Source organism: Pelodiscus sinensis, unplaced genomic scaffold (genome assembly GCF_049634645.1).
Source record: "Pelodiscus sinensis isolate JC-2024 unplaced genomic scaffold, ASM4963464v1 ctg49, whole genome shotgun sequence".
NCBI classification, from domain to species: Eukaryota; Metazoa; Chordata; order Testudines; family Trionychidae; genus Pelodiscus; species Pelodiscus sinensis.
In genome coordinates this window covers 930,560-1,001,706 of record NW_027465953.1, presented here as the reverse complement: position 1 = coordinate 1,001,706, position 71,147 = coordinate 930,560, and the positions used below count along the sequence as shown (strand labels likewise).

The 71,147-nt window shown below is 44.6% G+C and overlaps 3 protein-coding genes across 3 annotated transcripts; 1 reads left to right on the top strand and 2 right to left on the bottom strand.

Annotated features, from left to right (window-relative positions):
• The first annotated feature begins 1,017 nt into the window (after positions 1–1,017).
• On the top strand, positions 1,018–7,648 carry LOC142825332 (macrophage metalloelastase-like). The gene is made up of 6 exons (XM_075917288.1): positions 1,018–1,344; positions 2,907–3,135; positions 3,237–3,380; positions 5,713–5,838; positions 6,307–6,468; positions 7,526–7,648. The coding sequence occupies exons 1-6, from the start codon at positions 1,237–1,239 to the stop codon at positions 7,546–7,548; spliced, it is 792 nt and encodes a 263-aa protein (XP_075773403.1). The 5' UTR covers positions 1,018–1,236; the 3' UTR covers positions 7,549–7,648.
• A 15,943-nt stretch (positions 7,649–23,591) lies between these two features.
• Positions 23,592–31,833, bottom strand: LOC142825341 (maestro heat-like repeat-containing protein family member 1). The gene is made up of 6 exons (XM_075917298.1): positions 31,693–31,833; positions 30,653–30,808; positions 29,486–29,620; positions 27,167–27,269; positions 26,131–26,196; positions 23,592–24,210 (listed from the first exon to the last, which is right to left on the bottom strand). The coding sequence occupies exons 2-6, from the start codon at positions 30,653–30,655 to the stop codon at positions 24,137–24,139; spliced, it is 381 nt and encodes a 126-aa protein (XP_075773413.1). The 5' UTR covers positions 30,656–30,808; positions 31,693–31,833; the 3' UTR covers positions 23,592–24,136.
• A 669-nt stretch (positions 31,834–32,502) lies between these two features.
• LOC142825343 (maestro heat-like repeat-containing protein family member 2B) lies at positions 32,503–67,692 on the bottom strand. Its single transcript, XM_075917300.1, has 21 exons — positions 67,578–67,692; positions 64,524–64,666; positions 61,069–61,191; positions 60,073–60,235; positions 59,474–59,572; positions 57,820–57,971; positions 56,743–56,886; positions 51,295–51,387; positions 50,534–50,603; positions 50,306–50,419; positions 48,987–49,060; positions 48,146–48,268; positions 46,565–46,688; positions 45,211–45,320; positions 42,959–43,111; positions 41,577–41,731; positions 39,896–40,058; positions 39,256–39,452; positions 37,826–37,963; positions 37,506–37,617; positions 32,503–33,029 (listed from the first exon to the last, which is right to left on the bottom strand). The coding sequence occupies exons 1-21, from the start codon at positions 67,615–67,617 to the stop codon at positions 32,874–32,876; spliced, it is 2,646 nt and encodes an 881-aa protein (XP_075773415.1). The 5' UTR covers positions 67,618–67,692; the 3' UTR covers positions 32,503–32,873.
• Positions 67,693–71,147: the final 3,455 nt, after the last annotated feature.

Here is a 71,147-nt window from a genome sequence, read left to right as displayed (position 1 = left end):
ACATTTCCTCAGAATGACAGAGCACAAAGTGGCTTACATCTGTCTTTTAAGTATCACCCATTTTCAGCTGTGCCAAAGCACAGCTCAGCCACAGGCATCTTTGTATTAGCTTCAGTCAGAATACAATGGGGCCCTAGGGGCCCTCTTCTGCAGTTAAATACACGCTTAACTTTATGCATGTGAGTAGTTCCATGGTGAAATACAACAGATACCTCTTACGCAGTCACAGTGCCGGATACTGCTGGGAAGAGGGCTATTTCTCCTTGTGCTGCAGCTTAGCTCCATTGTCACTAAGCTGTGCACCCAAAATGCAACAGTACGCTGATATTCGGCTGAAGTACCCTATGAAATAAATTCATCCATTGTTTGCTGTAGCATTCCATGGAGCGCAAATGAGGCCTGCTGCTCACTGAAATCCACCATAACTGAGTACGGCTCCTTACTCTTCCGTAGAAGCATCTGGGATTTTTTTCCACATAGGATAATTCTAGCTCCTTTATTTTATACTAAATAATCCTTTTTAAAGACTGATTCATCAGAGCTCATCAGATTTGAGGTCAAAAAACTTTAAGGGACTCCATAATCTTTCCACATATAGAAGTGGCCAGATTCAGAGCTTAGTTAAATCTGGACAAACCTTACTAGCATCACTAAATTTCCTCTGGATTTTCAGAATTTGTACTAGAATGCTTAAATAGAAACTTTCACACGGGCAGGTATTACAAAGCATGTAGTTTTAAGTGATTTCGCTCGCACGGCACTTACACTTATGTAGTCACGTCCTCTGCAGTCAATCAACACATGTAGACTAAATATCAAGCCAGAAGTGTGTTGCAATGTGCATTAATGGCACCAAGGTAATGTTGGAAAGCTGAGATTGGTCAGCAAGCAAATGTGTTGCCTGAGGTTAAGAAAACTAACATCCCTCTGCCCCTGTGGTTTTTGCACCTGAATCATATGAAAGGGAGATAAAGAGAGTTGGCTGCCTGTTCTGTCAGTGTGACATCAGCTGTGCTGTCATCAAAAAGTTAATGTTTCTTCATTTACATTTTGGAATAAAGACACCTTAAAAGCATTACAGCAAATAACAAAACCACAGAGGAAGCCTAAAAATGACTCATGAAATCTGTTACCACACACACACCAGTCCAGGCCTATATAAGCTTTATAGCTGTGACCATCAGACACAGAAGACCTCAGATTTTCCTTTTTCAGCAGTGACCATCTGATAACACCATGAAATACATCCTTCTCTGCATTGCACCGTTCTTGCCTGGAATTCTTGGTCTCCCAGGTTCGCTTAAACCAGAGCCATGGAGCTCCAACAACCAGAAGCGTATAGAGGTATGTCATGAATGGGCTATCTGTCAGGCTGTTCAACTAACCCGCAAATATACTGCTTTTCCATTGTAAGTCTACATCTTAATAATTATATTTCTTTCCAGAGAGCAGGTGACATTGTATTTTATTTCAGTGGTATGTAGTTGTTACAAGTCAGTTGACAAAAAATAGAAGGTATAAAGTAAAATTTTGAAAGCCCCCTATGTGAAATTGCAAAAGTGAATTAGGACCAGGTATTAAAGATATAAAATTACCCAAAGATGAGAGAGAGAGCGAGAGAGAGAGAGAGATCATGGCTATTTTTAGTAAAAGTCAGGAAAAGCTTCCATCAATTTTTCTTTTTTGCCCATGTCCTCTCTGTGACTTTTACAAAAATGTCCATGACAAAATCTTATCCTTAATATTATTTATAAATGACAGGGTGGTATGATTCTCATGACCACTAAGGGTCTTTTATAATACCAGATGGGTAATATAAAGGGACATTACAATGAATGTAAATTTACACCCATTTTAAGATCCCTTTACACTACCAAAATGGTGTACAAAAGGCACTGGTGTAAATGAGAAGTAGGAGCCTAAGTTCTTAGGCCTGAAAAGGTCCAGGCATAAGCAATTACTCAAATCCAGAACGAACTAACCCTTGCACAACACTCTTTTGTGTATTTCATAAAAGACAGAATAGAGCACTGCAGCATTTTGATATGAAGTAAGATTAAGTACAGAGTTCTCAAAGGAGAAAGGTAGTGACAATTTTAACACAAATCCACATTGTTATTTTAGAATCATAGAATACTAGAACTGGAAGGGACCCCGAGAGGTCATTGAGTCCAGTCCCCTGCCCTCACGGCAGGGCCCAGTACCATCTAGACCATCCCTGAGAGATGTCTATCTAACCTGCTCTTAAATATCTCCAGAGATGGAGATTCCACAACCTCCCTAGGCAATTTATTCCAGGGTTTAACCACCCTGACAGTTAGGAAGTTTTCCTAATGTCTAACCTAAACTTTCCTTGCTGCAGTTTAAGCCCATTGTGTCTTCTCCTAGGCTACGTCTACCCTGGCCCCTTTTCCGAAAGGGGCATGGTAATTTCAGAGATCGTAATAGGGAAATCCGCGGGGGATTTAAATATCCCCCGCGGCATTTAAATCAAAATGTCTGCCGCTTTTTTCCGGCTTTTAGAAAAGCCGGAAAAGAGCGTCTACACTGGCCCCAATCCTCCGGAAAAAGCGCCCTTTTCCGGAGGATCTTATTCCTACTTCGAAGTAGGAATATTTAAATCCCCCGTGGATTTCCCTATTACGATCTCAAAAATTACCATGCCCCTACCGGAAAAGGGGCCAATGTAGACGAGCCCCTAGTGTTCATTTATATTGGAAAAGTGGTCTCATATCTGTCTGAACTGTTTCCCTTTTATGACAGAGTACTGTGATTTTCTAGGGATCTAGTAATTGAAGTATAGTCAAGGATCTGGATCTTATACTTGCCGACAAATTGATTCTTTAAGGTATAAGAGAACACAACTGGAGATGAACCCTGAATCTAAAGTTTCTTTTTATTTTCAGGATTATCTGCACAGGTTCTTTCCATCTATTAATAAAGTAGGTGGTTGGGACTTAGAAGAGAAAATTAAAGAGATGCAGAAATTTTTCCACCTGACTGTAACAGGAAAATTAAATTCACAAACAGAAGAAATGATGGCACGGCCAAGGTGTGGAGTCCCCGATGTATTAGATTACAGCACATTTCCAGGAACTCCAAGATGGAGGAAGAATGTATTGACTTACAGCTTGGTTATATGCCACTTTTGTGCATTTTGTTTTGTTTTAATGCTGGCATATTATTCCATGCCTTAAATGACAATAATTTCTTTTCTTTTGCTGCTGAAAGGATTCTGAATTATACACCTGATCTGCCTCGTTCTATGGTGGTGAAAGCGATCAAAAAGGCATTTCAGGTGTGGAGTGATGTGACTCCACTGAGATTTCAAAACGTTGCCAGGGGAGAAGCGGATATCCTAATTCGTTTTGCACATGGTGGTGAGGCTACTGCTATGTTTTTAAGAATCCATGAATTACATTTATTTAAAGTTGAAGCTATACTTTAAAAGCTTACATGTTTTCATACCCAAAGGCTGAAGAGAGAACAATTATTTTCATTCTGAGTTCATCCGATCTTTATCGTGTCCTGCAGTTTTATATTTGTGTATCAGTTTAACTAATCAACCATCACAAAATCCCTTGGAAGTTCAAACTGTAAAATGAGGAAAATAGTGTCAACGTATATGTGATTGTAAAAGTACTCCTCTGCTAAGATCATTATTCCTATATATGAGCAAACAAGGGCTGTGTCCAGACTCCATGCCTCCGTCGATGGAGGCATGTAGATTAGCCAGCTCGGAAGAGGGAAATGAAGCCGCGATTAAAATAATCGCGGCTTCATTTAAATTTAAATGGCTGCCCCGATCTGCCGATCAGCTGTTTGTCGGCAGATCGGGAGAGTCTGGACGCGATGCCCCGACAAAGAAGCCTTTCTTCATCGACACAGGTAAGCCTCGTGAAACCAGGTTTACCTGTGTCGATGAAGAAAGGCTTCTTTGTCGGGGCATCGCGTCCAGACTCTCCCGATCTGCCGACAAACAGCTGATCGGCAGATCGGGGCAGCCATTTAAATTTAAATGAAGCCGCGATTATTTTAATCGCGGCTTCATTTCCCTCTTCCGAGCTGGCTAATCTACATGCCTCCGTCGACGGAGGCATGGAGTCTGGACACAGCCAAGGAGTCTTCACACTTGTGAACGGTTTAAACACCTTGGTCATATGCCTCAAAACATTTTTTTTGCCTCATTAGAGACAAACACAAATACAACAGAGCTTCTTTCCACTGTAGTCCAACGCAAGGGGGACTATTTTGGATTACAGTTTTATTTTAGGCTTCTAAGAAGTCTGAAAGGGGGAGAATGTGTGTGTATACGCACACATGCACATACTTTAGTTCCTCTCTCACTACAACTACAGGGCACCCCTCTTTCACAAAAGCCTATGCAACTGAAGCACCGATTAGCATATTGTCATGCTTCATTTGCATAATTCATTAGTGGCCATTTTTGCGCAAGAGTCTTTGTGCAAAAAAGAGCCATCTACACAGCTCCTTTTTGCACAAAAACACCCTCTTGCGCAAGAGCTATTCTTTCTGAAAAAATTGAGAAGAATGGCTCTTGTGAAAGAGGGTGTTTTTGCCCAAAAAGGAGCTGTGTAGAGGGCTACTTTTTGTGCAAAAGCCTCTTGTGCAAAAATGGCCCCTGATTAATTATGCAAATGAAGCAGGGAAATATGCTAATCTGCACTTTGTTTGCATAGGCTTTTGTGCTAAAGAGATGCAGTGTAGACATACAAGTGTTAGTCCTCCTCTTAAGTGCTGTTTACACTAGATTTTTATTTTGATAAAGCTATGTCCCTCGGTCGGCCGTGTGAAAAATCCTGACCCTTGAGAGTCATCTATACTAGCCAGTGTAGACTAGTGCTAGGTCAAGAGGAGACTTCTCCCATTGACCTAGCTACCCCTTCTTGGGGAGGTGATGTACCTCCACCAAGGAGAGAACTCCTATTACTGTGGGCGCTACTTATGCTGAAGTGCTACAGTGGTGCAGCTGTAGCATTCTGAGTGTAGCCAAACCCTTAAAGATTCATTCCCAAACATCCAATAGTACAATAATGTTGTAGGCAGAAGAGGAGAGTCAACCTTTTCCATCCAACCTCCACTCCAGCTGAAGATCCAGACACCTCAGCCACTCTTACGGGAGATTCTAACAGAAAACACATTAAATTAGTTTACCAAATGAGAGGCTCAGTTTTTCAAAGCAGTGGTTCCCTAAAATCATTCACTTGAAGTAGCACAGGTAGTGCAGGTAGCATAATCTATCCTTATTATTGCCCAATGCTGTCAATTCTAGGACCTTGCCTTCAGATGCTTATAACTTTGCAAAACTTAAGCCAGACATTTTCTCACTTGGTTTCAGCCTCAGGCTGAAATTTTGGAAAGTTTCAGAGAAGATGATTCAGCCATTACTGAGAAAATGCCCTCCATAAGACAGAAGTCCATGGGAAAAAATAGTTTGCAATCATGGAATTAAAAACCGTACCATAATGTGCACACACATGGGAGCTGAGTTCATTGAACAGGCAATCTTAAGTGTGACATTTCCTACCTTTTGAATGTTTGACTTTGCAACCTTAACATTATTTTAGTCTCATTTTAATATATTATTATCTACAATGAATAAAAGCAAATTCTAAACTTCAAGATATGTAACTGTGTTTAAAATGAATCATTGTGTTAATTGATGACATATTAATTTCCTTTCCTATGCAGCACACGGCCACCAATCTCCCTTTGATGGAAGGGGAGGAGTACTGGCTCATGCCTTTGCACCAAGCCCAGGGATAGGAGGAGATGCTCATTTTGATGAAGCTGAGAAATGGTCACAAAATCATATAGGTAAAGTATTTCCTGTGCCCGTCGCAACAAATTCAGCTCCTTCTACACAAAGCCCTGGCATTTTCTTCCTATAACTGTTTGTCCCTCTCTCTTATATATAATGTAACATACTTACCTTTGCCTGCCAGAGCATATATATAAGGTCTGTATTCTGTGGAGCTCAAATCACTTTACAAAAGTGGGAGAGCAATATTATCCTGGTGTTTTTGTAAGTTAGACACAACTTTAAGTGATTGTCAAAAGTGATCTCCATTAACAAAAGGAGAGTCAGGAATAGATTGCAGGTTTCCTGACTTCCCATTCATGGCCTCTGAAAAATTCTTACTAAAACATGGGAGAGCAGATAAACTTAAATTAAACCTATAGGATTTCATCACAATGAAAAGATGTGAATTCTTCTGCTTGTGATTCTCCGTTCCATTGTATGTTAACAATTCTTTTCCTCTTTTTATTATATGAAAAATTTAGGAACAAATTTGTTCCTTGTTGCTGCTCATGAATTTGGCCATTCTTTGGGACTGGGTCATTCAAATGTTCAAGGTGCTCTGACGTACCCTATTTATCGCTACTGGGATCCAAACACCTTCGTCCTTCCAGATGACGACAGACAAGGAATTCAGCGATTATATGGTAATTTCAGCGTCAGATGTTAATTTTGATATAAAAAAATACCAAAAAGGGACAGATTTTGTCATACTTTAAGTACCTTACTCAGACAGCCAAACTGATTTGAATGGTCTACTCTCTGAGCAAGGTACTACTCAGTGAGAGTACCTAAATTTAGATCAAGCCAACATGATATACTTTATCCCTTCCGCCTATTCTTTCTGGAGTCTAAGAGCAAGCTGTCCATATCGCAAAACCACCTAATGGAGTTATAGACCGGGACTGACAAAGGGTCCCCTACACACCAGTGCTTTGCAGAAATCAATGATGGCATGCTGCTAACCTAACTGCCAGTGAGTAGTACCTTGCTCTACCAAAGAGGATATTGAAAGCAGTATGGCTGCTTGCTGAATGTGAGATTGTGTAATGTGGCTGTGTCTAGACTGGCCAGTTTTTCCGCAAAAACAGCTGCTTTTGCGGAAAAACTTGCTAGCTGTCTACACTGGCTGCTTGAATTTCTGCAAGAACACTGACGATCTCATGTAAGATTGTCATTGTTCTTGCGGAAATACTATGCTGCTCCAGTTTGGGCAAAAGCCCTCTTGCGCAAATCATTTGCGCAAGAGGGCCAGTGTAGACAGCACAGTACTGTTTTGCACAAAAAAGCCCTGATGGCTAAAATGGCGATCGGGGCTTTTTTGCGCAAAAGCGCGTCTAGATTGGCACAGATGCTTTTCCGCAAAAAGTGCTTTTGCGGAAAAGCGTCCACGCCAATCTAGATGCTCTTTTCTGAAAATGCTTTTAACAGAAAACTTTTCCATTAAAAGCATTTCCGGAAATCATGCCAGTCTAGACGTAGCCTGTAAGTATGGCAGAATCTGGCCCTCACATCACTGTTCTCGGAGTCAGGACCTACTCATTCTAAGTTACAGTGGCAAAACTATGCTCTAAAACTATGGCACTTGTGTGTGAACATTTGCTTCCATCAGACACTTCACAAAGGGACAGCAATCATGGTACATATTTCTCTGCATTTTGTCTCAAACAAATACCTTATTATTTCCGTATTTCTATTCCACAGGCAGAAAAAGAGAAAACTTCTAAAGAACCATGGTGTTTTTAAAGAGAATGAAGAAGTCAGCAAGTGTACTTTTCTTTCACACCAGAAATGTTTCATTTTATTTCTTTAAATGGCAAATGTTTGAAGCTTAATTTCTGCTCCTATACATTTAGGCTACGTCTAGACAGCAGTTCTATCACAAATAGCTATTTCGCATCTTTAAATGCACCCATTACTTCGAAATATATTCCGGTGTCCCTGTAGCCCTCGTTCCATGAAGGTTAAGGGACTTGCTGGAATAGCGCTTTATTCTGAAATTTCAAAATAATCTATTTCAAAATTAGATTGAAATAAGATATGCAATTTGCGTAGCTCAAATTGCGTAGCTTATTTTGACCTACGGGTGCAGTGGAGATGCACCTTTACTGAGATTTGAAAACCTCTTTAAATGTATTCCGTAGTTTCTATGAAAATAAAAATTCTCCCAGCACTATTCTGCCATCCTACATTCCTGTCTGTCAAACGCTGGTGGTTTGCATTTCACTGGGGGGCTCGGTGACTACTATATGGTCAATGCATGCAGGACAAAAATTGTCAGGTGGGTGCTTGAAGTGCATCTAACATCACGACTTAGGCTCTCTGTTCCCAGCCCATTCCCTTCTCCTCCTTACTGCATATACATACCCAGACTCTGAGTACCCTCCACAAGGCCCAGAGAAAGCATGTAAGGCAGTGAGTGGTTCACAAAGTGTGGTCTGCAACCATCTTGCAGGTAAGCTGCAGGCTCTGGGTTCACACACCCCTATACTGGGGAGCCTACACTGGTGCTCCAGCTCTGCAGCTCCCCTCTTGGGGGAGGATCCACATGGGCCAGATCTAGCTCATGGGGACAGGAAGCAGCTCCATGCACTCCCACTCCTCCTCCTCTGAGCAGGGGGATTGGCAGTCCAAGAAACTGTTCACCTGAAAGCTTTCCCTGCTGCTTCCATTGGCCAGATTCATGGTGCCTGAGAGCGACAGGAGGTACAGAGCCAGGTAAGTGTCGTCCCCTCCGCCCCACCTTCATATCCAAACTTCACACTCCCATTCCCGTCAGGCACCATTACTTTTTACCCTGCAAGGTAAAGTAAGGGCTGGCAGAGCCTTGAGAAGATTGGATGGGTGGCTCACGGACTGGTGGTGTTATCGAGTTAACATCAAGTCAACTCAGGGATGGTCTAGACAGTATGTGGACTGAAAGTAGGAGAAGTAGCAATCAGCTTAATCTGCAGCAAGGGAGATTTATGTTCAATATTAGGAGAAACTTTCTAAGTAACTATAAAAACAGTTAAGCTACGGAGTAGGCTTCAAAGGGAGGTTCTGGAATCTCCATCACTGGAGGTTTTTAAGAACCAGTTAGACAAAAGTGTGTAGGAATACTTGGTCCTGCCTCAGCACAGGGAGCTGGACTAGGGGGTCTTTCTAGGTCACTTCCACCCTGCATTTCTATGATTCTCTGTAGAGCTTAACTGGTGATCATCACAGCAAAACTGACCCTCCAGCCTTCACCCAGCTCCCGTCCAACGTGAATTATTAACAAATGAGCTGGTCCCTGATATAGAGAAGTCATAAGACCAGTGAGCCTAGCAGCCCTGTCAGTGATATCTCAGGACAGCCATTCCCTCATAGAACAGTGGGGGAAGCTAGGGGATCCAATCGTTCCTCCCTGATAAAGGTCTGCAAAGCACAAACAGGGACTTAGCTTAAAAAAGCAGAGATGCCTTCCCTCAATCACTATTACAGGCACCTATCCTAAGTCTGTAAGTAAACACATGGGCGACGTCTACATTGGCCCCTTTTCTGGAAGGGGCATGTTAATTTCAGAGGTCGTAATAGGGAAATCCGTGGGGGATTTAAATAAAAATGTCCAACGCTTTTTTCCGGCTTTTAGAAAAGAGCGTCTACACTGGCCCCGATCCTCCGGAAAAAGCACCCTTTTTTGAATAAGTAGGAATAAGATCCTCCGGAAAAGGGCGCTTTTTCCGGAGGATCGGGGCCAGTGTAGACGCTCTTTTCCGGCTTTTCTAAAAGCCGGAAAAAAGCGGCGGACATTTTTATTTAAATGCCGCGGGGGATATTTAAATCCCCCGCGGATTTCCCTATTACGACCTCTGAAATTAACATGCCCCTTCCGGAAAAGGGGCCAATGTAGACGAGCCCATGCAGTTCTCAGATAGCCTTCTGACCCAGAAAGAGGCTAGACAAGAGGGAGGGTAACTCACCTGAACAGTCAATGCCACTTACAGCCCAGAATTCATCAGCAACACTGAATTCCCAGAAAGACAAAGTGAAGATGATAAAAAAAACCAGACCCCATATCACTAGCTATAGGGTTTAGATCTAGCTTGGTGTGTATCACAGAAGAGTGGTTAGAGACCCCCAAGAGGCACTGGACTGAGGGTCTTCTACCATCTTAGTGGAGAAAGGGCAAGGGAGAAACCCCTGCATACTGGTTACTTACAGTGGATCTTCTGGAAACCTCAACTTCTCTGAGGGTATGTCTTCACAGCAAAGTTATTTTGAAAAAATAGCCATTATTTCAAAATAACTTCACTAGCATCTACACAGCCAAACTGCTATTTCGAAATTCATTTGAAATAGCGGAGCACTTATTCCAAATTTGGTAAACCTCATTCCATGAGGAATAAAGCCAAATTCAAAATAGCTATTTCATAATAAGTGCTGTGTAGACACATCGAAATAGGGGGCCTCCAGCCTTCCCAGGGTGCCCTGGTGGCCACTCCAGTCTCAACCAAGATCACTCCTCTCCTTCCTCCCTCCCCGGAGCCTTTAGGGGTTGACTCTGGCCACAGTGTCTGTGCCAGTTCCAAGCCTGCCAGGCCAGAGCCAGCAGTAACTATCCCTGACCCAGTGGCCCCAAAACATGAGCCAGCAAAGACTGGCAGCCAGCCCTCCACCACTCGCCAGGAGCAGTCTCCCAGCTCCCAGGAGCCTGACAGGGGCTGGAGAAGGCGGGCGCCTTCCTGGTCCAGGGTGGAGATCATGGACCTTATTCAGGTTTGGGGGGATTGCCCCCAATGTCCATGATCTCTGCACTAGAGAGAGGAATGCGGCCATCAATGGCAGGATAGCTGCCAGCCTGGCCCTAAAGGCCACATGTGAACCCAGGAGCAAGTTTGCATGAAAATCAAGTTGGTCTGGAGAGCACCCCAACCCTGAGCCTTGACCTTCTCCTCCCCTTTCTTCCTCCCCCCAAGTTTTCCCCCTTCCCTCTCCCCCCCTCTCTTCTCCCCTCTCCCGCCTCCTTTCCCCAGTCTCACCAGAGTTTCATTCTCCCCCCTCTCCCCCGGGGTTTTGTTAAATAAAGATAGTTTGTGTTCATGAAAATACGTGTATTTTATTTGACATCAGGAAGGGGGCAGAGGGAGAGGTAAGTGGAAGGACGTGAGGGAGGAATGAGGCACAAGCCCCCAGTGGGGCAGACCAGAGAGGCTCTGAGGGCTCCTCAGGATGGAAGCTCTCCCGCAGGGCCTCCTGGATACTGACAGCCCCCTGATGGACCTCTCAGATGGCAGCCTGCAGAAAGTTCAGACAGGTCCGCAGCAACGCGTCCACGAAAAGCACCAGAGTGCCCAGGGGCAGCTCTGGCTTCATGTCGCAGAGTGCTGTGATGTCCCGAGTGAAGGCAACCAGAGCACAGAGAAACAAAATGGTTTCCTGTCCCTCATGGAGGTAGGCAAGCAAGCAGGGAAACCTGAGAACTGGCTGTCCAGGGGGGTGCCTTTAAGCACAGGCCTCAGACAGCCTCAGGCAGCAGCCACACAAAGTAACTCCTGACCTGATGCCCTGCTGGACCTGGTTCTGTCCGGCCTTAAATGCGATTCACCGTCCACTCAGTGTGGACGCGCTATTTCGAAATAGCAAAACGCTATTTCAAAATGCATTTTGTGTGTAGACGCGCTATTTCGAAATAAGATAGTTTGAAATAATGCTGTAGTGTAGACATACTCTGAAAGAAGAAATCAGGCCCCTGAGTAATTGAAACAGATACTTCAAAGAGTTTAATTGGAAACATGTGCACAGTAAATACAAACACTATATTATTTACAGGGGAGGGTTATTTACAGGTGACTGTTTGTGAGACACAGCATGGCCAGCACCTGAGAAATAAACTTAAAGAGTCATCAGCATTTGTACAATGCCCCTTAATAAATATAATAACATGGGTTGGGATTAAGCTGCTGGATATGGAATGGAAAACAATCTCCAAAACAGGAAACACCACAAGATTAGGGGAACTCCTATTACCTAATATAGTGAATTATCAGAAAGTGTCAGTTCAACAGGGGGTCTCCATTGATCCCCTTCCCATATTCAGCCATCACAGGAAGAGTCTCTCCCCATTGAGAACCACAGACAATGATATCCCAGACCCCCTCAGCCTTTTACCCTCCTTTGCTAACTGTTGTCTGGTGACTCCTCATAGGCCCAGAACCCAGGAGGGCAAGAGTAAAGTGCTGAGAGAGACTAGAAACCTAACTATTCAGGAAACTTTTTCTATAAGGTGGAGGATCATAGCCTCTAAATTTGGAGGACGAATGATATGTGCACAGTAAATACAAACACTATATTATTTACAGGGGAGGGTTATTTACAGGTGACTGTTTGTGAGACACAGCATGGCCAGCACCTGAGAAATAAACTTAAAGAGTCATCAGCATTTGTACAATGCCCCTTAATAAATATAATAACATGGGTTGGGATTAAGCTGCTGGATATGGAATGGAAAACAATCTCCAAAACAGGAAACACCACAAGATTAGGGGAACTCCTATTACCTAATATAGTGAATTATCAGAAAGTGTCAATTCAACAGGGGAAAACACTGATCCCCTTCCCATATTCAGCCATCACAGGAAGATTCTCTCCCCATTGAGAACCACAGACAATGATATCCCAGACCCCCTCAGCCTTTTACCCTCCTTTGCTAACTGTTGTCTGGTGACTCCTCATAGGCCCAGAACCCAGGAGGGCAAGAGTAAAGTGCTGAGAGAGACTAGAAACCTAACTATTCAGGAAACTTTTTCTATGAGGTGGAGGATCATAGCCTCTAAATTTGGAGGACGAATGATATCTGCTGAGTACCTTCTTTGAAGGGCAGAGTGTTCTGAACTCCCAATAACATCAGAGGGAGTTTGAGGACACTCAGCAACTTATGGGACTGGACAATACAAGCACAGTTAAAGGCCCTGGATATCTAAAGGAAATCACCAAAATCCACAGTTAGATGCTTAAATGCCAATTAAAGCCACCCTTAGTGAATTCCCCCGGCATGTGTAATCCCCTAAGTAGTATAAGGGCCCTACCATCAATCAAACGTTAGCCCTGCCCCCTGACCCCGGAAGTCCCGCCCCCTGACCGCCAGAATTCCCTTCTCCCCTGTCACCGGAAGGCCGGCCACTGGATGGTAGTACATCCGGGTCAAGAGGGACAGCTGACCGGGTGTCATGTGACCCCCGTTAGGCCCGTCCCCTGTCACCGGAAGTCCCGCCCTTTGGGGTAATTCATCCGGGGTCAAGAGGGGCAGGTGACCGGAAGTAAGGAGTGTCATGTGACCCCTCTAAGGACTCGCCCCGCCTCCCTCAACCAATCAGGAAGGGGTTTTCCCCTGTAGGACCGCCCCGCGAACCGCTTTAACCAAGCGGGGGGGCAGTTCTGGGACCCGATGACCCGCCCAGCAGTGGGTCGTGTGACCCCTCTAAGAACTTGTCCCGCCTCCCTCTACCAATCAGGAGGGGGTTTTTCCCTGTAGGACCGCCCCGCGAACCCCTTTGACCAAACGGGGGGCAGTTTTGGGACCGGATGACCCGCCCAGCAGTGGGTTGTGTGACCCCTCTAAGAACTCGCCCCACCTCCCTCTACCAATCAGGAGGGGTTTTTTCCCTGTAGGACCGCCCCATGAATCGCTTTGACCAATCCGGGGAGTGCAGTTCCGGGACCCGTTGACCAGACCTGAGGCGGGTCGTGTGACCCCTCTAAGAGCTTCCCGTGACACCCTTTGCCAATCAGAGCATAGCACTTCCCCATAAGTTCTAGCGCCACACAAAAGAGGCCATCTTGTTCCAAGAGCGCGTGTTTCAGAGAGCGTGCAAACGCTGAGCGGAAACATGGCTTCTTTCACCAACTTTGTTTTGGTGCCGAGAAGAAAGCGCTACATCAGCGACAGTTCCGAGGAGGAAGGAGAAGTTGAAGGGAGCCCTTTGGCCCAGCCGCTGATGGATACACCAATATCTGACGCCGAAACCCAACCGCTCACGATGCAGCCAGACAAGCTAGATGGCCTGGAGGAAGAAGGTGCCCATGGCTCTCAGGAGTCGGACAAGACGCTTGGAAAAGAAGCCAAATAGGTAAATGAAAGATCGAAGTTGGGGCATCATGGGGTTAGGAAACCGGGATTTTGTAAACTTTAAAAAAAAAATGACCAGAGCGTCTTACATTATTTCTTTCTGGCAATCTTTTGACAGCTTGACGATGCCTTTCTAGCTGACCGTCAGACCCGGGACAGCATTGCATCGGACGAGGAAGACGAACCGGGCCCACCTTGTTTTTGCTCGACACTGATACAAAGCATTGAAGAGAACGCCAAGGATGACGGCCATGAAGAATTCAGGAGGTGGCTGTGCATTGACCTAGTTGAGCCAGTGCCACATCATAAGCGTAAAAAAGTTATGCGCTCTATTGTACGCGTTGGTGTTTATACCGTCCTTAGTCACTGTCTTAGGGAAAAGCTTTTTGAGGACTGTGAGGGTTGTGTCATAAATGCGCCAGCCCAGCGGTACCATGACTGTTTGACTTGGACTCCAGAGGGTATAAACTGCAAGCTCCGGGGCCTATGTGCTGAACTGTGTTTGGAAAGCTTATTAAATACTGTTATTGCCGTAGGTCCGTGGTCCCCAACACGGTGCCCGCGGGCGCCATGGCGCCCGCAGGGGCATTTGCATGCACCTGCCAGGTGCTCGGGGTTGACCTGGCCCTGGGTACATAGCGGGTGGCGCTTGCGCGGGGGGGGTGCGCCGGCCCCGGGCGCGCGGTGCTTGAGGGTGGGGGTGCCGGCCCCGGGCGCGCAGTGCTTGGCGGAGATGAGCATTATTATGGGGTTCTGGATGTGAAAAAGTTGTTCGGAGCGAAAAATTATTGTGAGTTTTGCCACACAGTGTACAGTCATGACCACTCTTGCAGGTATTGTTGCCGCCTCTGCTTGAGCGGAACGTGCTCAGACAGCGTGGGCGTGCCGCTGCGGTGTCCTAGCTGTAGACTATTTTGTTGAGCCAAAGAGTGCTTAGTCAGACACATAGACTGCGCATCGAAAAAACAAGTTGAATGCCTGTCTAAAACTTTGTGTGATGTGTGTCAGTCTTACCTGGACAAGCGGCACCGCTGTAAAGGACGATGCTGTAAGCAGTGTAAGGGCTTGCTTGTTGGCAACATTGACAATCATTTCTGTTTTATGGACAGCCTTAGAAAGCCCGAAGCCTCAGAAAAGTATATTTTTTATGATTTTGAATGCACGCAGGAGACGGGGTTGCACACTCCCAATTACATTTTTGCGATGGCCCTAAAGCCAGAAAAATCCTGGGAATTTAAGGGTAGCGAGTGTCTTTCTATGTTCGTTAAGACCTTTATTGGCAAAGAGTTCCGTGACTACACATTCATAGCGCACAATTCCAAAGGTTACGATGCGTACTTTGTCGTGAGACAGCTACTGAAGGAAAAGATGTGCCTAGAGCTGATCACTCAGGGTAGTAAACTAATGTGTGTGAAAGTTAAGGCCCTGGACATTCGTTTTATAGACTCTTTAAACTTCTTGCCCATGAAGCTTAGCAAGCTACTGCAGGCGATGGGGTTTGAAGGGTGCAAAGGGTATTTTCCACATTTTTTTCACACCAAAATTACGTGGGGCCTATGCCTGGTGTGGGACACTATGGTGTAGACAGTATGATGCCCAGGGAAAAAGCAGAGTTTCTCGACTGGTATCGGGACCACAGCTATGAGACGTTTGACTTGCAGAAAGAGCTCGCGTATTACTGTCAACAGGATGTTAACATTTTGAGACAGGCTTGTATTCTATATAGAAAAGAGATTATGAACATGACAGAGATGGGGGATGTAGCAGAGAGAGGCCCTGGTAAATTCACTGAGATAAACCTGTATATCGATCCTTTCCAGTACATCACGCTGGCCTCCATCTGCATGGCGATGTACAGGTTTATGCTTTTGGAGCCTAACACGGTAGCTCTTCTCCCTCCAGACAATTACCACCGGCAGAAAAAGAGATATTCGACCCCATCTATTCAGTGGCTGCTGTATACCTCTTACAAAGAAAATATACAAATACGGCATGCTTTACAGGGTGGGGCACTACAGGTAGGCCCCTACTTTTTAGACGGTTATGCCAATGTTGACGGGGTACGCACGGCCTTTGAGTTTAACGGGTGTTTTTTCCATGGCTGTGTCACCTGTTATTGTGAAAAAGCACAAAACCCTATGACAGGGACAACTTTTGGGTTTCTTTATTACAAGACGCAGCTTAAGACTGACTATCTAAAACGACTTGGTTTTGTAGTGAGGACTCTCTGGGAGCACGAGTGGGAGGTGATGAAAGAAACAGACAGGGAGCTTGCAGGCTTTTTAAACCGAGCCCAGTTACCCCAGCCTCTCAGGCCTAGGGATGCTCTTTTCGGGGGGGAGGACAAACGCTATCCGCCTATATTACAAGCCTAACCCCGGGGAAGAAATCCACTATTATGATTTTACCCTTTCGTAAACAAAACCAAAGAATACCCTATTGGACACCCCGATATAGTTTATCACAACTTTGGACCCCTTGCAAATTATTTTGGAATTGCAAAAGTTAAGGTGTACCCCCCGCGAGGCCTCTTTTTCCCATTGTTACCTGTCAGAGTGGGTGGCAAGCTTATGTTCCCGCTATGCCAAACATGTGCGGAAACCGAGCAGCGGGAGACGTGCACCCATACTGATGAGGAGAGAGCTATCCTGGGGACATGGTGCACGGTGGAATTGACTGTGGCCATAGCAAAGGGGTATACAGTGGCTAAAATCTGTGAAATCTGGCATTTCAGTGACAAATCTGACAAACTCTTGTCAGAGTATATCAAATTACACCTCCGTCAGGAACAAGAGGCTTCAGGGTATCCCGGCTGGTGCACAGACGAACAAAAACAAAATAAGTACGTTAACGATTTTTACCAAAAAGAAGGCGTGCGTTTACGCCAACACGAGATCAGGTCGAACCCAGCTAAACGCCAAATTGCTAAACTGTTTTTAAATTCTCTGTGGGGTAAATTCAGCCAAAGAACAAACCTACCCAACACCAGCATCGTAAGAGACCCTGATGAACTCTTTCGGTACCTGTTTTCCCCCAATTACGAGGTTTCATCCTGCGAGTTTATCGACAATGAAACAGCATGCGTGTCTTGGAAGCACGCAAAAGACCGGTACTCTGTCTCTGGCAATACCAATGTTTTCATAGCCTGTTTCACCACCGCTTATGCCCACTTAGAATTATACAGTCTCCTAGATGGGTTGCAAGAGCGGTGCCTATACCATGACACTGACTCAGTGATATTTGTGAAAAGGGAAGGTGACCGGAATCCCCCTCTGGGGGATTATTTAGGGGACCTCACGAGAGAGATCCCGTCAGATCAACACATCACTGAGTTTGTGTCGGCAGGCCCGAAAACCTACGGGTATAAGCTGTCGGGAGGAAAGGCCTGTATGAAAGTCAAAGGAATTACCCTAAACGTAGCAAACTGTGAAAAGATCAACTTTGACAGTTTGAAAGATCTAGTCCTGGACTATTGCACGGGTCTGCAAGAAAACACCTCAAAAAAGATAGAGGTGCAACAGCCCTCGATTGTAAGAAACAAAAATCAGTGGCAAATAGAGACAAAAACCCTTAAAAAACACAAAGGTGTTTATAACAAGAGGGTCCTAGGAGAAGGGTTTAAAACCCGGCCCTTCGGCTTTTGAAAAATGGATACGAGGTGGAAACACCCCTTTTCTGCAATTCTCGCAGGGCCTAGCAACTGTGGGAAAAGTTACTTTATAAAAAACGTATTGGATAATGCCAAACACACACTGTCTGTTATGCCTGAGAATATTTTGTGGTGTTACAGTTGTTGGCAACCTCTGTATAAAGAACTGCTCTGTAAATATCCCTTTACTAATTTTGTGGAGGGTCTGCCTAATGCTTTTGACGATGACCATTTGTTTCCTACTAATAAAGTGAATCTGATTATCGTGGATGATCTGATGAACTCTGCTTGTGAAAGCGATGAAATTGAGAAAGCCTTTACCAAGTACGTGCACCACAGGAAATTGAGCATTATGTATATCGTTCAGAACGTATTTTGTCAGGGGAAAAAGAGCCGTACGATTAACCTAAACACTAAGTACATGGTTCTGTTCAAAAACCCCAGGGATAAACTGCAAATCGCTACGCTTGCTCGGCAAATTTACCCCGGCAAGGCTCAATTCTTTCTAGAAGCTTTTGAGGATGCTACCAAAAGACCTTATGGCTACCTGGTGGTGGATTTAAATGCGTCCACGCCAGAAGCTTATAGACTAAGAACTGGTCTTTTCCCTCCAGACTGGCCGGTGGCTTCTACTTTGAAAAGAACAACCGCCGGGTATAAAAAGAGATGATTTATCGGCAGACCCTTTTTAACAGCTGGGGGTTGCCGACCGAAAACATGTCTAGCTGCGTGAAGAGAAACCTGGCTCTTTTAAAATTACTTAGCAAATCACCCCCGCAGAAAAGGAAGGCTATACTGTGTTTGGCCTCTGACGATTTAGTAGCGGCCATCTCAGAACTAGCACTCAATACCTTAAAAGGAAACGTGCCTTTGACGCAGAATCAAGTGAGCGTGCTGAAAAAGAAACGCACGCTTATAAAAACATTGTCTAATAAAAGGGTCTCGCTTAAAAGAAAGAAGCATCTGGTGAAGCAGTCTGGGGGGTTTATCGGCCCTTTGTTAAGTTTTGCTGTCCCTCTGATAACGGGGCTTTTGAATAACCGATAATGGAGTATGCAGAAAAAATGTACCTGGTGCCCAGCCATCAGCTGGAGCAATTAAGGGCTCCCCCTCCAGTGGAGGAAAATATCAGAACAACTGCAACTCGCTTACTGGATGCTGAAATGAAGTCTGTTCTTCAAAGGACTGACTTAGCCGAATACGAAAAGGCTAAACTCTACAGCGCTGTGCTTCAGAGATACCTAACGTACGTGAGGCAAAGTGATGCAGATAAAAGGAAAATAAGTCTGTTTCTACCAGAACAGAGTGACACCGCCAAACCTCCAGAAACAGAAAACACCTCAGACTCTGTGGTTCAGGAGCTGTTGGATAACGTGAATAAGCGTTATAAGAAAAACGCCTCAGTGTTGCTAAATAAGCTGGGCCAGGATAAAACTATCGCTTCCTGGAATGATAAAGGTGCATTTGTGTACAAAGGCTCGGTGGTGAATGGTTCTAACATGCTTGACTTAGTCAGAGCCATCACCCAGACGCGTTCTGTCCCTAGCAGACATGTACCTAAAGGATGGGATGTGTTTATCAATGCCATGGCAGAACTAAACGTTCCATCTTCCATCATGGGCAGTGCAGACAACAGAGTTCTTTTGGAACGCCTGAAGGCCTCAGCCACTGACGCTGGGATGGATCGAGAAACACCAACTCCTTTTTTGCCTTCTAAAAAACAAAAATTGGCTAAACTGTCTGACTGGCTCAGTGTGTGAAGTTTGTCATGTTCTAAAAATAATTTTTGAACTTGATCACATTTTGCTTTAAATAAAACACTTCTCTATATATAGAATATCTATTTAATATATATATATATTATGTCTAGGTATTTTTTCTGAATTGTTCATTGTTTTTAAGAAGAAAAATTAAGAAAAACAACCATCAGTTGCCTTTAAACCCCTCACCTGGGGTGCTTTACTGCGTGTCAATTTAATTTTCACATCCACCCCGTTCAACAAAAGTTTTTCTTGAAAAAACAGGTCGCTGTGTAGATGACCCAACAACTCCATTGTCCTGCTCTGGGACGTCAGCCTTGCACACCTCACAAATCCTAGATTCTCACCATCCAGCTGTTTTTTCGTGTTCTCCAGGAGTGTCTTTGTAAAACAGTCAGGCGGAAAATTGCTTACTAGGCGGTCTCCCAATGTAACGTCCAATTGACTGAAAATAGAGGCCACTGGGTAATTCACCAGGCCTACCGCGGCATCCCTGGGGAGTGCAGTCCCATCGCCTTTTACTATCTTGCAACAAAGGTAGAGTAGGATGTTGTTTAAATCCATATAATCTATGCCATTCCCTGCTATAAAAAAGTCGATGGGGGCAGTTTCTGTCACGGCTGACAGAGGCGGCACCTCGATGTAGATGCTTTTCTCAATGCTGGTCTGAGTAGGGGCTATCTGAAACAAGTCTAGTTCAGATTTGGTGCACTCTTCCGACCCGCGGTGAACGAAAGCCATGTTGACTAAAATATATCTCTTTTACCAGGTACAGAGCGTGTCCTCTTTCTCCCTGGCTTCCTCTTGGACTTTTGCTGATGGCCTGTCCTGCGTGTCAAGGCTCTTCTTTTAAAGGGTTTCGGGGGTCCTGTGCGTCGCGGATATGACGCATTTCTCTTTCTCTTCCTCCTTTTAATATACATCAGCCCTGACCCTTCCTGTTTAGCCGGATTCCCCACCTTCTCCAAGACAGCCTGGGAAACGTGGCCTACCACATCTCTGGCTATGTTTTGAGCGGCTGTTTTTATGTGGGGTTTAATAATCTCTAGCCCTCTTCGCAAAAGCGGTACAGCTTTTCGAAAAAGGCTACGGAATATACCCCCCACGCCGGCCCCGTACATCACAGGGGCTCCATGATATCCAGGAAGGGCATATCCAGCCTGGGCTTTGTAATAGTTGCTGTAGACTTTGGAGTCACCGTAATTTTTTACGATCGCCATAATAGTGTTTTGCTTTTTAGAAACCTCGCTCTTTCCGGGAACGCAGGTGCAGCTTCACAATCACCTTGCCAAAGCGAAATGAAACGCATCTGTTTTGATCCGTCTTTATTTCAATGGTGATGGTGTCGATGTGGTGTTGACTGATGGGTACGTAATGAGGCTTATCGTAGGTGATGGTAACAAACTCATTGTTATTTCCTCTGACAGGGACGCAGCGTAACAGGGGGACAGAAAAGTCCCCCACAAACTGGTGTTCTACAATATCCGTGTATAGATACAAGGAGTTGAAACCCCCTGTGATGTCTGCTGAGAAGGGACTCTTCTGGACACTGTGCCCGGGGGCCAAACCCAGAATGTTAGCTAGCTCCCCGAGGGTAGAAAACGTAGCAGTAGCATCGGTGGATTTAAGTCTACATTTTCTACTCACGGGGTCATAATTCATGATAACATCAGGCGGTCCAGAATGACGTGCCACAATGCTATTCATATGTTCCAATAATTCGGGTATAGTTGAGTAATAACCTCGCCGTAGGATATAACTCCATGGTTTATCTCCAAAGGTGATTTGGAAAGGGGTGTCCTCAGTAATGTTGTTCCAGCTGTGTGGATATTGTATTTCCGCTAACCCCACTTCCCAGGCCCCCGGGAGATCCAACGACTTTATTAGCTGTATTGTAAAGGCCGAGCTGGTGTTTTGGGGAAAAACCCCAGAGCTGGCGTTGCTGGGCAGAGTGATGTAGAAGCCCCCGTCCCCCATTTCTCTCCTTGCAGGTGGGATTGTTTTTATTCTCGCTTAAACGTTACAGAGTTGAGAAGCTTCTACCCAACTGTTAAATTTGTTGGGCCACCCCAGCCATTTCACCAATAGCTGCTTTTTTCTTCCTTTCCCTTTCTCTGCTAGAACTTTTTCAATCCTGTAAATCCTGTCTTGTTTGGGGTTCACCTTTTGTAATTCTTCAGGGTAAAACGACCCCGTCACTGTCTCACCCTCATAATCTTTTAATCGGTAGACAGGTCTCTCACCCCTGGTTAAGGCTTCATCCACTATGAATATCTCATCGGTAAATGTTTGTTCATAACCTTTTTTAAAGGCACCTTTGGTTTTAGAGAGTCTCACGTGGTCCCCTTTTCTAAAAGGAACAACAGCCTGTTTTATTTTAACATCATCTCCATAAACAGTTTTCCAGACCTTCAGAGAATTTGCGGGGTTCACATCAGCAGGTCTGGTCCGTATAGTTCTGTGAAAGCTCCAGCTGTAACTCTTTATAAACTCAGATAATATGTCAATGTAGCGAAAGGTATTGTGGGCTGTAAAATATCCACATCCTAGATTTTAAAGTTCTGTTAAATCGCTCCACAACCCCCGCTTTGACTTCATTGTTAGTAACAAAATGGTGGACACCATGCCGCTTTAACAATCCACTTAAAGGTTTGTTTAAAAATTCTTTTCCCCGATCCGTTTGTAATTTTTGAGGCACGCGACCTTCGCTGAAAATAGCTTTAAAGGCCTTGGCTACCTCCTTGCCCGTCTTGTCCTTTAGGCCTAAGGCCCAGGCATATTTTGATAAAATGTCTATCACTGTTAAAATATACTTAAAACCGCTGTTGCGTTTGGAGAACCGGTGCATATCCACCAAATCTGCTTGCCATTGTGCATCCACGTCTGAGACAATGGTCTTGTCTCTTTTAAAATGTATTCGAGCAGGCTTGTGCAAAGAGTAAGCGTCTTGGTCCGAAAGCCATGATGTTACCTGTCTTCTGTTCAAAGTTTTACTGTGCTTTTTGACTGCTTGAAACAGAGGGTTCACCCCACCAAAGCTGCCAGCTTCCCTGGGGGTGTAATGTATTTTCTCTAACAGAGCAATCTGCGTAGACATGACTGTTATTTGTGTTAATAAAAGATGCTGTAAGTATGGAAGGAACACATTCACACCAACACATTTCATACAAGTTTTATTAAGCATCTGGATTAACACACCCTTTTACAGCCATCTGCAAATGGGCACCATGACACCCCCACCACTATCGCTATTAGGGAGTCCGAGTTAATTCATTCTTGCACGTTTGTTCTCGAGATCCATGTGTCAGATATGAGCAAAAAAAGCGGGCACAAGATAGATTTACTCCCACAGGATTACCGATGTGCAATTTCTCAAAGGTTTCTAGAAAGTCATCGTCGACCTGGCAAGAGATTGTCAAAAAAGAGAATAAGCTACAGCTGCTGGTTTTTAGATTCACAAAACACCCATGATGCCCCCCACCTCGATTTTTTCATTTACCTGTTTGACTTCTTTTCCGTTCACCTTGTCCGACTCCTGGGAGAGATGGGCAGCATCCTCCACAGGGACAGATAACGAGAGGCCGTCTAGCTCGTCAGGCTGCCGTGGGAGGAGTTGGGTTTCGGGATCAGATCCTGGTGTATCCAATAGCAGAGGGGGCAAAGGGCCCCTTTTTGCCTCTCCCTCGTCCTCGGAACTGTTGCTGATGTGGCACTTTCTTCTCATGTGGTGGAAGGCCCTCGTCACCAAAACAAACTCCAAACTTCTGGTGGGGGTGGTGAAAGAGTCCATGTTTCTGCTCAGCGTTTGCACGCTCTCTGAAACACGCGCTCTTGGAACAAGATGGCTTCTTTTGTGTGGCGCTAGAACTTATGGGGAAGTGCTATGCTCTGATTGACAGAGGGTGTCACGGGAAGCTCTTAGAGGGGTCACACGACCAGCTTCCGGTCTGGTCAACGGGTCCCAGAACTGCACCCCCCAAATGGTCAAAGCGATTTGTGGGGCGGTCCTACAGGGAAAAAAACCCTCCTGATTGGTAGAGGGAGGCAGGGTGAGTTCTTAGAGGGGTCACACAACCCACTACTGGGCGGGTCTTCCGGTCCCGGAACTGCCCCCTGATTGGTCAAAGCAGTTCACGAGGCAGTCCTACAGGGAAAAAACCCCTCCTGATTGGTGGAGGGAGGCGGGGCGAGTTCTTAGAGGGGTCACACGACCCACTTCTGGGCGGGTCATCCGGTCCCGGAACTGCCCCCCCGATTGGTCAAAGCGGTTCGCGGGGCGGTCCTACGGGGAAAGCCCTTCCTGATTGGTAGAGGGAGGCGGGGCAAGTCCTTAGAGGGGTCACATGACACCCCTTACTTCCGGTCACCTGCCCCTCTTGACCCCGGATGTATTACCCCCAAGGGCGGGACTTCCGGTGACAGGGGACGGGCCTAACGGGGGTCACATGACATCCTTTTTTACTTCCGGTCACCTGTCCCTCTCGACCCGGATGTACTACCCTCCAGGGGCGGGACTGCCGGTGACAAGGGAGAAGGAACTTCCGGGGAGTCGGGGGGGGGGACTTCCAGGGTCAGGTGGCAGGGCTAATGTTTGATTGATGGTAGGGCCCTTATACTACTCTCCTACCCCATAGCAGAGCTGGCCGCACACCACCAAGGTCTAGCTTCCCACCGAAGTATATGAGGTGCAAGCTGGAAACAAGCTGGCACAGACAGAGCACATTGTCCTCCAGCAATCCCTCTCTTGTTCCCATTCAAGGTAGCAGGAGCTCTTTGATCTATTTGTCTGTGCTTCATTCCCCGAGCACTCATCCAGGTCAGATGTCTCTTAGGACCTGAGTTGCCACCATCTGGACAATGGGACTTGGGTCATTCTGTAGTACCTGGAGAGCTGGAATTACAGAGAATATGACTCACTTTTCATATAGTCACCTATGCCTGCAGTAGCTGGAGATTTAGTACCAGTGAGTACCAAGCTACAGAAGCTCTCTGTACAAACAAAGCTTTAGGTTCCTCCATTGGGATCCTTCCAAGCTCCAAACTGAGATGGAGGAGGGGGGAGAGGGGAGACCCTGACCCTACCAGAAACTCATCCAATTGGAAGGTGCTCCATTGACTCAATAGCTTCTGCTTTTAAGTTATTTTACATCTCCTGACAGAAATAAATCTGATGGTGTGGAGTTTGGGGTAGCAAAAAGTGGCTTCCAGGGAGCCGATGGAGCCCAAAGAGTGGATCACACAGGTTGGGAAGAGGCATTGCCAGGATAGCCAGGAGATGCACTGACTTATATCACACTGGCTGCAGTTTCCTCCAGGTACGTCTACACCGCAAAGTTAATTCAAAATAACAGCTGTTATTTTGAATTAACTTTAATAGCATCTATACATGCAAACCGCTATTTCGATATTAATTCGAAATAGCAGAGCGCTTAATTCAAATTTGGTAAACCCCAGAGCTATTAAAGGGATAGACCCTGGCCCGTGCCAGATCCAAGCCTACCAGCCAAGAGCCAGCAGTGGCCACTGGGGCCCCTGAGCCAGTAGCCACAAAACGTGAGCCAGCAAGGCACTGGCAGCCAACCCTCCACTGCTCCTCAGGAGCAGTCTGCCAGCACCCAGGAGCCTGACAGGGGCTGGAGAAGGCGGGTGCCTTCCTGGTCCAGGGTGGAGATCATGGACCTTATTCAGGTTTGGGAGGGATGCCCCAGCATCCATGATCTCCGCACTAGACAGAGGAACACGGCCGTCAATGGCAGGATAGCTGCCAGCCTGGCCACCAAAGGCCACATGCGAACCCAGGAGCAGGTTTGCATGACATTCAAGTTGGTGCGGTGAGACCCCCAACCTTGGGCCCTGATCTTCCCTTCTCCTTTCTTCCCTTTGCTTCTCCCTTCCAACTTCCTCCTCCCAGGTTTCACCCTCCCCTCTCCCACCCACTCTATTCCTCTCTCCCACCTCCTTTTCCCAGTCTCCCCAGAGGTTCACCCTGTTGTTCAATAAACCCAGTTTCTATTTTTGAACATACATGTCTTTTATTTGACATCAGGAAGGGAGGCTAGGGAGGAGTAAGTAGATGGACGTGAGGGAGGAATGGGGCACGAGCCCCCGGTGGGGAGGACCGGGGTGGCTCTGAGGGCTCCTCGGGGTGGACACTCTCCTGCAGGGCCTCCTGGATCCTGACAGCCCCCCAATGGACTCCCCGGACGGTAGCCTGCAGCAAGTGCAGCTGGGCTGATGGCAACAACCCTACGAGATGCACCGGTGTGCCCAGGGGCAGCTCTGGCTCCATGTGGCCGAGTGCTGTGGTGTCCCGAGTGCAGGCACTCAGGGCACTCCAAGACAGGACTGCTTTGTTGTCCCTCATCGGGGTAGACAAGCGAGCGGGGAACCCGGGGTGGGGGTAGGGTCCCGTGAAGCACGGAGCTCAGTTAGCCTGAGGCAGCAGCCCCACACACTATGTCCTAACCTGATGCCCTGCCAGCACTGGTTCCGGCCAGCCTGAACTTCGGTTCAGGGTCCACTCAGTGTGGACGCGCTATTTCAAAATAACAAAATGCTATTTTGAAATAGGTTTTGTGTATAGATGCATAATTCGAATTAGCTTAATTCAAATTAACTATTTCGAATTAAGTTAACTTGAATTAACGCTGTAGTGTAGACGTACCTCTTTCAGAGCAGACTAAAGCTGAATCTGTCCTTTGATGTGTGGCTGATGCACTTCACACCTGTGGTATCAGTTACTGCTTGCTTGTCAGCTAAATTTCTTTATAACTCACTAATGAATAGGATTTCACCTGTATTTGTTACTTACAGGTCAACAGATGTTCCATGTCCAGCCATTTCATATTTTTGGTGTCCGTATGTTCCAGGATGATGCCTAAATAAGCAGTGTAAAATAAACATCAATAAAAAACCTTCTCTTGTTAAGTGCAAGGTGATAACATTGGCCCTTTGGCTTCTATTGTGGGTCTAAGGTGAGCTGTAGGCAAGAAAATACTAGAAAAGTTTAGCGTCCACACTGAAGAGAATGAGAAAAAAATTAAGAATGTTTACATAAAACCTCATTTGCTTTAAACAATCTATGTTCCTCTTGCCACTGCTGTCAGTTATTGGAGATATACTAGGATAGTGTATTAATCTAGTGGTGTGAACAAAGGGCTGGGGCCAGGAATAAGTGCATACTAAGCAAGGATCTCACATGGATAAATTAATTAGGCCACAATGCTTGCCTGGCTTGCATGGGTGTGCTAAGGAAAGGATGGCACAGGGCCAAAGGGGAGGAATCTAGTGCTTCCTGGGCAAGGCAATCAGGAACCTGCAACAGCAGGCACTGTGTGGCGGTGGCCTGCCTACCTCCCAGTGATGAAGCACCAGTAAGGAACAGTGAACAACACTGAGCTTAGGTCTATAGTTTGAGTCCACACTAACTCTGACTACTAAAAATAGAGTGCAGGTAAGATGACAGAAGCAGTCGGAGGAGCTAGCCACCTTGAGAACAGACTTTTGGGTTTGGATGGGATCATCCTTGGAATAGTTAACCCCTCCTGCTACTCCTGCCACAGCTACTCTATTTTTAGCACACTAGTTTGATCGGAGAATAAACATACCCTACGTGACAGTGTGCCAGCCTCTGCTACTAAATGACTGCGCCATCTCAAAGCATTCTATTGCAACTTACAAATTCCTCCTAACACCACACTGGAGAAGTAGGAGAACATTAACATCTCCATTTATGCATGAGAAGTCACAGCACGGAGAGATTAATAGTAGCTCAGTGCTGCACACAGGGACTTTTTCTGTCTACCTCAAAGGGAATACCAAAAGGGACACGGCACACTTTCTCTCACCAGCTAACTTGGCTGCAACTGCCCGGATCTCTTCCCAGCTGCTGCAGAAGTATGTGATGGTAGTTTTGTAAAAGTTCTCCAGTAGCTCAGCCTTCTCTTTGGCCTAGAGAAAATCAGGGACACATGAGCTCTCTCTGGCTAGAAATGCCCTTTGACTGCCAACACATGCCTTTACAAACCACAAGTAAACAGTCTGTGTTCCTCTTGCCACTGCTGTCAGTTATTGGACTCACTCAGACTTTTTTTTTAATTTAAACAAGTAAATAAAAGAAAGGACAGGAGGCTGTGTAGAAGTGGGGAAAGTGGGAATCTATGGCAGATTTACATTCCTCTCACCCTCAGTCCTGTATCCCACTCTAATAGGGTACGTCTACACTACAACGTTAATTCGAACTCACTTAGTTCGAATTACTTAATTCGAACTAAGCTAATTAAAACTAACGGATCTAGACTAAAAAACTAGTTCGAATTAGCATTTTACTAATTCGAACTAGCATGTCAACATTAAGTGGACCCTGAACCGGGCTTAAGGATTGCCGGAAGCAGTGCCGGCAGGTCATCAGAGGAGGACTTAGAGCGTGGAGATGCTGTCTCAGGCTAGCCGAGGGCTGTGCTTAAAGGGTCCCAACCCCCACCCCGGACAGACAGTTCTCAGGGGTGCCCCGCTTGCAAAGCAGTCTTGGCTTGGAGTGCCCGGAGTACCCACACTGGGCACATCACAGCACTTGGCCATCAGACCGGCTGCACTTGCCGCAGCCTGCCATCTGGGGAGATGGGGCAATTGGGGGGCTGCAGGAGAGCTTCCACCACAAAAGCCCGCAGAGCCAGCCCAGTCCTCCCCATCGGGGGCGCGTACCCCATTTCTCCCTCAACTCCTTCCACTTACCCTTCCTAGCCCCTCTTCTTGATGTACAAAATAAAGGACAATTGTGTTCAAAAATGGAATCTGTCTTTATTGAACAAAAGTGGGGGAGACTGGGAAAAGGGGGTGGAAGAGGGGAAGAGAGAGGGTGGCAGAGGGGAGGGCAACTAAAATGATCAGGGGTTGGGAACAGGTCTCATATGAAGAGAGGCTAAAGAGACTGGGACTTTTCAGCTTAGAAAAGAGGAGACGGAGGGGGGACAGGATAGAGGTCTCTAAAAGCAGGAGTTGGGTGGAGAGGGTGCATACAGAAAAGTTCTTCATTAGTTCCCATAAAGAAGGACTAGAGGACACCAAAGGAAAGGAATGGGTAGCAGGCTTCAAACTAGTAACAGAAAGTTGTTCTTCGCAAAGCACAGAGTCAACCTGTGGAACTCCTTGCTGCTGGAGGCTGTGAAGGCTACAACTAGAACAGAGTTTAAAGGGAAGTGAGATCAAGCCATGGAGGTTGGGTCCATGGAGTGGTATTAGCCAGGGGGTAGGAGTGGTGTCCCTGCCCAAAGTTTGTGGAAGGCTGGAGAGGGATGGCACGAGACAAATGGCTTGGTCACTGTCTTCGGTCCATCCCCTCCAGGGTCCCTAGGGTTGGCCGCTGTCGGCAGACAGGCTACTGGGATAGATGAACCTTTGTTCTGACCCAGGATGGCCATTGTAAGCTCAGTGCTCAGGGTCGGGGGTCTCAGTGGACCCCCTTGATTTTCATGCACACCTGCTCCTGGGTGGCCAGGCTGGCAGCTCTCCTGCCCTAGCCGGCCACCTTCCTGTGCCTAGTGCGGAGATCGTGGATGAGGTCCACGATGTCCGCACTAGCCCAGGAGGGAGCCCGCCTTTTGCGGTCCCGGGCAAGCTCCCAGGACCCGCCAGCCTGGTCCCGGGAAGAGGGGGAGGGCTGGGGGGCATCGGGTGGGTGGCTCGATCCGCACCAGTTGCAGGGTCTGCTGGCTGGGTGCTGGCAGGCTTGCACCTGGCACGGGCACCGTAGCCAGCCCGTGCCCCTTTAAGGGGTCCGGGGCCGGGAGGGGGGCATAGAGTTTCCCTGGTGTTGGCCGGAGTGGCCACCAGGGAAAGCTGGGGAGGGCTAGCCTCCCACTAGTTCGCATTAAGGGGCTACACAGCCCTTAATTCGAACTAGTAAATTTGAACTAGGCTTAATCCTCGTGGAATGAGGATTACCTAGTTCGAACTAAGCGCTCCGTTAGTTCGAATTAAATTCAAACTAACGGAGCGCTAGTGTAGCACCTATGAAAGTTAGTTCGAACTAACGTCCGTTAGTTCAAACTAACTTTGTAGCATAGACATACCCATAGATACTTACATTGCCCATCACACATTCCCCCTGCTTCTACACCATAAGCCTATGCTGTCAATAATCTCATATAATTCTGTAGGTCACTCACAAGGTGTCTGCAGATATCCATCTGGAGCTCCTCAGGGTTCAGCTCGGTTCTCCAACTAAGATGCTCATTAAGTATAGTTTGGAGCCTCTTCAGTCCCAAAAATGGGGCACAGAGATGAAATGTAGCTCTGCACTCCTGAAAAAGAGGGTTGCACCATTGAATTGTTCCATAACACGTATTGTGCTCATTCAAATGGAACTCATGTCCTTGACTGCTCATCTACCCCAAGAATAAAAGGGATTCCCCTGAAGTAATAGACAGAAAATATGCCAGCATGACTTTAATAGGGGGAAAGGGATTCTACTTCTGGAGTATTGCATCCAATTCTGGGCACCCCATTACTTAAAAAATGTTGATACATTGGAGAAAGTCCAATGGAGGGCAACAAAGATGATTAGGAGGCTGGAACACATGATTTACAAGAAGAGGCTGAGGGATTTGGGATTATTTAGTCTTCAGAAGAGAAGAGTGAGGGGAGCTTTGATAGAAGGCTTTAACTACCTGAAGGGGGATTTCAAAGAGGATGGAGAGAGGCTGTTCTCAGTGGTACTAGATGACTGAATGAGGAGCAATGGTCTCAAGTTACAGTGGGGGAGGTCTAGGTTGGATATTCGGAAAAACTATTTTACTAGGAAGGTGGTGAAGCACTGGAATGGGTTACCTAGGGAGGCAAAGGAACCTCTAAATCTAGAGTTTTCAAATCCTAGCTTGACAAAGCCCTGGCTGGGATTGTTTAGTTGAGGCTGGTCCTGTTTTGGGCAGGAGGTTGGACTCAGTGACCTCCTGAGGTCTCCTCCAAACCTATGGTTCTATGATTTTATAATACTGAAAACTGGAGATAGCAGCAATGTTTTTTCAGAACAGATGTAGCTATGAAAGCTGCTTCACTAGGCATAGCTGTGGTCTTTCCTCTGTTGTGGGGAGGCAGGAACGTGGGGTGCAGAGATAGGCAGGAATGAACTCTTGGGATCAGACCCATGACCTATCCTGAACTCCAGTGAGACAACCCTGGCTGCTAAGGACCAGCCTGTCTGGGATTGACTCAAAAGGAGGGCAATGAACTGAGGGAAGAATTTAGGTCTCCACTGCGGGAAGGAATAGCAGAGCTCCCCTGGCATCAGGAGGAAGATTCTTTTTGCTTAGTAATTAAGTCACTGTCATTCTTACCATTGAAACCTCAGGGCTTGGATCTTGCAGGTGCAGCAGAAGCGTGACCCAGCTCTGTCTAACCTGCTTGGCAAAATAGTCCTTCCATTTTCTCTTTGCAGAGCCGGCCAGGATACCAAACAGGACAAAGGCCAATGCACGAAGAGTGTTGTCCTCCTATAGCCAAGAAAGCCACACAGGTTGGTAACGAAGAAATAACCACATCATGTATCTAGCACAGCTGTCTCTTCTACATTAGGGTAGAGTGATTCCAACTACAGAAGTTTAAAAGAACTGGAATTAATCAAGTTTGGGCCAAATGTGTTGATTCATCAAAATACTTTGAAGACAGTTCAATTTTGACAACATTCTTCCAGAAGCCAAGTAGGGGTACTTGGTCAGCTTCTTGGTGACCCATCTAGCAGGCTAACTGGGATCTTGGGCTTCCTGGCCCTCACCTTCAGAACAGCCTGTCTGGCAGGCTGACAAGGAGCCAGGAAATGTGCACCCTGGCACCTCTAATTCCCAGTGTTTCCAGGTTCCCTGTCTCCAGCATAGTCTACCAGTAGACTGCCCTCAGGCAAGGCTCCCAGTAGAGCTGGGTTGAGAATAGTATTACGGTTTCACAAAGAGTTTTGAAATTTGGGCTGGGGGGTGTGTCCCCCAAATAGGAACAAAACCAAAATTTGAAATCTCAGACTTCTCTGCAAAATGGAATAATTTCAACCATCTGACATAAAAATCGTATGGAGCAGGCCCAAAACAGTCTATTACACCCTGTATGCCCATTTTCCTTGTTATGCAGCTACCTAATCTAGTATTCATACTTCCTTTGCCATTCTCATTGGAAATAAAGATGAACAGAAGGGTGAGACTGAAGGAGCAGGGATGGCATCCTCATTTTCTTAATTCTCTGCTCCTCCATAAAACACATCTCTTCCCTAAGGCCTAAAATCACTTCATTCTGACATGAACAATGCCCAGTGAGGACACATCATGCATTGTAAATGGAGCCTCATCAATGTCAGCTGAACTGGGGTTGAAGGCTTCTGTTCACGTACATTATCGAAGTACTTCCGGATCTGTGTGGTGAGGTCTCTGAAGGAAGAACCTATGTCCTTCCCTTTCAGCTCGTTCAGAACGTTGGCCAGTGCCTTCAGGCTTTCGGCAGTGACTTCAGAACTGAAAGTGTCTTCTAAAGTCCTGATCAGTGCCTCCAGAAGAACCTTCTTGTACTTTTTCACCTGTTCAGACGTATGACATTAAAAAACACTTTCCACTAACCACATTTCTAATATGTTTTTTTAGCAATTATGAAGCAGTGGGAATTTCATCTGCCCCCCTAGTGACCTATAGCTATATTTTACATCAGGTACTAGCTACAATAAGCCAAACTCTGTGCCATATTACACCTATGTAATCCTATTAGATTTCTAATTACTTAGATTTGAAGGCCAAAAGGGACCATTGTGATCATTCAGTCTGACCTCCTTCACAACACAGAACCTCCCCAAAATAATGTCTGTTTGACTAGAGCACCTCTTTTAGAAAAACAGCCCATCTTGTTTTTAAAGTTGCTACTGATAGAGACCCCACCACAACCCTTGGTAAATGGTTCCAATGATTAAAATTACCATTAAAATGTATGCCTTACTAGCAGTCTGAATTAGTTTAGCTTCATTCCCCCTCCCTCCCCCATTGAATCTAAAGGCACATTTTCTAGCCCTTTGAAAATTCTTGTGACTCTTCTCCAATTTATCAACATCCTTCTTGAATTGCAGGCATGATCCTGACAGTATTCTAGCAGTTCTCACACCAGTGCCATAAGCAGAGGTAAAATAACTTCTTTATTCTTATTCAGAATCCCTCTGTCTATGCCTCCGAGGATCACCTCAGCTCTTTTGGTCACAGCTTTGTACTGGGTGCTTACGTTCAGCTGATTATCTATCATGATTTGAGTTTTTTAGTGTCTCTGTTTCCTGGAATAGAATCTCTCATCGTGGAAATAAAGCCTACACTCTTCATTCCTAGGAGTATACATTTACATATGATCATATTAAGTACATATTGTTTCCTTATGCCCAGCTTACCAAGAGAACAAACCTGCTGTGTATTGACTGCAAAGAGGTTACAGGGGTATGAGAGAGCAGACATTGGCCTAGTGCATTGTGCATGGCCTCTGTAAATCCTGAGCAATTGTTTCCTTTAGTTTCTCTAGTTATGCTGCATTGTATTCAGTATTCTATCTTACCTTCTCAGGTGCCCCATAGACTAAATTGCCTAGGCCTCTTACAGCCATTTGACGGACAATGCTGTTATTGTCCCGTGACCTTTCTTCTAAGCTATGTAAGATAGACTTAAGGATCTTCTTCTCCCTGAGTATGGGATCAGTCATTAGCTGAAATAAAATCAACATGTCCATTAGCTCTAATATGTTCATTAAGATAGCGAATATAATTTGAGGAGACACGTAATACACTGTAATTTATTATTCTATATGAATGAGTACTGTGTTAAAAACATGGATTTTTCCTTTTAGGCACTATAATGGGTGATTGCTCATCCCTTGAAAGCCTCTCAGTGACTGCATTTGATACCACAATCCTTTTCTCGCCCAGGTGCATCCTGCCAGTCGATCTTAGTGAGTCTTCCATGGCTCAGCCCTCTGGCCAAGTCCCAAAGTCCAAACAAATGCCTTTTAGGTCCTGTTGCCCTCACTAGGGTCTTCAGCCCCAACTCTGGACCCTTTATAGTCTGTTCTTTGTTCAACCTCTCCATAAGCCTTGTCCCCTTCATCGGGTTTATGCCACTGGGGAACCTGAGCCTGCCCACTACTCTTGGTTCCAACCTAGAAATAGCAGCGAGTCATTGCTTCATTTCAGTTTATTGCTACTTTTTCCTTGGGTTCTTCCTATGGGGCCACTTTCAGTTTCTCCCTCTAATTATATGTTTAAGGCTCGTAAGGACTCTCTCTCTGCAAATTCAGCTTCAGAAAATGCTGCCTGAAATAAACCCCTGTGAATTGGTTTGGCCAGAGAATAGCATCTTTTCTTGGCCCTCCACTTCCTGAAAGGAACTGACCTAATAAAGCCCTGTAGCTCCATATATCTGAGCCAGCTGGGCTCTGATTGGCAGCTTTCATGAGGCCTCTCTAGGCAGACCTTGAAAACCCACGTTTGTGACTCCTTTCCTAGGTGGGGTGTAGAAAGATTTTGGGGCACAAACAGATTCCTAGAACCACCAGATGAGCCTCTAAAATAGCGACTTAGCGTAAATGTGAAATATGACACAGACGTTATAGCAAGGCTGTGGAGAGGGAGGATGCTCCAGTAGTTAGCAGCCTAGGACTTAGGAGGTTCCAGTTCAATTTCCTGCACCCTCAAAGACTTCCTAGATGATGTTGGGCAAGTCACTTGGGCCTTCTGTGCATCAGTTTCCTGTTTGCAAAATGGGACTAATAGTGTTTCCCTGCCTCACAGGGGTATTGTAGGGATACATACTTTTAAAGAGTTTTGAGGCACTCAGATACTACATTATCATTTTGAAGTACTCAGATAATACAAGTTTCTAAAAGGATGTTTTAAGGAAGATGGAGAAAAATTGTTCTCCTTGGCCTCTAAGGATAGGATAAGAAGCAATGAGCTTAAATTACATCAAGGGAAGTTTAGGTTGGACAGCAGGAAAAACGTCCTGCCTGTCAGGGTGGTTAAACCCTGCAATAAATTGCCTCAGGAGATTGTGGAATCTGCATCACTAGAAATATTTAAGAGCAGGTTAGACAAACACCTGTCAGGGATGATCTAGACTGTGCTTGGTCCTGCCGTGATGGCTGGGGATTGGACTCGAAGACCTCTCAAGATCCCTTCCAGTTCTAATGTTCTATGAATCTATTATTCTACATTAATGAGAATCTAAGATAGATGTTAATGTATTTGTATGTTGCTTATTTTATAGTATTAGGACACTAGATTCATTTAGAAGATTTGCTGAGCTAGACCAAAATCAGGAGCTGTTGGTCAGTATTAGCCCTAGGAATTGTCAGAAAAGGTCTAGTAATGCAAATTCTATGGCTACATCTACATTGGCATGATTTTGCGCATAAGCAGCTGCCAGTCTACACTGGCGGGGAGTTCTTGCACAAGAACACTGACATTCTAATGTCTAAAATCAGTGCTTCTTGCGCAAAAACTATGATGCTCCCGCTCAGGAAAAAGCCCTCCTGTGCAACTGTTCTTGCGCAAGAGGCCAGTGTAGACAGGCCACATTAATTTCTTGTGCAAGAAAGCCCAATGGCTAAAATGGCCATCGGAGCTTTCTTGCGCAAGAGAGCGTCTACACTGGCACGGATGATTTTGCAGAAAAGCGCCTCTTAGCACAACAGCACATGCCAGTCTAGACGCTCTCTTGCGCAAATATTCTAATGCAAAAACTCTTGCGTTAAAAGTATGGGTATGTCTACACTACAAAGTTAATTCGAACTAACAGCCATTAGTTCGAATTAACTTTAATAGCGGCTATACATACAAACTGCTAGTTCGAATTTAAATCGAACTAGCGGAGCGCTTAATTCGAACTAGGTAAACCTCATTCTACGAGGAGTAACGCCTCGTTCGAATTAAGTAGTTCAAATTAAGGGCTGTGTAGCCACTTAATTCGAACTAGTTGGAGGCTAACCCTAATCAGGTTGCCCTGATGGCCACTCTGGGCCAAACCAGGGAAACTTTTCTGCCCCTCTCCCAGCCCCAGAGCCCTTAAAGGGGCATGGTCTGGCTACAGTGCCTGTGCCACTGGCAAGCCTGCCAGCACCCAGCCAGCAGACCCTGCACCTGGCATGGCATGAGCCAGCCACCCGCTGCCACCCAGCCCTCCGCCTCTCCCCAGGACCAGGCTGGCGGCTCCTAGGAGCCTGCCCAGGGCCACAAGAGGCAGGCGCCCGCCTGGTCTAGTGCAGAGATCATGGACATTATCGAGGTTTGGGGGGAGGCCTCCAGCGTCCACGACCTCCACACTAGGCACAGGAATGCAGCCGTCTAGGGCAGGATAGCTGCCAGCCTGGCCACCAAAGGCCACATCCAAACCCAGGAGCAGGTTTGCATGAAAATCAAGTTGTTCCAGTGAGACCCCCGACCCTGAGCCCTGCGCTTAGTACATAAGAACATAAGAATGTCCGTACTGGGTCAGACCAAAGGTCCATCTAGTCCAGTAGCCTGTCTGCCAACAGCGGCCAACACCAGGTACCCCAGAGGGGATGGACCGAAGACAATGACCAAGCAATTTGTCTCGTGCCATCCATCTTCAGCCTTCCACAAACAGAGGCCAGGGACACCATTCCTACCCCCTGGCTAATAGCACTCCACGGACCCAACCTCCATGAATTTATCTAACTTCTCTTTAAACTCTGTTATAGTTCTAGGCTTCAAAGCCTCCTGTGGCAAGGAGTTCCACAGGTTGACTATAAGAAGAACTTTGTGTGAAGAAGAACTTTCTTTTATTAGTTTTAAACCTGATGTCCATTCATTTCATTTGGTGACCTCTAGTCCTTATATTATGGGAACTAATGAAGAACTTTTCTTTATGCACCCTCTCCACACCACTCATGATTTTATAGACCTCTATCATATCCCCCCTCAGTCTCCTCTTTTCTAAGCTGAAAAGTCCCAGTCTCTTTAGCCTCTCTTCATATGGGACCTGTTCCAAACCCCTAATCATTGTACTTGCCCTTTTCTGAACCCTTTCTAAGGCCATATCTTTTTTGAGGTGAGAAGACCACATCTGTACACAGTTCTGAAGATATGGCGTACCATAGTTTTATACTTCCCCTCCTCCTTCTTCCCCTGGCTTCCCCCTTCCAGCTCCCTCCTCCCAGGTTTCTACCTCCCCTCTCCCACCCTCTTTCTTCCCCTCTCCCACCTCCTTTTCCCAGTCCCCCAGAGGTTAATCCCCCCCGCCCCCAGTTTTGTTAAATAAAGAGAGTTTCTTTTTTTGAACACGTGTCCTTTATTTTTTACATCAGGAAGAGGGGGCTTGGGAAGGGTAAGTGGAAGGAGGTGAGGGAGGAATGGGGCACGAGCCCCCGATGGGGAGGACTGGGGTGGCTCTGCGGGCTCCTCGGGGTGGAAGCTTTCCTGTAGGGCCTCCTGGATCCTGATAGCCCCCTGATTGACCTCCCCCGGATGGCAGCCTGCGGCAAGTGCAGCCGGGCTGATGGTCGAGTGCTGAAATGTGCCGAGTGTGGGCATTCAGGGCACTCCAAGACAGGACTGCTTTGATGTCCCCATCGAGTTAGACATGCAAGCGGGGAATCCTGAGAACTGTCTGTCCGGGATGGGGGTCAGGTCTTTTTAAGCACAGCCCTCGGCTAGCCTGAGGAAGCAGCTCCACACCTTAAGTCCTAACCTGATGCCCTGACGGCACTGGTTCTGGCCAGCCTTAACTTCGGTTCAGGGTCCACTCAATGTGGACATGCTATTTCGAATTAGCAAAATGCTAATTTGAATTAGTTTTTAGGTCTAAATGCACTCATTCGAATTAGCTTATTTCAAATTAACTAATTTGAATTAAGTTAATTCGAATTAGTGCTGTAGTGTAGACATACCCTATTTGCGCAAAATCTTGCCAATGTAGACGTAGCCTATCTATATCTTGCTCACTCTCTCTTAACCAGCAACTAGAATAGGCAGCTAGGCTAGGCTAGTTTAGGCCCCAAAAATAACAAAGAGAAAATGATTAAGAAAGGTGTAATGAAGTTCCTTATGAGATTTCCTTATAAAGGACACATTCTACTATCTAAAATGAATTCCTGTGAACTGAACTGTACAATTCCCCAGAGAAAGGTAAACAACAGATAACAGCCTAATGGTGGAACTGCTCATACCTGAGCAAAGAAAGCTGTGCTGGTGACTCGCTGGTTTTCTGATGGGGAATTTACCCAGGGAAGGAGGCTCTGTATGATCTCCACTGTTATTACTCCAGATCTTTGCAGAACCCTGGAAGACAAAAGGAACCACTTATGGGGCAGACTGTGCACTTCAAAAGCTTAGCTGCTATGACCATACAACTCTAAAACCTACGCATGGAAGCTCTGTGTTTCTCACCCAGGGCACCCCGCACAAAGCTATACCTGAAAGTTCCCTGTCAGTCACTCTATTTGTTGCCGATCCCTGAGGATGAAGTGCTGTCTCCTAGATCTCTTACCTCACCAGCAAACACACCCCCTCGTGGTGAGTCTGCGGATTTTCAAGAAGCATCCAAGTTTTCTGCATCCAGAGAGTTCTTATCAGTTTCTCATTCGTAGCCTTGAGAAGCACAGCCTCTAATGCTTCAATAGAAAGCCTGGGGGAAAAGAGGCACAGAACTGTAGTAACCAATAGAAAGGCACAGCCTAAGCAGTCAGGAAACCCCAGTTACTTGTCAGGTCTGTTGTTCATTGACAGTTCATCCATTGACAGTATCCTGAGGACCACTCTTTTTGGAAGGACTTAATTCCAGGAGGTATTTCAGTCTCATACATCTCATATTACTAGTGTTGCTATGGACAACATTTTGCAGTCACTTTCTCCTATCTGCAAGGTGTATGGGCACTAGCACAGTACAGTAATATGGAAAAAATACACAACCAGACCCCAAAAGCTGGGACACAGAGAGATTAGTGATCACTAATGGTTATTTTGGGGCCCTATGTCCAGCGAGATGTGACAGGGTGCTGAGAGCTTGCACTTGGGGTCAGCACTCTGGTAACTACTAGTACTAATTAGCTTCCCCAGAGAAAGCCTAATTGGATAGAAATGTACCTGATTGCCTGGCTAGAGTGGGGCTATAGAATCAACAAACCTATTATCCCATTAATAAGGAATCTGCCTAAAGGGACACCCACAGGAGTGTTTGAGGGAAACAGAGAGCAAAAGAGACAAAATGCTAGAGGCATCTAGATAGACTTATGTGTAGTGCTGGGGAGGAGCCGGTGGTCGTGGTACATGTAGGTCTCAATGACATAGGGAAGGGTAGGAGAGATGTCCTGGAGGCCAAATTTAGGTTGCTAGGAAAGAGACTGAAATCCAGGACCTCTATGGTGGCATTCTTGGAAATGCTTCCAGTTCCACGCGCAGGACCAGGTAGGCAGGCAAAGCTTCAGAGTCTCAATGTGTGGATGAGACAATGGTGTAGGGAAGAGGGGTTTGGATTTATCAAGAACTGGGGACACTTTTGGGAGAGGGGGAGCCTATACAGGAAGGATGGGCTCCACCTAAACCAGGGTGGAACCAGACTACTGGCACTAAACATTTAAAAGGCTGTAGAGCAGTTTTTAAACTAAGAGATGGGGGAAAGCCGATTGGTGGGGAGATGCAGGGAGACTTCTCTTAGAGGAGAATCCGTTGATAGAGATTCTCTAAGCTGTAGTCAGAAAGAGAGGACAAAGAGACTGAGGCCTGAGGAGGCCTAGATAGTAGTGTTTGTGTTGCCAGAGCTTGGTGGTTTCAGGGAACTGACCTATAGCAAGCACAAACAAGACTTTCTCATATTAAAAGCAGGTGATGGTAAGGTGCCTCATAACCCTGAGAACTCCTGGGGAGTGTCACACAAATGTACTGGGATTCTCTTTGTTTTGCTCCCTTTCTTCTAATTACCTGCAAGGGTTGCCCTCACATAGTTGTTGTCCTTTTCTAAATAACCTCCTTCGGCTGCTCATCCTGGGCAAAGGCATCTTTTGTCCTAGGGTTTGGCTGATCTGCTGCAGAAGAACAGTGAACAACTCCGGGAACAGCTCCTGCACAGTTTTGCTCAACTGCAATGCTGACACCACTTCAAAGATGGCACATGTTGCCTGAAAGGAGAGCATGGTAAAAGAAGAGGTCTCTTCCTAACACTATCACACTCTCTCCCCTTCTGATACCTGCTGGACTAAATTCCCACTCCTGTCACTAACTTGATGAATGACCGAGAGCAATTCACTCCATGTGTGCCTTAGCGTCCCATATCTGTAAAAATGTGTACGACCTATCAAGGCATGTTATGAGTTGCACAAAACATTTGCAAAGCACTGTAAGAAATCTGATTCAAAGACTTTCTAATTGCCAGATATTATTAAGTGAATCAGCCACATACTCTAAATCTGCCATCTGTTGTGCCACAGAAAGCACAGCTGGAATCCAGGAAACAGTACTTCAGAAAAGAAGTGCCCATATGACAATATTATACCACTCATCTAGCTTTCCATCAGCATGTGTGTCACAAGGCAGAGAAATACATGTCTGTCGTCTAACTTACTGTGAGAGGTTCAGCAGCTGCTAAATGCAGGTCAGTTTCTGTCTCTGAGGTCGTGCTTCCTTCTTGGCTTGTTGGAGTCTTTATTCTTTCTATTAGGACCTTCAGGACTTGAGGGGCGAGCAAGGGATCTGTCCCCAGAGATCTCCACAGCTCAGTGGTGTCACTGCAATTTAACATAAGTTATATGTGACCCCTGGAGACTTTTGTGGCTCTGACTATATGCATCATATTCAAGTAAAGAACAAATTTTCTCCTTGACTATGATCAGGGCTCACCAACCGCGCTGTCCGGCGATCTGCGCATGCACAGATCGCCCAAACCTGGCTCTTCCAGGTTACAATCTACACGCCATGGGTGAGTAGATTGTATTATTTGTCAAGCCCTGCCTATGATGAGCAAGTTCAGAGTGCTGTCCTCCTTATATGGTCCTCATGTTTTACATATTGAGTTTCTAGTTACAGAACTAAGTTAAATTACATTTCAGGTTACATTTCTACAGTGCATGACTATTTGGGGATCCTGGAGGTATCCTGAAATAGCTACCCCACATTTACACAAGCAGCCCGTTATTTTGAAATATTTTTCAAAATAATGGGCACACTATTTTGCCATCCCAATAAACTTTGTTGCATGAGGGATAAGGGATGGCTTGAAATAGCACATTATTTCGACATTTGGTGCTGTGTAGAAGCGCCACATTTCAAAATAGGCTATGCAAAATATGATACGCAATTTGCAGAGTGCATATTGTGCATCTTATTTCAAGTTTAGGGTGCTGTATAGACACAACCCTAGTCTTACTGCACCATAACCATTAATGCTAGACTTCAGAAGGAAAGGACACAGAGCTCTAATCACAGTTCCTGTTTTCCTACTTCTCAGTAGATATGGAATCATGAGCATGTGATGCCCAAAGATCTACGGCCTGGGAGACAAGTTGAAGAAAGAAAAATGATCTTCCTACTAACTGGATGTACAACTATGAGAACAAATATTTGTGGCTAGCCCATGACCTCTTCACAAATGGCATTCCCTGGCCTCTATTTGCCAGAATGGGCATGTTCTGTTCACTCCCTATGGGGCACCTGGCATTGGCCACTGTCTGAAGACAGGATCCTGGGCTAGATGGACGTTTGGTCTGACCCACTACAGCCGTTCTCATGTTCTTAGATTCCTGCACTGATGACTGATAATTCAGCTAGGGATGTTTGAATGAAATGATAGATATGCTTACCACCCTGTCTTTAAGTACCAAGAATGACAATTCCATTCCAGCAGCCATACCCTTGCTGATACCAAAAGCCTGGTGCCCTATCCTTGCTAATCAGCCAGGAATTTGGATTTGAAGCTTTCATGCTACCAGAAAACGAACAGTCACTGGCAATTTCCAGGGTGATGTTAGTTCAGGGGTCTGGAGAGGCAAAAGTCCACTCCAGTGATGCCAGTAAAGGGAAGTCTTTAGGATGCCAAAGCAACTATTAATTAATGGAAACAGAATGACACTTAATTTCTCCCTGCACCCACCTTGACATGGTCTTGGACCTTTCTGCAGAAAGACCCAAGCTATTAACCTTTAGGAATTATCTCAAACTGTCTGTGGCTTAAATGAAGCCTTACATCTTCCAGTGAAGCCGTGGGATCCATGGTTACCAAAATGAACACTGTAAGGAGCACTATATACCTGTCCATCGGCAGACGTTTGAGGAGGAGGCTGAAGATCACTGCCTCTAGGTGATGGTGACCTAGAATGGACACTGCCTCCACCAGGAACTGCCTCAAGCTACCCTGCTTGATGGTAGGCATGTGAATGTATATTCTACTCAGGATAGCTGGCACCTGGACAGAATAAAACCAGAAAAAATGTCCCTTTTCCATTCTCTCCATTCATTCTGCAGAACCAAAACGTTTATTTAGTCGTTTAGCAATTTGCTGTTCTTGTAGAAAATCCTTCCTTCAAAAAACAAGTATTTAGACATGGCTGCATAGATTTAACCCACAAAAATTATACATATCTCTGCCCATACCTGGCTGCAACACCGGGTTAAGACATGCTGAGGCCCTAAGCTATGTCAAGTTAAAGAGGCCTCATTGCATTTCCAAAAAAACATGTATTATTCTAACAGAAAGGACAATGAAAATAGAAATAATCTATCTATCTATCTATCTATCTATCTATCTATCTATCTATCTATCTATCTATCTATCTATCTATCTATCTATCTATCTATCTGTACATAGGCAAAGAGGCAAGTAAAAACTAGTAATTTGGGGGTATTTTTAGAGACCCCTCATTATCTGAGGCCCTAAGATGTAGTTCACTTAGCTTGTCTCTTGGGGCCGGATATTCTCTTTTTGCATTTTACTCGGAGTCTAATTTTTCCAAGCCTTTCATGGCTGGAAACTGTGACAACAAGATAGACAACTAATCAAGCATCTTCCTTTTCCCTTGGGGTACGGCTACACTAGCTCGTTAGTTCGAGCTAGGTAGGGTAATGAGGGCAAGCAGAGTTGCAAATGAAGCCCAGGATTTAAATATCCCAGGCTTCATTTGCATGTTCCCGGGTGCTGCCATTTTAAAATCCTCCTTAATCCGAACTCCGTGCCCGCGGCTACACGCGGCACGGAATAGGTAGTTCTAATTAAAGATCCTAATTCCATGAGGAGTAACGGTAGTTCGAATTAGGATCTTTAATTTGAACTACCTAGTCCATGCCGCATGTAGCCGCGGGCACGGAGTTTGGAGTAAGGGGGATTTAAAAATGGTGGCGCCAGGGAACATGCAAATGAAGCCCGGGATATTTAAATCTCGGGCTTCATTTGCAACTCCGCTTGCCCTCATTACCCTACCGAGCTCGAACTAACGAGCTAGTGCAGATGTACCGTTAGATTATCTCTGTCTTCTGCTGTTGATTCCCCCATTGCCTGACTCAGGATAGGAACACAGATGGAATTAACTTCCAATCCCAGGGGGAGAAACAGCAAGACTTGTGTTCACTGCAAATGATGGCAAAGACCTGAAAGCCTGCAGGTTAGCCAGAAAAACCTCTCCAGCTTCTATTTTACCTCATCCAGCATGGCACCTCCACACTCCTTCAGGATGATCTTCATCCACAGACCGGCTGCTGTGGCACAGGAGGGGCTAGCAGACAGCATACGATCCAGTATGGCCTCAATAAAATCTGTGGCTTGTTCAGAGGGAAAGTACTTACTAACCACCTGTGGACAGATCAAAAACAGGAAAGATTGCAATGATAGTCGGCTCCAGTACTTTTAAGAAAGGAGGCCTAAGAGCTGTATAGGAAAATAATGTATTCATCAGCAAATTGCTAATTGGGCTCATATCTGGCAAGGCAGTTGCAATTAAAATTTTCTCTGTAATCTTTCTAGCTACCACATCTCTATTCTACACTAATAATATCAGGTTAGATCTTAGGTTGTACAGTTAGCACAACATTGTATGGGACAAACAGGATGTAAATTTCCAGTTTATATTCTATTATGTACATGACATCTTTTCACAAAATATAAAAATATGCAAAGAGATGCATGCACACAAATATAGGTTCAGGTAAACACACAAGGTGCCAAGACTGGTTTCTCAGCTTGATGTCCCGCTCACATATTTTCCCCCTGGATGGATGGATGGATGGATGGATGGATGTGCGCGCGCACATGCATGGGCATGTTCATGCAACTGTCTGGAATCTGTTTGTTTTTTACATGGCATTCATAGCATATACCTATGAAAAGCATGTTACTGATTACCCATGAATGCCTCACTCCCATAGCTCGCTCCAAGTGTGGAAAGACATCACAAAAGCATAAAACAATCATAGAATCATAGAATACTAGGACTGGAAGGGACCTTGAGAGTTCATCGAGTCCAATCCCCTGCCCTCATGGCAGGATCAAATACTGTCTAAACCATCCCTGATAGACATTTATCTAACCTACTCTTAAATATCTCCAGAAATGGAGATTCCACAACCTCCCTGGGCAATTTATTCCAGTGTTTGACTACCCTGACAATTAGGAACTTTTTCCTAATGTCCAATCTAAATCTCCCTTGCTGCAGTTTAAGCCCATTGCTTCTTGTTCTATCCCCATAGGCCAAGATGAACAAGTTTTCTCCCTCCTCCTTATGGCACCCTTTTAGATATCTGAAAACTGCTATCATGTTCCCCCTCGATCTTCTCTTTTCTAAACTAAACAAACCTAATTCCTTCAGCCTTCCCTCATAGGTCATGTTCTCTAGACCTTTCATCATTCTCGTTGCTCTTCTCTGGACCCTCTCCAATTTCTCCACATCTTTCTTGAAATGCGGTGCTCAGAACTGAACACAATACTCCAATTGAGGCCTAACCAGCGCAGAGTAGAGCGGAAGAATGACTTCTCATGTCTTGCTCACAACACCCCTGTTAATGCATCTCAGAATTATGTTTGCTTTCTTTGCAACGGCATCACACTGCTGACTCATATTCAACTTGTGGTCCACTATAACCCCTAGATCCCTTTCTGCCGTACTCCTTCCCAGACAGTCGCTTCCCATTTTGTATGTATGAAACTGATTGTTCCTTCCTAAGTGGAGAACTTGGCATTTGTCTTAAACTTCATCCTATTTACCTCAGACCATTTCTCCAATTTGTCCAAGTCATTTTGAATTAGTGACCCTATCCTGCAGATTAGTCGCAACCCCTCCCAGCTTGGTATCATCTGCAAACTTAATAAGCGTACTTTCTATATCAATATCTAAATCGTTGATGAAGATATTGAACAAAGCCGGTCCCAAAACAGACCTCTGTGGAACCCCACTTGTTATGCCTTTCCAGCAGGATTGTGAACCATTAATAACTACTCTCTGAGTATGGTTATCCAGCCAGTTATGCACCCACCTTATAGTAGCCCCATCTAAGTTGTATTTACCTAGTTTATTGATAAGAATATCATGCGAGACTGTATCAAATGCCTTACTAAAGTCTAGGTATACCACATCCACCACTTCTCCCTTATCCACAAGACTTGTTATCCTATCAAAGAAAACTATCAGATTGGTTTGACATGATTTGTTCTTTACAAATCCAGGCTGGCTGTTCCCTATCACCTTGCCACTTTCCAAGTGTTTACAGACGATTTCCTTAATTACTTGTTCCATTATCTTCCCAGGCACAGAAGTTAAACTAACTGGTCTGTAGTTTCCTGGGTTGTTCTTATTTCCCTTTTTATAGATGGGCACTATATTTGCCCTTTTCCAGTCCTCTGGACAAGGGAAAATGAATGGTGCACAGCCACTAGGACAGTCACCTAGTGTTTGTTACCTTAGCCATTTTGGAAGATGCTTGAAACAGAGCCTCAGGGTCTGGAGTTGTTAGTGCCTCACGGAGACAACTCAGCTCCTCCTCTGCTGACCCCAGGTTAGTGCACTGACCTAGGATAGAGAAAAGGAGAAAAAGTATGGCAACATTTAATAAAACTGAACCTCTGATCCATAGATAATCATACAGGAGGATCTATGGGGTATGTTATTACCAGCTGTGTGTGAAATTTTGGCCCCACTAAAGCCAATGACGAAATTCTTGTTGACTTTAACGGAGTCAGAATTTTACCGTCAGGCTATGTCTAGACTACATCCCTTTTTCGGAAAAGGGATGTAAATTAGACGTATCGCAATTGCTAATGAAGCGGGGATTTAAATCTCCCCTGCTTCATTAGCATAAAAATGGCTGCAGCTTTTTTCGGCACGGAGCTTTGCCGGAGAAAAGCGCCAGTCTAGATGCTGATCTTGTGGAAAATTAAGCCTTTTCCGAAAGATCCCTTATCCCTCCGAAAAAGGGATGTAGTCTAGACGTAGCCCCTATGTCTGAAAGTTAACAGTAATGGCATGTGATTCATTGTGATTCATACAGGATTAAACAGGCACTGTATTCTGTGTGGAGCATCTTTCTCTGTATATCTGGTTTCAGTAGCCACTCTGCTCTCAGTCTCTTTAAGGGAAAGCTGTCCTGCTCTGTCATCTCCCTCTCCCCACCCCACTCTGCAGAGCGGGGGCATATGGGCATATGGCGGGGGAGAGAGTGTGTGTGAGACAATGTGTGTGTGTGTGTGTGTGTGTGAGAGAGAGAGAGAGAGAGAGAGAGAGAGGGACATGCTGGCTGCCAGAGAAATCTTAGAAACAGTGCACTGCCTCTTTAGATAGGCACTCCGTTACTCACCATACTTCAGACTGGAGCAGCACTATTGTATGTGTCCCTCTCCCCAAGCTCTGCTCTGCAGAGATGATGACAAGGGCAAAGGGGTCACCCTGACTTCTGCACGTCTCCCTGCTCACCTCCCCTCCACACACCACTAGCAGCAGATAGGATGGAGCAAGGTCGGAGAGGGGCAGCTGAACACATGCTGCTGGCATGCTTGCTAATCAGCTGAGCGCTCCAGACAGAAATTCTGGGGAGAAGGGCAGATCTGGCCTGTGTGCTATATTTTGTCCACCCTCTAATATTTGCAGATTATTTATTATTTGTGCAGTTCTCTTCCAGCAATGTACTTACAAGGCCCCAATCGTTCTGTTATATAAGTGTTGCTAACAAGACAGAAAGAATTACAGATGGAAAAAATGGTCATTACAACAATGAAAGAAAGTGAAGAGTTACTTACACCTGCTCATGGTCTCCTCACCTTGTATATTGAGAAGACAGTTGATACAGTCAACCACCCTCTGACGCGATGTCGTAACTGAATCACAGGTGTATGGTGCTAACAGCCCAATCAGAGATCCAATCTGATGAAAAGTTTCCTGAGGCTAATTTTAAAAGAATGAAGAATGAAAGTTCTCCGGCTATACTGGACATTATTTGCCTTCTTTATTGTGAACTCCATTACTGTACCTGGGTACGGCACATTGGAAAACATAATCCTTGTTGTACATGCAAATTGATGGGGTCTAAATTAGCTGTAGCACTCAAGAAAAATCTCAGAGTCATTGTGGATAGTCCTCTAAAAACATCTGTTCAACATGCAGCTGCAGTTAAAAATGCTAATGGTATGTTAGGAACCACTAGGAAAAGGGATGAATAATAATATGATAAATATCATCATGCCACTGTTTCAAATCCATGGTACACTCACACCTTGAATATTGCAAGCAATTGTAGTCCTCCAACTTAAATAAAGTTAGGTTATAATTGGAAAAAGTTCAGAGAAAAGCAACAAAAATGATATGGGATATGGGACAACTCATACAAGGAGAAGTTAAAAGGACTGGGACCATTCATCTTAGAAAAGAGATGCTTACAGGGGGGTATGATAGAGCCATATAAGATGATCAGAGATGCATGATATGGGTGTCCCTATATCTCTGACTGCCTGGGGCTGGGACTGGACAACAAGGGAGAGATCACTCAACAATTGCCTTGTTCTGTTTGTTCCCTCTGATGCACATAACACCCACCACTGTCAGAAGACAGGCTACATGAACCATTTGTCTGGGGGATCCAGAATGGCCATTCATGTTTTATGTTCTTATCTGATTAAATAGAAATAGAAATTCAACTTTAACAGCGATAGAAATGTAGCTGTGTTAGTCTGGGGTAGCTGAAGCAAATGCAGGACAATGTAGCACTTTAAAGACTAACAAGATTTATTTATTTTTATTTTTTTTTAAGATGGTTTATTAGATGATGAGATTTCGTGGGCCAGACCCACTTCCTCAGATCAGGAAGTGGGTCTGGCCCACGAAAGCTCATCATCTAATAAACCATCTTGTTAGTCTTTAAAGTGCTACATTGACCTGCATTTTGCTTCAACTTTAACAGCCTGAGAGTATAGGAATGCATCTATGACACTGACACAGCCAACCTATGTGTGACCACAATAACTTAACAAGCGGCACTGCAATTGTATCAAGAGTCTATTTATAAAAAAGATGTGCTTCCTTATACAAGAGCATTTCACTGAAAGATTGTGTTGTCAGAATTTTCACTGACTTGCCCGAGGTCTAAGGAATGTAGGTCGCACTGTCAGATGTAAATATCCAGAATCAGATTCTGGTCTCTGTTACACTTGTGTAAATCCAAAATAATGCCACTGAAGTCAGGGGCATTACCCTGGCTTTACACGAATATCACTGATCAGATTCTAGCTCTAATCCTTCAGTCCAGCTGCATCCTTGAGCATCCAAAGCTCCCACTGAAGTCAAGGGGAACAATCAGCATGCCAGAATGGCAGAACTGAGTCCTAAGGGTTAAGAACTCTCCTTACCAGATTTCTGGTGGACACATCGAACTCTCTGAATACATAGGCGACCATATCCCCTGCTGCACAATTCTCCACACTTCCTGAACTGAGCAGCTTCAGGACAAAATGGAGAGCTGCCATCCTCACCTGCAAGGGTAGAGATTATGCACGAGTTATTATTATCTCTTCTGCATGCAATATGAGACAGGATATGAGAGTCCTTTTGCTTTTGCTTTTATCTCTTTGGAATAGTGGCTGAAGTACAAATGATTAACACATCTGTTATGTAAATTCCTTGCAACACTGGCTACAGAAGTACCATGCAAATGCCAGTTTTCACTTTCAGGTGACACTGTAATTAGGAAAAAGGCAGCATTTTCTCCTATAAATGTAAACAAACTTGTTTGTCTTAGTGTCTGGCTGAACAAGAAGTAGGTCTGAATGGACTTGTAGACTCTAAAGTTTTACATTGTTTCGTTACAGTTAACAAAAAATATCTACATTTGTAAGTTGCATTTTCACGCTAAAGAGATTGCTCTACATCACTTCTATGAGATGAATTGAAAAATATTATTTCTTTTGTCATTTTTACAATGCAAATGTTTGTTATAAAAATAATATAAAGTGCATAGTACACACTTGTCATTGTGTTGTAATTGAAATCAATATATTTGAAAATGTAAAAAACCACAAAAATATTTAATAAATTTCAATTTTTAATCGCATTAATTTTTAGTTAACTGTGATTAATTGAAACCCTATTAATAATCTCACCCTAAAAATGTGTCTCATTGCCAGACTCTCCACTGAGTGAAATACTTCCCAGATATTAACAGCAATACCACTATTCCACACACAATCTTACCTTAGCACTCTGATCACTGAGAGCAGATTGCACTGCCTTCACAATCAGAAACTTTCTAACTCTTGTCTCAGGCACTGAAAGATAAGGAGAAGTGTGCAATATAGTATATCTTTGTTCCAAACACTCATGCTCCACATTAGAATGTGTCCTGTGCCCTATTTAAGAGTACTACCAAGCTTCACTCATATACAGAATCAGCGGGGAAAATATAGGACCAGACTCTGATCTCAGTTACACCAGTCTAAGTCTGAAGTATTTCCACTTCTGTAAATAGCACCATCATACTATCCTGATGGAAATATTGTAAGAGAGTTAGACAAATGGAGGTTAGTGAAGTTAGTCTGTGTTTACCACCAGTATAGCAGAATTCGGAATCTATTCTAGAGTGTCTAATACTTATTCAGTCAGGAGTACTATTTTGTTTTTATCTCATTATTATTAACATGCATCCGCCACAAGATTACATTTGTATTTGTACCTTGAAAATATTTTAGGCTACATTCAGCACTTAATTAACCCTGTTGATTTCTGTGTGACCACATGGGAGTTACGTAGCGCAGCACTGGGTCCCTTTAGTGAATTTCCAACCCTCTGGTGAGCATGCATCTAAAAGGGTGTCGCAAGGAGAAGGGAGAAAAATTGTTCTCTTTGGCCTCTGATGATAGGACAAGAAGCAATGGGCTTAAATTGCAGCAAGGGAGGTTTAGGTTGGACATTAGGAAACACGTCCCAACTGTTAGGTTGGTTAAACACTGTGAAAAATTGCCCAGGGAAGTTGTGGAATCTCCACCACTGGAGATATTTAAGAGCAGATTGGATAGACACCTATCAGGGGTGATCTAGACAGTGCTTGGTCCTGCCATGAGGGCAGGGGACTGGACTTGATGACCTCTCAAGGTCCCTTCCAGTTCTAATAATCTATGACTATATGACTCTATGTGTTGCAGCAGGGGCAGATGACCGTTTTGCGGGGCCCCGGGCAGCATAATTCCGCGGGGCCCCCCCTTTGCCACGGCGCATGCACAGTGATGCCATGCTCATGCGCGGTGGCACCACGGCGCGTGCGCGGGGCTTTTTGAAGCGCGGGACCCGGGGCGGCCACCCCACTCGCCCTGCCCTATATCCGCCCCTGTGTTACAGATCCTCTGTGCCCCATTTGCAGAGATCATGAGTATGTTATAGCCCTACCATGCCTGCAAAGCCTTGGTTCTTTAGATCAACCTATAGCAGCTCATGCTTTTAGCTCTGGATGTCCCCAACTCAACCCCCAGCACGATGGCGATGATCGCAGCAGTCACAGTTACTCCTGTGTTACTTACAGTCAGCACCAATAATAGCTGTGAGCAGATTCAGGGATGCCACACGAACAGTCTCATTCTCAATCTTCAGCTGCGAGTGCAGAAATGCTATGAGGTCATCAGGAGAAGAACGGGCTGCAAAGGAAGAAATCACATCCTCACTAACAACTGAAAGCTCATTCTTACCACACCTACAAAAGAAGGAAGTTACAAGGAAACTACTGTGTAATTTGGAGTCTCTTCCCCTACCTAGCAGTAGGATACAATAGCACAGCTCCATTTGATTTTCCATGATGAGCTGCTGAGTTGGAGAACAGATCTGTGGGAAGAAGAGAAGTGATCAAAGGAAAACTAATCAGAACAAGCAACTGAAAAGAAGATGCTCAATTAATTTCTAAGCACTCACTTCCTACCTTTCCAAATAGAGCTCTGAACCCAAAATAAATGGTACTGACTGCACAACAAGAATCAGAAACAATGACCGATACACTGGATAACAGAAGTTCATGCTTTCAAAGTGTTTTTAGCAGCAGAGCTAATTGAATCAAGACTTGACCCTTGGTAACTGGTTCAAATGGTTAATTATTCCACCATAAAAATGTAGGCCTTATTTGCAGTCTGAATTTGTCCAGCTTCATTTTCTAGTTATTGGCTCACGTTCTGCCTTTCTCTGCTAGATTATTACATATGTTTCCCCACATAGATATTATAGACTGCAATTAAGTCACCCTGTCACAGGATAGGTCCTCCCCATTTGGATGGGATCAGTTTTTACTATATAACTCTAACTCCCTCTAAGAACTGGCTTATGCTAAAATTGCTTTACAAACTGAGCTGGATTTTAGCTAATAAAATGAGACCACTATCTGCTTATTCTTAAGCCAGCAGAAACCAATAAGGCATGAGAAGGTCTCCGGGCTCTTCACTAGCATTCAAAAGATGTTTATTCTTAATATGCTTCAGATCTGCTGTGCTTAAGCTCAAGTGATACAAGAACAAGTTCCCCTCACCTGGTCGTGCAGAGCACTGCAGATGGCTTGAAATTTCCCTTCAGGTAGAAGGATCTTATATTCACCGGAGACTTCCAAGAGCTGCCTCAGACTCTACAACAGAGGGTGAAAGTTAGAAGGTGGGCATACAAAGGAGCAATATGCAATGACTGAAGCAGGTTCATGGAATTCATAGATTCCAAGGCCAAAAGGGATGATTGTCATCAACTAGTCAGGCCTTCTGTATGACACAGGCCTTAGAAATTGCCAAAATAATTCCTAAAGCAGAACTTTCAGAAAAAAATCCAATCTTGATTTTAAAATGATCACCTTGACTCTTGGTAAATGGTTTGAATGGCTAATATCCCACCACTGAAAAGGTAGACCTTATTTCCCATCTGAATGTATCCTGTTTCAGCTTGTAGCCACTGGATCATATCATGCCTTTCTCTGCTAGGTCATTACATATATTTCCCCATGAAGATATTATAGACTGTAAGTAAGTCACCTGTCACAGGGTAGGTCCACCCTGTTTGGATGGTATCAGGTTGTGGAGGAGTTAAAGAACTAAGGCAGCCCAAGTGACCTAGTCTCCCCAACCACCATAGCAGGCCTGGTTCTTAGAGCAGCATTGCCTAATAGTCAGGGTCAGTGCAGCAGCCCTTTAATGAGGCTCTTCAGCTCAATGACCCAAGCCCTTCTAGGTACGACCGTGCAACCTAGTGCTCAACCACCCTTTGGGGCAAACCAGTGTTGCCTAGTGGCCAGCCCTTCTCCACCAGGCTCTACCTACTCCACAGGGTCCCAGCCCAGGGCCTTGTCTTGCAGCTCAATGGGGTTTCTTCCAAAACATGCAGAGTCAAAGCCTAATACCTCAACTCAATAATGCTTAGTTCACATAGATTACTTCCCACCATTCTTCTGCAGCAGGTCATCTCAGTAACTCCGTGGTCTCTCCTCCATCTGTGGCATTGGATGGTTGTGGGGGGGTCAACTGGAACCACAGGCTGGCTGGTTTCTGCATCCTAGGGCACTGGCAGTCCCTCCACAAAAGCCTGCAAAGCACCTCTGCTCCCTTCAGCTGTCAGCCTAGACAGAACTGAGCTGCTCCCTTTTATATCCTGATTCCAGTTGGAGCATTCCCAGCAAGTATGAAGGGGCATAGCCCACAGATCATGATTAGCCCCCGCTGAACCATGCATGGTGGGTATCCTCTGTCACAAACACTCCCCCTTAAGAGGGTGTCCATTGGTGGACCTTCCTCTTCATCGTCTCCTTCCACTTGGGAGAAGTCTGTGTTTGCATGAGCCTTCCCTGCCCCAGTGTAACATACAGAAGTCATAGGGTTGGAGCGGGAAGTACTACCTCATGATTCAGGCACTGGTGTCCTTCATGTTATTAATCCATCTGAGGGGTGCATGGTTGGTGACCAGTTGAAAGGGCTTCCCCAGTACAGAATATCCCAGGGTATGTCTACACTACAGCGCTAATTCGAACTAACTTAGTTCGAATTAGTTAATTCGAACTAAGCTAATTCGAACTAATGCATCCAGACTAAAAAAACTAGTTCGAATTAGCGTTTTTCTAATTCGAACTAGCATGTCCACATTAAGTGGACCCTGAACCGGGGTTAAGGATGGCCGGAAGCAGTGCCGGCAGGGCATCAGATGAGGACTTAGAGCGTGGAGCTGCTGCCTCAGGCTAGCCGAGGGCTGTGCTTAAAGGGACCCGACCCCCACCCCGGACAGACAGTTCTCAGGGGTGCCCCTCTTGCAAAGCAGTCCTGGCTTGGAGTGCTCTGAGTGCCCACACTGGGCACATCACAGCACTCGGCCATCAGACCGGCTGTACTTGCCGCAGGCTGCCATCTGGGGAGAGGGAGCAATTGGGGGGCTGCAGGAGAGCTTCCACCCCCAGAAGCCCGCAGAGCCAGCCCAGTCCTCCCCGTCGGGGGCTCGTACCCCATTCCTCCCTCACCTCCTTCCACTTACCCTTCCTAGCCCCCCTTCCTGATGTACAAAATAAAGAAAACGTGTGGTCAAAAATAGAATCTGTCTTTATTGAACAAAACTGGGGGAGACTGGGAAAAGGAGGTGGGAGAGGGGAAGAGAGAGGGTGGGAGAGGGGAGGGCAACTACAATGATCAGAGGTTTGGAACAGGTCCCATATAAAGAGAGGCTAAAGAGACTGGGACTTCTCAGCTTAGAAAAGAGGAGACTGAGGGGGGATAGGATAGAAGTCCATAAAAGCATGAGTGGGGTGGAGAGGGTGCATTAAGAAAAGTTCTCCATTAGTCCCCATAATAGAAGGACTAGAGGACACCAAAGGAAAAGAATGGGTAGCAGGCTTCAAACTACTAACAGAAAGTTGCTCTTCACAAAGCAAAGATTCAACCTGTGGAGCTCCTTGCTGCAGGAGGTTGTGACGGCTAGAACTAGAACAGAGTTTAAAGAGAAGTGAGATAAAGTGATGGAGGTTGGGTCCATGGAGTGCTATTAGCCAGGGGGTAGGAGTGGTGTCCCTGCCCAAAGTTTGTGGAAGGCTGGAGAGGGATGGCACGAGACAAATGGCTTGATCACTGTCTTCGGTCCATCCCCTCCAGGGTCCCTAGGGTTGGCCACTGTCGGCAGACAGGCTACTGGGCTAGATGGACCTTTGGTCTGACCCAGGACGGCCATTGTAAGCTCAGGGCTCAGGGTCGGGGGTCTCAGTGGACCACCTTCATTTTCATGCACACCTGCTCCTAGGTGGCCAGGCTGGCAGCTCTCCTGCCCTAGACGGCCACTTTTCTGTGCCTAGTGCGGAGGTCGTGGACGAGGTCCATGATGTCCGCACTAAACCAGGCGGGTGCGGTCCTGGGCAGGCTCCCGAGAGCCGCCAGCCTGGTCCCGGGAAGAGGGGGATGGCTGGGTGGCAGCGGGTGGCTGGCTCGAGCCGTGCCAGGTGCAGGGTCTGCTAGCTGGGTGCTGGCCAGCCTGTGCCCCTTTAAGAGGTCCGGGGCCGGAAGGGGGGCAGACGAGTTTCCCTGGTGTTGGCCAGAGTGGCCACCAGGGAAAGCTGGGGAGGGCTAGCCTCCCACTAATTTGAATTAAGGGGCTACACACCCCTTAATTCGAACTAGTAAGTTCGAACTAGGCTTAGTCCTCGTACAATGAGGTTTACCTAGTTCGAACTAAGCACACCGCTAGTTCGAATTAAGTTCGAACTAGCGGAGCGCTAGTGTAGCACCTATCAAAGTTAATTCGAACTAACATCAGTTAGTTCGAATTAACTTTGTAGTGTAGACATACCCCCAGGGTGTAGATCACCCACTTGATGGCCAGGGCCTCCCTTGCTATAGTAGGGCGGCAGGTCTCTCAGGAGAACAGCTTGCAGCTGAGATAAAGGATCTGGTGCTCCTTCCCACCTATTTCTTGAGATAGTACCACTCCTGGTCCTACCTCCGAGACCTCCATTTGAAGGATAGAAGGCTTTGTGAAGTTGGATGGGATAGGACCAGCTCTTGGTTCAGCTGTTTTCACAGGGCCTGGAAGGCTTCCTCACAGTCTTCTGATTACTGGACTTTCTGTGATTGGGTGTTCTTCATCAGGTCCAATAATAGGGTGCCCAGTGTGATGAAGTTGAGTACTAAGCAGCCACTGTGTCTGAAGTATTGTGGCACCTGTTTCTTTGTCATGGAGGTGGGGCAGTCACACAAGCCTTAGACCTTATTTATCAAGGAGCTATAGTTTTCCCCTTCCTACTGTGTTCACTAAGATGGCACTTGGCTGGATTCACAGTGAGTCCTGCATCTATTGGGGCTTACAATACCTTGCTAAGATGTCAGAGGTGTTTCCCCCAGCTGGTGCTGTGGATGACAATATTCTTAATGCACACGGCTGTATATTGCATATATGTTTGCAATATTTGGTTCATGAGCTGCTGAAAAGTGGCTGAGGCTCTGTGCAGCCCAAATGGCATCCTGCTGAATTGCTATAAGCCAAGCAGGGTGTGGAAGGCACTCTTCTCACAGGAAGCCGGTATCAGGGGTATCTACTAATAACTGTTGGTCAGTTCTAGTGTGGAAATGAACTTTGCATTTCCCACTATATTCCTCCTTGAGATTTCCCCATGTATGCATCCCAGTATCACTTCAGCTTTTTTGGCCACAGCATCACATTTGTAGGTCATGTTCAGCTGAGTATTCACCAAGTTTCCCAAAATATTTTTCAGAGTTACTGTTTCTCAGGAAGCATCCCTCAACATGTATGTATCACCTACATTGTTTTGTTCCTAGATGCATCTATTTACATTCAGCCATATTTAAATGCACATTTATTGTTAGCACCCAGTTTACCAAATGATCTATATCACTCTGAATCAGTGAGTTGTCCTTTCCATTATTTACCACTCCCCAATTTTTATTTCATCTGCCAATTTTATCAATGATGATTTTATGTTCTCTTCCAGGCTATTGATAATGAGATGACAGTCTAACTCCTTCCGGTACCTACACACTTTTCTTCTTTGCTGCTTGAAGCTTCCAGGATATCTCTGATGAAATCTACATATTTTACTACATTTAGGCTCTTGTGTAGTCCTCTGATACTTTTAGTCAAGTCCATGAGACATTGATTCCCTCAAAATCATGGGCATTCCAATCCCAAAAGCAACCACATATTCTGGACCAGAAAGCCAACATAGATTGGGAGTAAACCATGGAGGAAGTGGGGAGGGGGGAAGGGCAGCAGGGTTGTGGCCCTGGATTTGCTGCTTGGCTTGTACTGAGCCAGCTCACATAGACTGAGCATGCTCAATCATACTACTGAAGCCAACTGCCCTCAATCCATCCTCTCACTATCAGCAGACAAGAGTTACCTTGGTCATGTGATACTGAGGGTAGATGAAATAAGAGAGACAAGGTGGGTGAAATAATATCTTTAATTATATTATCTCACCCACCTTGTCCCTCTAATATCCTTGAACCAACACAGCTACAACAGCCCTGTACACAACGGTAGATGAACTAGACGGTGATTTTATATCTATCTAGTTATATAATCTAAAGCAATGCACTTCAGGCCTTCTTAGTATTAATTTTCAGCTACTGGCAGTTTATTTAATACTGCCCAGAGACAACACACAGCAGCCCCTGCTCTGAGGAGTTTATTTATAATCTAAAAGAGAGACACAGAGTTGATAGGATGTACCAGTAAATCACAAGGAGGGAGTATCTTATGGGGGGGCGGGGGGAGGGAACAGGTGTTTTGTTTCTTACCTCCTTATCATCTCCAGAAACAGAAGATACTTTTCATGAGAGGCTTTTACCTACAAAACTTGTCACCTGGGTCACCATGTCTATAAAATCAAGACTTGCGTGTTTATCTATTATCTAACAAGTCACTATGTAGACCAGGAAATGCCACTGGTAGCAGCTAGTGCAGTTCACCTATGCGCACACATTGATAGTTATTTTAATAAGTATCTCACCTTGGTGACATGAAAAACATTAACATCCTCTTTATATTGCTCAAGGAGCCATGGGATCTGTTCGAACACCTTATCTTGATGATCTTCTTTATGCAGGAGGAGGCTCATCATAGTACCAAGGGCTTTGATAATGGCCTGCTTGACCTACATAGAGACACAGAATTTATGTTCCTACAAATTCATTCAATATCATGCAATGGGCCCATCTTTTCTACTTCTGACGAGTGCAATTTCCCTTTTCCACTGTTGAAACAGCCCTATCTCAATATTTCCTGGTAAAGAGTTAAGACTCATGGGCTTCGTCTACACTGGCATGATTTTCCGAAAATGCTTTTAACGGAAAAGTTTTCCGTTAAAAGCATTTTCGGAAAAGCACGTCTAGATTGGCAGGATGCTTTTCCGCAAAAGCACTTTTTGCGGAAAAGCGTCCGTGGCCAATCTAGACACGCTTTTCCGCAAAAAAGTCCCAATTGCCATTTTCGCGATCGGGGCTTTTTTGCAGAAAACACTACTGTGCTGTCTACACTGGCCCTTTTGCGCAAAAGTCTTTCGGAAAAGGACTTTTGCCTGAACGGGAGCAGCATAGTATTTCCGGAAAAGCATTGACGATCTTACATGAGATCGTCAGTGCTTTTCCGGAAATTCAAGCAGCCAGTGTAGACAGCTGGCAAGTTTTTCCAGTCTAGAGACAGCTATGGTGTTGGTTTCAGAATTATATTCTACTGCACCTCACAACTTTCCCAAGTGGGATATTTCCCCAGATTAGTATGCACACTAAACCAACTCATTCCTGCTGTAACTCTACTGGAACTGAATAGACATCTGCCAGGAATGAATTTAGCCCATTCTCCTATATTCATCTGCATGTCAGGTGACAAAACTGGAATCTATGTACACTATGTACAGACAGAATTTCCATGAGATTGTGACATTATAATCTTTTTTAAATGTTTTACATCATACTCCGTTCTATCCCAAAGAACCTGCCATTGAACTCCATCATCACAAAGAGTGCCATACACAGAGAATTTAACAATATAATTTCTCATAAAGGTTTAGAAAGCCTACAATTCTCACCTCCAAATCTTCACATGTGGTCCATTTGCTTGTCACATGACGATAGAGGGGAAGAATTTCATCACAGAATTGAGATTTACCCATTTTGGGAAATGGCCACCTTTCCCAGTTCCTAAAATATAGATTTACTGCCCTTGACCATTTTTCCAGAACTGCATGGAAGGAAAAAAGACAGGCAATATGAAAAGGATGCAATAGTAATAAGGATACGTTGTTTTATCAGTGAAGACACCCAGGCTTGTAGTTTATTACAATTCCATGCCCAATTCAGGAACAGCTGATGAAATCCAATAACAGTTTTGAATTATTTCTCTTCCCTCCTTTCCGTTTCTTGTTTCTCAAAAGGCTTTCTTCTCTTTTGTCTCTCTCCATCTCTTTTTAATTCCCATCATTTGAAAACATATTTTTTTCTCCCTTGTTACCTCTTAATTAGAGCTGATTGTAAAGGTAGTTTAAATTAAATTAAAAGTGTTTACTCTTGTTTTTTTCAAAATTTCAAATTACAAAGATCATTCACATGTTTCAAAAATCAACAAATTTCAGCCACCTTTTTAGCTGTACAAAAACACTGAACACATCCTGATTAAAACTGTCATTGACATTTTTTCAGTTTAATATTCCATCAACTTGGAAAAAAATATGAAAAATGTAATAAAAAACCAAAATATTTTGACCAGCTGTTTTCTGAATGATTCATGTCCTCTGCAGTTATTGCTTATTTAGCCCTAAAACTGTATGATTTCCTATTGGGTTACAGTTTGTCTGAAAGATGTTCAGTGCCCCTAACTCCTATTAGCTATACTGAGATTTGACAGCATTTTGCCCTAAAATTAGATGCACCCGCTGCCCTTGAAAGGAAAATTAAGGCTCAATCCTATGTTCTATGAAGCTGATGGCAAAATTCCCATTTATCTCAAAGGTGCAGGATTAATCCCTTAGGCCTGATCTACACTAAAGGGGAAAGTTGACTTAAGGTACGCAACTCCAGCTATGTTAATTATGCAGCTGGAGTTGACGTATCTTAAATCGTGTTTTCAGACTGTCCACACAGTGGAAGGTTGACAGGAGTGTTATTCCTCATGAGAAGCAGGACTACCGGTGCCAACGGGAGCACCCACTCAGTTCGAATTAGTGGGTCTTCACTAGACCTGCTAATTTGGACCCTGGTGATCAACTGCAGCAGCATTGATCTTCTGCATAGTGTAGACGTGGCCTTACTTGAGCATCAACTAAAAAGCAAAGGAAGAGAGAAGTGGAGAAGACCAGAGGACAGAGAAAGAGGGTGAAAGGAGATGATAATTAAGAAACTAAAGAGGAGGAATGGGTGGAGGGGTGGAAAACGGGACATTTTTAAATGTAATTCAGTCTGTTGCCTGCACATTCTCCCCCAGGAATTTCCTGGCACATGGGCAGCATCAGCTTTTGTTTATTTTTAAAATATCCACAAGTCATAAAGGGCCTGAACTTACAAATGCTCAGCACCTCCAGCAAAGTAAGGAGCACTCTCAACTCCACTGAGTGCCACAGGAGCATGAGGACTCAGCCCCTGGTACAATCCAGTTCAGAGCCTGTTTGTAAACGATCAGTCACTTAACTCTGTACCAAGGCCCCTAAATATCCATTTTGGACATCTACAATAAGTGCTGGCACTTACCACCACAAAATGGTTGCCTCAGCCTGCTCTCGCCGACTAACATCCGCATGGAGCTCATGCTGTACAGGGTCATTCCCTCAAAAGGAATGCACTTGAGTGCTGAAAAGAAGGACCAGAAGAAAAGGAAGACAGTCAATTGACTGTTATCTGCCTTCTTACTATCGCATTTAGAAACACCGCTGGGTCGGATGCTATGGGCTCCTAGGTCATTTTGTGCTGCGTACACAAATGATAAGGCAGAAGTAAAAAATCAGTGGGGGATTTACCCTGAGGAGGAGCATTCTCCACCAATGTGCAGCTGTGCCAGATGCCCAATCCTCTCCCAGAGTAGGAGAGAGAGCACTGGGGAGGGATGAGAAATGGAATGGAGAAGAGCTCCACTAGACCTGATTTTCCTCAATCCTGTCCTTTAAGAACTTCAAATGGGGCATAAGAGCTTGCACCTTGGTGTGGATAGCTCATGGTCTAGCAACTGGAACCAGCCACAGCAGTTCATCTCATGCCCCCCAAATAGCACTCTGTGTAGCTGTACAGAGCGTGAACCTCTGTCCTTAAATGGAAGACAATAACTTTGAAACAAAAGATGGAAGTTGACATACGATAGGCTGATGATAGGTTGTCCAGCGTAATCAAAGTGAACACGTCAGACAGCTTCAGTGGTTTCAGATGACATTGAAGCTCATACATCACCTCATTGAAATAGCAGCGTGCCAGAGCCACTAATGTGTTGCTCGCTGCCACTTTTAGTTCATTTGTTGCTTCCTTAAAAAATACAAAAAGAGAGAGACTGAAGTGATTAAAGCCAACTACACCAGCCAATGCTGCTCAAATGAATCAAGTTCTTATTTCTGTTTTCCACCCAACTTTCTGAGAACAGAATCATGAGTCATAAATAATCATTGAATCGTTTGGCTAAACACTTGTCAGCCTTTCAGTTGTTTGCAAGCTGCTTAGACTATTCGCTATTAGCTATTTGTGGTGGATGATTGGCTATCATAGTGACATGATATTTTTCCCTCAGAGGAGGTGGGCAGCTTCAAGATATTCAGAGAATTTTCCTGAATAAACTATCCCCTAAATCCAAATACTGCTTCTTTTGGAAACAGCTCAGATTCTGTTTAAAGGTTTCATCCTGCTGCTTAACACCATAGTATCAGAGCACCTTCCACACAAAATCAGTATCAATAATGAAATCCCTAGTAGACTTCACAAAAAACTTGCTTGTTAAGAAACGGTAGGCCTCTCTGCATCTGATATATGTCACAATATCCTGACCTTACAAAGCACTTAAGCACATGTGTAACTTGAACAAGATGAAACTAGTCACATGCTGCTTAGGACCTGGGATTTCTGGAGGACGGTGTGGGGATCTGTGGGCCCCTAGCAGTCATTAATCCTGGAGTTTCAGTATATAGTTTACAAAAAATGTTTTAATTAGTGTTTTAATGCTTTCATTCCTGTCATTAGCATATAGGGAAAACTAACTTACCTGAGTATCAGAGGGGTAGCCGTGTTAGTCTGAATCTGCAAAAGCAGTGAAGTGGGTCTTTGACCACAAAAGCTTATGCTCCAACACTTCCGTTAATCTAACTTACCTGAGTCTCTCTCATGTGGTTTGAGGCAAGTGTTATTATTTTGCTCAGTAGCCTTCTCTCTAGGACCTGGGCATCCTGCTGTAATACTTTCTCCAGGATACAGTAAATGTCTACTCTGTTTTTCTGGGGACAAAACATAAAAGAACAATTGGGGAAAATGTTTCCTTGATGACAATATAGTAATGCTATAAGCTAATATAGTAACGCAATATAGTAACACTTACGCTAATAAGCTTCTGCCCAAAAGAGTTTACAATCTAAACATGAAACAACTAGCCCAGGCTAAAAGAGCAGATCAATAGCCAGGAAAATAATTCAGGTCTTCTGATTCACTATCTGGAGTCCTCTCCACTAGACCACACTGATTCCACAGCCTGCATACTCACTCAAGTAACCCCTAGTCTTCATTTGTATAAAACTTGCTATGCCCTCCACAATCACCCCAGCTAGCAGCATTTCAGAAGAAGCTGAGCAATTTACAAATTTTTTAATCAGAAGAAGGGCCCTGCACTGCCCCCTTATCTAATTTCGTTTATTATTATTATTATTGTTGTTGTTATTATTATTATTATTGTTGTTATTGTTGTTCTTGTTATTATTAGCATCATGCCTTTTTTTATCCACTCCAGACAGAATTTGTAAATACAATTATAAAATACCCAACTCCTGCAGTAAATCTTCTGCAGCTTTTAGGGAAAATTAGCTCAGGAGTTACCTCTACATTGACAGTAGCACACTTGAAGGTCTCTTTTATGGGGTCCATCAAAGTTGAAATTCACAGATGATACTAAATATGGAGGAGTTGAAGGTATGAGTTGTGACAGAGAAATAATCAAGAGGGGCACAGAGAAATTAGAAACCTGAGCAGAACAAGACTGATTTCAGAGAACTGCAAACTAGCGCACCTAGAGAGGGGGTCAATATAACTGACATAATGAGAGGGAGAAAAGTGGGAAACAACAAGTGACCTGGAGTGACAGTGAAAAAAAAAGTCAGCCATCTGGGTTGGGTTTGTTACATACAGGAATCTTGTCATAAAGCAGGAAGACAACAGTTTCTCATTGTTCATCTGAGGTGTGACTGCTTCTGGCTTATTTCACTTTTTTGGCACCACATTCCCCAGAAAAGATCAACAGCTTGGAAGTAATTCAGGAGAAAATTTTAAAAAGTGCAGGGAGGCCAGCAGAACTGACTTTTAAATAGAGACCTGCAACCTCTATGGGATCTGACCTCATGCATCAGGGTGAGGTTGGGTGGGTGTAGGGGAGCCTGCCTTGACAATAAATGGCCACGTCTCCCTTTGACACGTGCGGATCTCTAACAAGCAAAACCCAGGCCTGTCTCAAGTCTGGTGCACATAAGCATGCAGGCAAGGTCATGGGAGAAGCTGTGAGAGGAAGGAATGTTTTGCATAACAATGCAGATGAAGCATGGTACGTGAGACTATGTCAAGAACACATGGCAAGCAATCTTGTACAGGTACTTCTGTTTCTGATAACCACAAATTACAGATGCAGCCATACAACTGTCAACTATGCACATAGCAGCAACATCCTGAGTGACAGGATGTACTCCAGATAGGGTATTGGGCATGTTACATATCCTACACAATATGTAATCAATTGGTAAATATTATTAGAACAACCAAGTCTCGCTTTGCTATAAAATGGGCTTAGTAAGAACAATCAGTGGGAGGGAATGAGCAGGATTGACCCACAGGTACTGCTCGATGTAACTAGAAGTAAATAGGCCCTACACACCGGTGATCCAGTGCATGGTGTTCCAATGCATGGGAAGAAAATGAACCCTGACCTCCTGCCTGCTACTGTAGGTAGCATACGGGTGAAGTGTAAGTGAACTAGTCTTTATTATTGTATTATAGTAGCTCTTTTATTAATTGCTTTTGCATTGCTTTGCACTATATTATTGCTTTAGAATGTATGGCATTTAAGGTTTAAATTGTGTAGTAATTGTTTTTAAGGCTTGTAAAACTTAAACAACTGTAATAACTGCTTAAAGCTTGCAATAAATAAGAAAGTGGTTAAGTATCCCTGGAGTGTCCTGGTTTCTCTTGGATCTAAAATAAATCGTATCACATCACAGTGGGAAAACAACTGGACTCCCCTGGGCTCAGATCAGGTCAGCTCTCCTCCACAGAGTCAGCACAACCGTGACTGCCTACTCCAGCCAGCCACCACCTCCTTGCTGCATAGCATGCACTGTGGAGTGAGGATGCTTAGGAGTCAGTGTTTCTTACCCTGCAGCACGTACATTGCACAGCAGGGGGCAGTATCAGAGACATAAAATTTAGACTTTAACATCAGGAAAAATGCCCCAGCTATAAGACATCTATCAGGTTATTACATAGTCTTCATTGGAAAGTGGTGGAAACCCAGTCACTAGGAGCTGTTAAAATTGGTTTGGCCCAAAAAAATGAAAAAGGCACTGCTGGGAAATTGGATGATCCAACAAGCCTTTCGCATCTGTCTCCTGTGAGTCTATAACTCTGAATTCAGGCAGCTGAAGGTGTGAACTGCCTGCTAAGGTCATAAAGCACTTTGGAATGTTCAAAGCCAATGGTTGGCTACACATTCCAGTGGTTGTGCTTTTAAAGGATGCTGCTGCAAACTGCTATTATTACTGCTCTAGTGGGGAGAGGCTCTGCCTCTTTCCATTCATTTTTAAATGTAAGGAGGATTTTTAATTGAAAATCATAATTGATAACTTATGAATACAAGAACCCCACACTATTCAAGCGAGCCAGAAATGAACTGCTTGTCTTGGCTTCCTGGTACTTGAAACTAAAATGCCTTCTGTGTTGACCCTTAATAGAGAAATGGACTTTGCTGGATGCGAGTATTAATAAAGGAAAAAGGGGTTTGGATTATTTAAGAACCCTTCAAAGCTATATCCCAATCATATGTCATTATAATTAAGAAGTGTTGTCTTGGGTTTAGAGCAGAGAGTCAGTTCACATGGGTTTTATTCACCATTCTTCTACTAACTCACTATGTGGTGTTGAGCAAGTTATTTAATTCCCCATGACACAGCCCATCAGTAAATGGGGATGTTTATCACTCTCCCAAAGGTGCTGTAAAACCTAATTCATGAGTAAGTAGGTAAGTGCTTTGAGGTTTTTGGATGAAGATGCTAAAGGAGGACAAAATACTGCTATAAGAGATTATAGATACCCCTACAGTGCACTTTTATAATATACAGCCCATGTACTCCAGTGTGTACAAAAGGACAGTGCTCCTCTGAGTGTCTCTTTATTATATCATCCTGATCTGTAACAGAATTTTGCAGGATGAGTTTTGCATGAAGACAGAAGGGTAAATACTGATTACACTGAAGGTGGGCTGAGCCAAGTTCTGTATTGAATTACTTCCATGAAGTCAAACAGAATTTGGAGTGGAAACATGGAAAACAGATGTGATTTGATGAAACTGCCTTACCTCATCCTGCTGAAGTTTTTCTAGCAGAACAGTCACAACGACAGCCAGTTTGGTCTCAGCTATCTTGACAATCTCAAGGGCAATAGAGGCCTTATCTTGATCGTCCATATGGTCCAGGAGGAGAACAACCTCGCTGTAAACAGCTGAAATTAAAGGAAAGGATTCTGCTGGTTATCATTGATGTTGGGATTCAGTGCTTGTGTCTTTAATTCACTATCTAGTAAAGACTCTGTAGGAGACCAGACATGGTGATAAGTGGACCTGGGAATCATGCAAATCCTTTTCTTCCCTCATGGTGACCATGTCTGTTTGCAGAGCTATTGTGGGGGGACGGATTATAATAAGGAAAAGCTGCTCCTTTTAAATAAGATCCCCACATAAACTAATCTTTTCCACCTTTACTATTAATTTAGGCATTTTGATAGCACACAGAATAATTTATAGCCAAGATTTTTAAAACTGGGTGCCTAAACTAAAACTCCTAAATCCATATTAACACGCCTACATCCTGATTCAGCAACTTAATCACATGCCTAACTCTATGCCAACAAATAAATCTAAAGTTAAACACATGCATGCTGAAGTGTTTTGCTTAGTCAGGGTGTCATTTCCAAAAGTGCTGAGCACCCAGAATTACCTATGGATGGTGCAAAAATCTTCTAGGGGTTCAGTATCTCTAGAAAATCAAGCCACTTTTCAAAGACCCCACTGTATGAATTTAGAAGTCAAACTTTATGCACTCTGTTTTGAAAAAAGGCTTCAGTTTTATTTTATGATAATTTAAATACTTGCAGAGAAGACACACCGACTAGGTATTTGTCCAGTTGCCTCTAGAGACCCTAAAAGATTTTCCCCCAATGCACAACATAAGAACATAAGAACGGCCGTACTGGGTCAGACCAAAGGTCCATCTAGCCCAGTATCCTGTCTGCCGACAGTGGCCAGCACCAGGTGCCCCAGAGAGGGTGGACCGAAGACAATGATCAAGCGATTTATCTCCTGCCATCCCTCTCCAGCCTCTGACAAACAGAGGCCAGGGACACCATTTTATCCCCTGGCCAATAGCCTTTTATGGACCTAACCTCCATGAAATTATCTAGCTAGGTGTTTTCCATGGGTAGGGTGATTGCCCCATACCTTTATGTGAAGCCTCAGAGATTAAGTCTTGGTAAGTCTTGCTCACATAGTCAGGATCAGTGTTACCTGTAAACTGAGCACTTGGGTGGCAGACATGTGTTTCTAATGGTTGTACACATCCGTACATGCCTCAATGCACCTAAAATGTATTCTACACGTAGAATTGGAGAGAACATTGGTCAGGATGCAATTGATCTCCAGATTTGAGGGTGGGGAGGAATTTTCCCTGGGTCAGACTAGCAGGGATTATTGTTTGGGAGGTTGGGAATTTGTCTTCTTCAGGAGTATGGGGCACTGATCAACCACCAGGATCATCAGGGCTTTTCTGACCTAATCATTTCTCTACCATTGCAAAGGCCTCAGGCATTGGTAGCATTTCAGTTTCTCCTATCCTCTGTCTGCAGCACACAGCATCTTAGTCTCCTAGGCCTTGGGCACATCTACACAGCAGGGCTAAAGCAGAAATAAGCTACACAACTTGAGCTATCAATTGTGCAGTTTAAGTTGAAATAGTTTATTTCGGCTTTTGGCGCTGTCTACACAGCAGGAAGTCGGGGAAAGAGCACTCTTCCTCCTACTTCCCTTACTCCCCATAAAATGCGGGTTATAGGAGTCGGAGAAAGAAGTTCTCCAGCTTGACATTATTTGACATTATGTTGAAATAATGGCTTGCTGTGTAGATGCGGACTATGTTATTTTGCAATAACATCAGTTATTCCAAATTAACACTGCTGTGTTGACATACCCTTCAAGAGTGACAATTTTTAGTCCAAGACAAGTTTTGGTTTCAGCATAGGGTTGCTAGGTGAAACGTAATGGTTTGTGACATACAGAAGATTAAAGTACATGATCTAATGACCTACCAGCCTTAAACTCTATGAAACTGTGAAATAGTTGATGTATTAATAAAATCAGGATTTTATCTCCCATGTGTCTCTCAGCAAAAATTCTCCTGGAGACTTAATATTTAACAAGAAATCTGAAATGCCATATTTATCTGTCTCCATTGTAACAGCATTCCAAGGCATGGAGGAGGAATTGATCAGAATTTACCCTTCCCATGAAAGATTGCTCAAGATTAGGCGATTACCCATCCTTACCCTTCGATTCCAACACCCAGATGCAGATGGAATCAGAACTGTAACTTACATTGCCCATACAGTTGCAATAGTAATGGTGTAGGATTAAGAGCTAAGAAACGCTTTGTTATCCTCCATTTAATATGCTAGCTATCCACTTAATATCTTAAGTAGACAGCAGGTACATCTAGACTGCAGAGTTTTTCCAGGATACCAGAGATATCCCAGAAAAGCTCTGCCACGTCCAAGGAATGCGTCTGCTTTTCCAAAAAAATATTGGAAAAGCAGACATGTTTTTTCAGCATCTCTGTAAACCTTGTTCTACGAGGAAGAAGGGATGTTCTGAAAGAGGCTTTTTTTCTGACATTTGGCCCACTGTAGACGGGCCAACTGTCAGAAAAGCCTCTTTCAGAAGAAAAGTGATAGAACTTTGTAGTCTAGACACAGTCAGCTAGAAGAGAAGTCCTTCTGTGTTTTCTCTTCTAATTTCTCCCATCTCTGATGCTTTGCACCTCTAGATTTTGGCTCCAAGGATGCAGAAGTCATAAAATAAGGACCCATATTAAACATAAAACAACTGGAGAAAGGAAAGAAGACCTTCCCCATAACATCCAATAGTGACTCAGGTTGTCAGGAAAGTTTCCAGGTTCAGAGGCTGTAGGCCAGTCCTTCAACTCAAGTCAATTAAAAGGGAAGTCAGTAGAGGCTCACTGGATTTACAGCAGCTAATGATCTGGTCATATAAATGGAGAATATTACACGTTTCTATGCACCCATGCTCTTGAATGTGTATGTGTGGATACAGGTTGGATATAAAAAATACAATAGTGACCCTTACCTCTATCAATTACCTCCTGTTCACTCACAAATGTATTCATGGTTTAGTCTTTCCTCAACACCTTCTCTCAATCCTTTCTCCCTCCAACTAGCTCCAGTACTGAGAGATAGATGGCCTCTCAGTCTGTCAACCAGAACTTCCAGTTAAACTTACACAAGCACTATTGTGACATCCTTGTGACCAAAGCAAATTCCATAAACTGTTGATGACCAGGTAGGCACACAGGGACTCTGTCACTGTGCTGGAGAGAACTATGGTTAAGATGACCTGTCACCTGTCTATGACTTTTACTAAAAATGGCCCTAAATAAATTTTAGGTGCTGGGGAAAGGCAGCACTCCAGCAGACTCCACTGCTCTGAGAGCAGGCTAGGGTGCCACTACTACTTCCACTCCAGGTGGGTGAACAGCCCAGGGTACCCTGACTGCTCTCCAACCATTGCTCCAGCACAGCATCTGGACCCAGGGATGCCCTGAGATGTACCACACCAACTACTGTGGAAGTCACAAAGGTCCCAGAAAGTCACAGAATCCATGATTTCTGTGATAGAAATGTAGCCGTGTTAGTCTCGTGTAGCTGAAACAAAAAAAGGACTATGTAGAACTTTAAAGACTAACAAGATGGTTTATTAGGTGATGAGCTTTCGTGGGCCAGACCCACTTCCACAGATCAAATAGTGGAAGAAAATTGGCACAACCATATATACCAAAGGATACAATAAAAAAAATGAACACATAAAATTTGATTTGTCCTTTTCATATGTGTACATTTTTTTGATTGTATCCTTTGGTATATATGGTTGTGTCAATTTTCTTCCACTATTTGATCTGAGGAAGTGGGTCTGGCCCACGGAAGCTCATCACCTAATAAACCATCTTGTTAGTCTTTAAAGTGCTACATAGTCCTGGTTTTGTTTCATGATTTCTGTGACCTCCATGAATGATTCACAGCCTTATTCATAATCACTTTCACCCAAATAGGCCTCTACCTACAGGTTCACAACCATCTCCTCCCTGTTGGTCAGAATCAATTCTTAAATGCCTATGCCCTGGGTTACTTCCTTCAGTTTCTGAAACAAAGCATTGTCCCCATGACATTCCAAGAACTTATTGGATATTTTGTGTTTTATCATATTACTTTTCCCACTGATGTCTAGGTAGGTAAAGTTCCTCATTACTATAAGGGCCTGTGTTCTGGATATTTGTTTTATTTGTTCTAGAAATGCCTCATCTCCCTCCTCCTCCTGGTTTGGATGTGTTTTCCCCACTTCGTCTTTACCCAGAGACTTTCAACCGGTCTGCCTCTTGCCTCTTTCTGGAACTCAGAACAAGTGTACAATACAACACCACCTCCCTTTTATTCCTACATGCTCTTCCTGAACAAGATGTACCCCTCTATGCCAATACTGCAGTTATGAGATTTATCCCATCAAGTATCTGAGATGCCACTTAAGCTCAGTTATGACTTGTCTATTAGTACTCCCAATTCTAACTGCTTAGTCCTGTTATTCCTTGAATTTGTGAGTAGACGTCTAAAGCAGTGATACTCAAAATGGTCCATGAAACCACTTTGAGAAAACTGCTAACTGGCTACACTGGTGTGTTTATTTACTGGTGCCGCAGCCACAAAGCCTCGTGGCTCCCATTGGATCCGATTTGCTGTTTGCAGCCAAAGGGAGCCATGGGAAACAGCAGCCACAGTTCCTTTTGCTATGACTGGCTAACCAGAGCCAAAGGGACCTGCAAGGCTCCGTGGCCTCAGTGCTGGTAAATAAACACACCGGCGCAGCCAGTTAGCAACTTTCTCAAAGTGGTTTCACGGAGCACTTTGAGAAACACTGATCTAAGGTATTGATCAAATTCCCCCCAGGGATTTCCCTCTTGTTGCTCCTGTAATTCTACTCTAATTTTCCATATCTGATTCTCCTCAAAGAACTAGTCCTCTATTAAAGATACCTTTTGAACCTAGTTGCCTTTTGTCACCTGCCCCTACTCAACTTAGTTTAAAGCCCTTCTAATAAGATTGGTGAGTCACTGCATTAAGATGTCCTTCCCTTTTGTGGTCAGATCCACCCCATCTCTTCCCAGCAAACCACCTTCCTGCAACAGTATGCCATGACTGAGGAAGTCAAAACCTCCCATCCATCCATCTTCATCACACTATTATGTGGACATGCTTACCATTTAGTGTAAAGAGCAGAAAAAACACTCAGTGCAGGAAACAAGGGGACTGAAACTGAAGCTGTCAAGTTCACCTGCTTCCATTTTCAGTAACTGATCCATCTGGATCTCTCAAGCTAGTGGGGATGTCCAAGGCAGAAAAATATTTCTGTAGATCAGCATGTGATTATTTGTATTGCGGTACTGCCTCATAGTCCCAGTCATAGGCCAGAATCTCATTGCCTTAGAACCTGTACAAACTCAGAATAAGATGGTCCTTAACTGTCATTAAGTAATATTTATTCACAGCACAACAGAGAAGATAATTAAGCAAGAAGATAAGCCTACTTTGACCAGGTACCAACATGAAACTAGTGTAATAATACTACATATTTAGGAAACTTTATCCCTGATTCAGGGTCTGTCGTGGCTAAGCTTCAGTTCCATACCATTGTGCAAACTGGGGTCTTATACAACTGCGCTAGATAGAAAGTGTACAGCAGTACAGTTCAAGAGTACTCCATATTTAATACATGCACAGGAGGCCACTTCCACAAGAAGCTAAGGGCATGGTCAGCACAGAGAGACTTCCTGTCTCTGCTAGTTTTTCGCATCCCTCACTGTCTACACCTGCTCCATAAGTTCAGGCCTTTCAAAAACACAGCATCATGTACAGGTAACTGTAACAATGCTTGTTCGTTGTATCTGTTTACATGAGGGCAAGGCATCCAATATCAGTCCACTATGGGTGGATCAGCAATAGGAATAATGTTTGTGCATGTGACAAATAACCCCAGGACCACAGAACAGATTAAGGACACCAATGTGTGTAGCAAAGTCATCACAAACACCGTGCAGACGTCAGGGAACTCATAAGTTAGCATATAACCTTAATTCAGATCTTGGTGCAATAGTATATCCTCAAAAGGAAACTTTACTTATTCATTGGTTGTATTTTACTTATCAGTTGGTTGTATTTTACAAGATAAAAAGCTGAATCGTTGGTTGAATGTTAGTTTATTTGCCCCAGGGCCAGATTTTTACAAAAACAAGTCATGTGCACATACACAACTAAGAGTTCTGCAGCAACGCACACTGTCCTGCAGCAATTAGTAGTGGGATCCTGCCCTTAGCAAGTCCTGGGCTTACAATTCACATGCTTATCTCACTAATAGGTATCAATTGATCAGCCTGTACTGCATATGGCTTGACAATTTACCATCACTCAAAACACATTACAGTCAGAGAGGATGATAAATATACCATTTATTCACCATTATGTACAAAGTCCAACATGTCCAAGGAGGCAAGAAAACAAAACTGGTGAATACAGAAAAAACATTACAGCCTCTCTCCGAGTTACAGACCAAACACTTGGCTGTAACTCGATCAGTTCGTAACTTGGACCCCAT

Coding starts and splice junctions, on each gene's coding strand:
- LOC142825341 (XM_075917298.1), bottom strand. Junction 26,197..27,166: donor AGTTGCAGCCAAGTTAGCTG/GTGAGAGAAAGT, acceptor CTGCTTATTTAG/GCATCATCCTGGAACATACG. Junction 24,211..26,130: donor CATGGAACATCTGTTGACCT/GTAAGTAACAAA, acceptor CTGTAATTCCAG/CTCTCCAGGTACTACAGAAT.
- LOC142825332 (XM_075917288.1), top strand. CDS start 1,237: ATGAAATACATCCTTCTCTGCATTGCACCGTTCTTGCCTGGAATTCTT. Junction 1,345..2,906: donor ACAACCAGAAGCGTATAGAG/GTATGTCATGAA, acceptor TTTTATTTTCAG/GATTATCTGCACAGGTTCTT. Junction 5,839..6,306: donor ATGGTCACAAAATCATATAG/GTAAAGTATTTC, acceptor TGAAAAATTTAG/GAACAAATTTGTTCCTTGTT.
- LOC142825343 (XM_075917300.1), bottom strand. CDS start 67,617: ATGAATACATTTGTGAGTGAACAGGAGGTAATTGATAGAG. Junction 49,061..50,305: donor AGCTATTATTGGTGCTGACT/GTAAGTAACACA, acceptor CTTATCTTTCAG/TGCCTGAGACAAGAGTTAGA. Junction 48,269..48,986: donor TCAGTGATCAGAGTGCTAAG/GTAAGATTGTGT, acceptor CTACCCTTGCAG/GTGAGGATGGCAGCTCTCCA.